Source organism: Artemia sp. Qi Xiang Cuo, chromosome 12 (genome assembly GCF_049724085.1).
Source record: "Artemia sp. Qi Xiang Cuo chromosome 12, ASM4972408v1, whole genome shotgun sequence".
Lineage (NCBI taxonomy): Eukaryota > Metazoa > Arthropoda > Branchiopoda > Anostraca > Artemiidae > Artemia > Artemia sp. Qi Xiang Cuo.
The window spans coordinates 72,935,354-73,007,442 of NC_142805.1; the positions used below are offsets into that span (position 1 = coordinate 72,935,354).

General features: G+C 35.3%; 1 protein-coding gene across 1 annotated transcript; it reads right to left on the bottom strand.

Moving 5' to 3' along the window:
• Positions 1 to 26,109: 26,109 nt before the first annotated feature.
• LOC148946490 (uncharacterized) lies at positions 26,110 to 26,910 on the bottom strand. Its single transcript, XM_089097713.1, has one exon. It carries the CDS (start codon positions 26,878 to 26,880, stop codon positions 26,110 to 26,112), a length of 771 nt encoding a protein of 256 aa, XP_088953839.1. The 5' UTR covers positions 26,881 to 26,910.
• Between the last annotated feature and the right edge of the window lie 45,179 nt (positions 26,911 to 72,089).

Below are 72,089 nucleotides of genomic sequence, written 5' to 3' on the forward strand. Positions count from 1 at the left end.
CATAAAACAGTAAATTAAGCAGCAAAAACAGGTTTTTTGGTTTTCCAGACTTTTGGTGGGATTGTGGGAATAAAACATTAATAAACTGTAATTTTAGGTATTTTGCTTTTCTTGCAAGACATTTAGGACGAACTTAAGATCCTAGTTTATCACAGTGCACACATATCTGACCCTGGCTGATATAAAAAATACTGTTGCATTTTTTTCAGGCACCAAACTATAACGAGAGGGGGGGGGTGAACTTCAGGGTGATATTACTTTGAGTTGAAAGGTAGCGGAATTAAGGGTTTGAATCCCTTTGTCCATTTAATTAAAAAATAGGTGGAATCTTGATAGTTTTGTCACCTCTCTTGTAAAAACTAGAGTATGGGCCTAGAGGAACCTTATTCCTCTGTGTATCGGGTTCCCAATTGAGTGTTTCCTAGAGATCACGAGAGATCTTCCTGACATCTTGCAATATGAACAAGAAAATCATAATAAACAATGGTTTTATTTGTACCTGCATAAAATGAAGAAATGACAATGTTTGAATAGCAAAAGCACTGCTAGTGAAACGATGGAAAGGTAAGCAAGAGAATGTCTAGTAGCTTATCAATAACTTCCCAGCATATATTTTAGGCTCTTAATTCCGTCCTGAAATTTCATTAACATTTATCAACTACTATCAAATATAAAAGGAAGCCCCTTAACAAAAACTTTATCAAAGTTGCTCAACTCAGCTCCCCAAATGGCATTCATGGGTATATCTTGCTTCATTGGGATAGGAGGAAGGAATCAATTGTTATGTCAAACCTCTTAGCCTAGATTACATTCCATTTTGAAAGATTGTGCAATAAAATTGCAGCTTAGCAGCTCTTCTGATTTTTTTTTGAATACTAAAGCAGTTACAAATTATATTGCTTAATTTATAAATAAGTAATATCATAGTAATTTTTCTGGTAACAATAAAAAAGTGAAATTCTTATCTTCTAACACGCAGCACATATCTGTTAGTGAGATTACAATGTTTCCTGCCATTTTTAAATCATTCCCAGTTATATTTTCCTAATATCCTAAATATAAATGTGCAAAAAGAAGCCTTCTTTTTATCTTTTATCAATGAATCAAAGTTTGGCTGTTTGACCAGGATTTGTCCACCATCCTGATGCACCACTGGGGTAAATTCCTGAAGCTGGCTTTCTTAAACTGTTTAAACACTATAAGTTGATTCAGATTGTTAGGAAGTAATTTAAACTTAGAAAATAGGAAGCTTCTATATAAGGAAATTTAGTGAAGACTTAAATAGAAACAATAATTTATGACTTCTTTTATTGACTAATGTTGTATGTTCCATTATACATGGTCTAATAAATATTAATATATAAAACTTTAAAATATAAATTATTAGACATCTAATTTGTCTTGCAGAAAACATTTTAAAAACAAATCCATGTTTTTATTAAAGTAAAAGGATTTCAATGTAAAGAAAATAGTAGCAGAGAAATACGCTGATCATAAATTATTAACATATTTATGTGAAACATTTATATAGTTCTTGACATAAAGATTTTCAGAAACTTGCTAAAAACTTTCAAAACTTGTTTACCTTGAAGAGAAGATGCCAGGTGAACTGCTAAAATCCAATAATAGTAAACCTAAATCCTCCATAAATTAATTAGAGCAACTGTTTATTATTGACGTATATTGATTATTACAAGAGATTTAAAAAGAACCACGGTTAACAATGCTGAATTGCCATGGGACAATACTAGCTTCACTTTGAAAATATAATTTCAGGAAGTTCGTGTACCTAAGAGACTGAGTAGCAGCATTAAAATTGCCCATTCGCCTGATGTCAATTAGGTTTGTATCATTAGAAGTAATTTCTCTCCAAAGTCCATTCATTGAGTCACTTGTGTCCACCATGTCAGGGGGAACGTACATCCTTTGAGGAGCACTTGTGTTGTCTGCACTTCTTAAATAATTGTGCAAACAACAGCAAGCTTTTACAATCATTCTGGTTGTAGCAATGCGTGCTATTATTGGTTTTTTGAATATTTGCCAACGGGAAGCAAATATTCCAAAAGTATTTTCAATTGTTCTTCTGGCACGAGATAAACGGTAATTAAAACACTTCTGAAAAGTCAAAGTGCCTACCAGAAGCTGCATATGGTTTCATCATGTAGGTTTTAAGGGGAAATGTATCATCCCCTACAAATACATATGGAAATTTAACGTTTTGAAGTCCAGGAAGCTTACTTGGGGGGTGGCAAGGAAACATGTCCTGCCCCTAATCTTTGTCCTAGCACACTTGAATTAAATATGACACAGTCATTGTTACTACCAGGAGTTCCAATATCCACACAAAGAAATTTATAATCTGCGTCAGAAACTGCAAGTAGCAACATTGAAAAATACTGTTTATAATTACAATACTCACTACCACTCCCACCAGGGGCCTCAATTCGTATACGTTTCCCATCAGCAGTTCCTAAATATTTTGGGAAGTTCCAATTATCCCAGAAACCCTTTGCAATAGCTTCAAAATCTTCACTTGTCACAGGAGGCCTTAAGAACAGGGGCTCAAGCACATTAGAAATTAATGGCAAGTCTCTCTTATTGTATGGCTGACAGTGGAAAAGCCGACCCTAAAAGCAAAGGAGACACTCCTCATAGAGCCACCTTCTGCTAAATAGCGTAAATTGAGAACTACCTTTTTCTCCACAGAAATAGCTTCCCTTACTTGACTACTTCTTTGACGCTTTGGTTTTAAAAGCTCAACAAGGAATCCAAATTGGTGGACATCCATTCTTAAGTATTGAATGTATTTTTCAGTGTCACATGAAATCAGAATATCTTTCATTAGATTATAGTAATCACTTTGCCTCTTCCTTACTTCAGCCTGGAAAAGGCCTAACCCAAACTCTTCTCTTTTTTTTCTTGAACACTTTTTTTTTCTTTTTCAGCAAATATGCAGCACCAGACAAAACAGTGAAGCATTCTAGAGCAATTGCTGTTTTGGTCTCATCCATTATTGTAGTAATTATTGGCCAGTTAGATATAAAAATTCTTAATAAGTGACAGTAAAAACCATGAATTGTAATTTTGAAAGTTTCGCCAGAAAAAAACTCTACTGATTGTTTATATATGACGTAGTCTTTAAACCCAATGTCTAGCCAAGCACCTTGTCTAGCTAAGAGCCGAATTTTACATGTGAACGGTCGTTGTCTAGACATTGAATTCTGGCTAGACGCGTGTCTAGACATAGGATTCTAGCTAGACACGCTTGTGAACGCCGCTTAACATTCTTAGCTAACAATTGGAACGCGGAAAAACCCCTTTAAGGCTCTTGAAACGAACCTGAAAGTTTCATTCACCTAACCTGGCCACTTTCCAAGATAGCAATGACCTGCTCATCTGGGATTATATCCTAATTCAAGACTAGTGCATAGGGCTAATTCGAAAATTCAAGACATTGATACCAATTTAAGAAAATGATGATAGCATAGAGTAAGACCACCAATACTCAGAGAGTTCCTAGCCTCAGACAAGTATTTTGATTCAAACATATTTCTCCTAAGCATCAATATTAGCAGGGGCATATTGAAGGAGGGACAGCTGCCCCCCTAGAACTTCAAATTTACACTAGATATGGCTGAAAAACAGTTGAATAAAGGTAGATGGCTGTAAACGCAGTTGATAAAAGGTAGATGGTTGAAAAAGCTGTTGAAAAAGCTAGAAATAAACAGCTGAAATGATAGAATAAAAGTCAAACAAGAAACAATTATCTATAATGTCTTGAAAGATTTAGCTCTAATGCAAGAAGTTTGATTAATGCTGAAGCTAATAGATGATTTACAATTTTTGGTAATTACTTATTAATAAAGAATTCTTAGGTATGATAGAACTTGCTGGCAATGTAAGTTTTTTGTGAACTGCCAATATAACTTCAGCCCACTGCCCTTCATCACAGAATTGGCTGCCCCCCACCCTCTGGAGAAGAACCTATCTATGCCCATGGATAATAAGCTCCTTATCTTTGACATCATGTATGCAGGAGTAGATAGGATTGTCTAACAACAATGTCCGAAAAATTTCAACATTTTAATTTAGACAAAATTTAATTCTTAAAGTCTAGCCTATTTAATAACTATTATTCTGCTTTGCAATGCTTAGGCCTATCTTAGATTAAATTTGCCCAAAAATTAAGCCTGTATGTGATTTAGATAATTTGTCCTAACTTGAAAATTCACTGTCCAAGATTTGTCAGCGTTTTCTAAGATTATGCTCAAGCTTTATTTATATGTATCCAAGATTAGGTTGCACTATCAGTGCATTCATAATATTCAGCATTGTATGTGGTTGAAATATTCAAGCAAACCAAAGGCTTATTAAGAATAAATTAAGGGAAATTCAATAGCAAAATAATCCTATTACTAGGTGGTATTATAAAAATTTTACAGTAATTAAAATTTTTAAGTGGCAATTAGTCAGAAAGGCTGTTATTTGTAAACTGGTTGGTATTTGCCATAAAACAACTTGTGCTTAATGAATGGTGATTCAGGTGAGGGACTGTAATCTATGTAAACTTATTTTCAATATCATGGTTGTAGCAATTAATACAACTTCCCCTGCATTCAACAAATTATTTGGTATAACTTATTGAATAAGTGTAATGATTGCGCTCCATTTAATGCAGTTTGAATTTTTAAATAAATTTCTTAGATCTTGCTTACCCATAGAACCTTTGAAACTGACAAACAATATTGTTACCTTATGCTAATTAATAAATATTCCAAAAATTTGGTGAATTGGTGAATTCCCTTATTACACAGTTAGATTGTAGCTATTTGGCCCCAAATTTGTCCAAAACATAATTAATGATATTTGGGCACTCAAAAGAGGCACTGGATATTGTTGATTTTTTTTTGTCAAAATAGGATAAACAGGATTAAGGCATTTTATGTTGGGATAATTAATATGATGTTGTTGTAAATTTGGTCCAAAACATAAATGCTGGCCAACATTGTGATACTTAAGTAGAAAACCAATACCAATTACAAATATTCCTTTTATCAGGCACAACATCCTGATTAATAAGTATTCCAAAGAATTTTCATCTGCAAAAGGACCTTATGCAGCTTATTGGGATCTGAAACAATGTCTATATCTTTCACATAGGACAATATTTTTAAATAATTGAATTTTTCCTGCAAATTGCCAAAGATAGTGTTTATAGTGTACCTTTTTTATATCCCAGAGTAACTGTTTATTCCTGTATATGACTGGTTGATCAAATTAGAAATTTAAGTTTTTCTTAACAGTTAAGCAAGGATGTAAATCTTGGAGTCTTGATGTTTCTGCAAATTTTCATATGTGTTCTATATAATTTTTCTAATTTACAATTTTGTGCCCCTCTTAAATATGTGTTCCTGCCAAGCCAAATCCAGTTTTTGGTCCTGGTTCTAGGAATAGAAATTTTCAGTTTTATCAAGACAATTACGCTCTTGTTTTTGCATAAGTTCTGTTTTGTTTGAAGTTTGACTAGATTATTGATCTTTATTTGGTAAATGCTTGTGTTTTGATTTAAGAAAAGAAATAATTGTAACATTCATAGCCTGTTACGACCATTGAGTAAAGAACATAAATTTTATGCTATAAAAAATCATTCATAATAAATCCATGTTTAGAAGGAACATTTCTGTATTTAATGTTTAGATTCTTACTCCAGTACATTTTTCTGTCTTTAGATTCTAAGTAGAAACATGTCCCTGCATTGTTATTGCAGTGTGAAATATGTTCAATGTCATATTTCCTGATTTTTAGGTGGTTATTTTTGGATGCCTGTCAAAGAAGCTGTTGCAGCTGAAGCAGTTCTTCAAGGAGCCCCAATTGTAAAGCTAGCTGAAACTACTAACGCAGGAAACAAAACAGAACTACCAAAACCAACACTATCTAATGCCAGTTGTCTAGATGCCCCAGCAATTAAAAAAAAATATGAAAGGATTTCCAATACTAGAGACAAAACTGAGCCACTAGAACAGATACCATCTAATTTCAGTTATCAAGATACCCCAGCAATGAACAAAGAGTGGGATAAATGTTCCACGTCGATTTTAACACAATTATGCAAAGACGAGGAATGTACTTAATCAAGAAAGTTTTGGGAAACTGCATCAAAAACATTAGAAAATTCAATGTATAAATTTTCTTGGGAACAATGCAAAATAAAATTTAATATTTTGAAGGCACAATATAAACAGAAAAAAAGAAAAAAAACAACGAAGTGGAGAGGGAAGAATAAAATGGCAATTTTATGATGAAATGGACAATTTGTTGGCAAAGAAGGTAGAAATTTCCCCTGTTGCTACTGCTTCAAATGAAGACGGCTTACAAATTGACTAAAATGATTCTGAAAATTTATCAGAAAATTTACACAAGACTCTCTGCACATTGCTCTTCAACCCCCCAAGAGGGGAGGGGGTTCTGTTGCTTTCCTAAACCAAAGTAAATTGGGGTATTGGAGCTTGCCATAGGACCCCTTTGATCAGTGTTCAACCATTATCCTACAAAGCTGACTTTAGATGGGAGGAATTGGGGATGTTGGCAGTGGTCATGAGACCACTTTGGTTGTCCAATCATACAAATGAAAAATCTAAGAAGGATTCTGGTTAAACAAGAAATAAATTGTCTACCTTTGCCCTAAAAATTGGTGGTAGGGGAAAGGGGTTTGCCTTGTGAAGGTGCATGAGACATGACCTTGTTTGGAGGCAATGGGCCTTTGCAATATGAGCTTTGACTCAATCGGGGTATAACAGGCACATGTGGTATTGAATAAATATAAGGTGGCCCTCCACTGTATTTTGTTTATTAACCAAGATACTCAAGCACTATTTTGAAATAGATTGAGCCTAAGTTTCAGCAACCTTCCCTCCTATATGATTGTGTTGAAGAAATAAAAGAACAGTAAATCGTTTCGAAAACCTTCCCGTCTATATATTAGGATGCATAAGCTTCCTGGAAAGTAAGAATAATATTAGGTACATAACCCCCTCTACCAGTGAACACCCATGACATTTTTTTGTTCAAACTTGTTTTCTTAGGCACTTAACTGTTATAGTGCCAACACTCAAGTTCTACACCCTTTGAGGCACTGTAGGAATGGTTTCTTTTGCAATTTTCTTTCGGCTTAGCATGAGACAAGACAAAGACAAGTGACAGAATAGATGGGAAATAAATTATTCGGGCCACATATTTACAGATTATGGGGAGTGGTAAAGTATTTGGACAGTGTTAAGTTAGAAAACAATTCTTACTTCATGCATAATATGCAGAATAATTGTGCCAAACATTGTGTGCAAAATAATGGGATAAAGATCAGCTATACTTTACCTCCATCTCCCCCCCCCCCTAATATGCAAATATATAGTCTAAATTTGTTTCTAAAGTATCATATTTTTATCATACTAGGGCATATTTCATTAGGATTAACCTAACTTCAATTCTTCAGTGTTGGCATTATAACAGATTAGTATGTTTTTTTTTTAATGTCAAGGTTGAGCAGAAGTCCTGTGTTGCAACAGTTTATTGATATTTACCTGGACATATTTGACCATGGGTACCAATTGGGAGGAATGGAGGTCAAAATATGTTATCTTGTATTTCTATTGAAAAAAATCCCCTCCTCCCCATAGATTATGCAAAACTTTTGCCACCCAACGTATTTCTAGATTGGCATTGTTTATAAACCCTGCATCAATTTATGCAGATTCAAAATATGTAAAATCGTCATATTTAAATGAACACATTAAAGTTTAGTAAATTTGCGTAATTTCAGAAAAAAATGGAGAAACTTCTAAAAGTACTTTGAATTTGATGAAAGTCATGCCATTAAATTATGGATGCTCAAAAACATTGCAATAAAATGTCATAGCCAATAACCAGGAAAATGCCAAATTTTTTACTCTTCACCATGGAAGCATGTTTATAGGCTTGTTATGATGGTTAAAATATTTAACCAGAGGCTGTAGGATTTATGGGAAAATCTCGGTCAAAATGATGTTCATTATATCATGAAAAAAATATAACAATGATCATGAATGATATAAAAAGCGAATGGAAGTCAAATATATTCAAGCTTAAAACAAAGAAAACATCTAATATTTGAGTGAAGTCCATGTGCCGAGCCTACTGTTCAGTCCTCAAGCTAAAGGTTACATTACACTTTATGAAGAACACATATAATACTCATAGTAGGCTATATTGAAGGTATAGGGTATGTACAATATGTTGAAATAAAAAAAAGAATTTATTTAGAAGGGGGTAAAAGTAGCCATCAATTATTAAATAATTTATGTTATTCTGTCATTTTAAGTCTTAACATTGCATTTTACTTTCATTTGAATCAATCAGGTGTTTCTACCTTAAACAAAAACATAGCCCAGCCATGTTCTTTCTAAGTGGTGTTGGGAGAAGAAAAAAAATATTTAGCTGATATTTTATTCTTTTTCTCTTTGCAATGGTTCTAAAGACCATTCTAAGGAGGGGGGGGTATTTTGTCAAATACCAGTTGATACAAGATTCCTATTGCCTCCTTCAACAGGGTACACCTTCTTTAGTATACTGGTACTTGCAATAAAGATCCCTAACAGGATAGATGAGGGATGCTGAAGTCAATTTATAGGCTTGTTATACATATCAATAAATATAGATATATATATATATATATATATATATATATATATATATATATATATATATATATATATATATATATATATATATATATATATATATATATATATATATATATATATATATATATATATATATATATATATATATATATATATATATATATATATATATATATATATATATATATATATATATATATATATATATGTATATATGTATATATATATAGTTATATATATTTATATATATGTATATATAAACCTCTATTATATAAAAAAAAACTCTATATTAACAACACTCCTGACACGGTTAAGAACAGCTTGGAAATATATGTAGACAATCCAAACTCATTGGATCAATAACTTTCACAAAAAACTGCCCTTCTCTACAAGCAGATCTCATAAACCCATGTGTATTTTCAAACAACACCTGCCATATGTATCATATGGCTAACTGTGCAGGTGCTGATAGTCCAATTCAGAGTTCTAAGGAAGTGTTGAGTCACCACCCTAGTCACCAAGAAGCTCAACACAGCTCTTGCACATTCTCATCTTGAGTTTGGTATGTCTATTGCAAGACTGTACTCCAAGTGTGATACAATCATTTGAGAAGGTCCAGCATAGAGCAACCAGGCTTTCTTTTTCCAAACACCACATCCCCTATGAGTAATCATGAGAAAATCTTGGTCTCTACCCTAAAATATTGTAGAAAAAGAGGAGACATTATCCTAGCAGTCAAGATGGTGAACAGCATCACAATCAAGCCCATTCATGCTCAAAGTGAATACATAAGAACACAAGGTAACCCAAAGAACCTCAACTTCTTATCCAACTGCATCAGTCCATTTTGGAACTCACTAAGCAAACCTACTGTGTCAGCCATATCACGTGACAGCTTTTCATCGGAGGAAGGATTTTGAATTGAAAGTTAAGTATTTTCCAGTAGAAAAATACTTCCGAGGAATATGCCAATTGCCCTCGAGCTGCTTTAAAAACAATCAAGAAACGAAAGAAGGGATGACCTGCAAAGAAATTGTGCAACAATTTTTTGTCAACATATACAGGTTTCTATTACCTTAGCTCCTAGAAAATGCAATTTAAGGTAAGAGCATATTGAAAATACTATACTATAATTAAAGCAGGCCCTAGACCATAAGTCATTTTGATCAAAAGTTTATTTCAAACCATTGATGTGTGCTTCAATTAGGCAAATCTTTGATCAACCCTTCAATCTCCAAAAAAAGCTAATCTAACACACCACTTTTAATCAAAATGATTTAGTTATTCAAACTTTCTATCAATCACCATCAAAGCTTGACTCAAGGGTCAAACAGGTTCCAATACAATCAATCATATTTTTCTTTTTTAGGGAGGTGAGGGGGGTAAAGTGAAATAAGGGGTCTTTTCAAAGACTCAAAATGTAATTTGTACTGGAAGTGATTATTATATTTAAAAAGAGGATAAAGATATATTGAGTGGTGTGTTCTACTGTAATAATTCAAAATATACCACATTATCAAATAGCTTAAGCCTATAGGCCTTTTTCGAACCAACCAAACAGACTGTTTGCGCTTAGCCCCTGGGTATGGTTGAGCTACAACCATGCAACCATGACAAACCAAGATTGTCATGAAAAGTGTTTTTGCACAAAATAATTGAATGGTTGAGACTCTGGTTTAACTATGAAACTGATTAAAAAAGGAAAGATCTATCATGTACTATTATACCCAAAACTAGGCCAATAATTTAGTCACTTTCTATCTGCTTCAATATTCCATAGTAGGTTAGATCATGTCTCAATTTATTCTAACCTCAAACTAGACTAATATGAATTATGTCAAATCTTGAGGAATCTAAGCTACTACTAAAAATCAATTAGGACTAGTTTACTAGTAATTTGATGAATTATAGGAGAATGAGACTTCCTAACACTTTTGCAAGTATATTACCTTTGAAATGTTTAACCTAGCCTAGGCTACTAGGCCTACATCAAGAAAAATAAAGTATCTTTATGAAACAGCTTTGTTTGAAATGAAACATTATCAATTTTTGCATTGAATTCCAAGAAGATTGAACTAATTCTGTCACTGGTTGAGCCAACTGGTTTATGCAAAAAGGGCCTTAACTTTAACTATGCTAACTTCTTCTTTCCAGGATAAGCCTAACAAAGAACTACTCATTTAAGATGTTATAGGTGAGCATCCCAAAGAATTTTATATTTACCCCCATGAATGAATTTTTTTTAGTTCTGTAAAACTTTACTCAGAGATTGGCTAATAGGCCAATCAGAGTTTAATGAGGTAGGCTAAGACACTAATTTCAGTGGTAGCCTATGGTTTGAACTACAAATATCCCTAAGAAATATCAGTTACTTTCAAAATAAGAAATGTCATACACAATTTCTAAGAATATATATTCTTACAAATTAATCTGAAATCTAAAGGGGCCGTTCCAGCTTCGACAAAAAGTTACTAAAAGTAGATCAGTCTATCAATTGCAATATTCTATGCACAGAAATTTATCGACTTTCTATTTAGCTAAGAGTAATTATGTCCCACCCATTTGTAATTCACCTCTCGACTAGAATTAAAAATAATTAATTATTTTACGAAACGAGGAAAAGAAATAAGCAGCAGGCGAGGCCTATTATTTTTAATATCAGTGATGTGGAACAGATTTCAGTGGAAAAAATTAATCATCATTAATTATAATCATGACGAGGAATACACCCACTGTCATATTGGGCAAAAGATTTCAAACCTAAAACATCTATAAATGTGTTGAAAGTGTCATTTTGCTCTGGTTGAAAGATCTATAAACAATCTATATTTATAAACAATGCTAAATGATAAGACTTTGCCTATGTTGAGCTATTCTAAGCAGAAGATAAGATTCTAGTTTAGCTACTTTTTGCTTGAAATTTGGAATTACCCAACAGGGCTATAGCCTAAATAAATTTTAAGGTCAAATTCTAGTTTAGCTTCTTTCTGCTATCTTTGAAAGGAGTTAGGTTATGAAAATAAAGCTTTCAGTATGGTAATGAATACAGGGCCAAAAACATACTCTGGGAAGGTATTGCCAAACTTCTGTGATAACACTCTTCTGATTTCTAAGTCTTAGAACTTTGCGTACTTCACAGGTCTATAACTATTGAAATTTTGACAAAACAACATTTTACTCTAAGCTTCGGCTATCAGTTTCTTTTTCTCTGGCTTTAGCTCTGAAAATGCAATTCTTTTTAGTTGAGAAGAATTTTAAGCCATATCAATATTTTCCCTCTAAATTTAAGAAATGTATTTGCAGATTTTTGAAACCTCATAAATTGGGATTGAGCAAAGTTATGTACGCGTTCATTTTTCACATCTAACCTTATTTTTCGGCTTTACATATACTCTATTACCACGCAATACTAATAAAAAGGCATTCAATAATTAATTAAAATTCCTGTCTGCCAATTTTGATTGTTCCAGTATACACCCGAGTAAGAAAAGTTGGAATATTGTCCACACTAAAAATAACTGAGATGAGTAGGGTATTAAGTCGGTCCATCTTTGAAAACAGTTTTATAATTCATGAATTCTTTGTTTAACTGTTTCAGGGCTGGCATAAGTAAAAAAAAGTGGTCAAGCTAATAATGTTTATTACTAATAATATAAATAGTGGTCAAACTTAATTAAGCCAAAGTAAATAATTAAAAGCTGTTATAATGTTATAATACATGTAAATAAAAAATCCTATTTCAAAATGATGGTCCAACATACCCAAAAATCCAAGAAGTGTGTTTTTTCCTTATTAAACGCAATCTCCTATGATACTTTAAAAACCTTAAAAATTATATCAATATATTTTTATCATACATTATTTTATTTATTTTATTTGTTAGAGGTAACTAGTATTCATTTAAATAGGTTGCCTTTTTTGAAGCACAAACTTCTTATTATCAACGTAACAATTTTGTTATCAACGAAGGAATAAAGGTAAGTTAAATGCCAGTTTAAGAATTAGAGATGAGAGACGATGCTCAAAATAAATTATTACCAAAACATCAAAAACAAAATTGCAGAAAAATATATATACCACAGCCAATAGTTGAAAAACATCCCAGAAAAATTCAGAATATTAACGGAGTAGAACTATAGGGTTCCTATTCTATCAAACATACGCCAGGAACTGTTTTTGCGACAGTATGAAGGAAGGTGAAAGGCCCCCTTATTAAGAAGAGAAGAAAGACGGTATCCAGAATGAATTAGTATAAGACCAACCCAAAATTTAGAACAAACTACATCAACTCATGATACGTACTTCTGCAATAAACAATCTTCGTCACTATTAAACCAGTAATCATTATCGAAAAGATGACGCAGGAAGAATACGAGATGATGAGCATTTTGGTATTTTTTGTTTCGTGGTCTTTCTTCCTGGGATATATCATTTTTCACTGTAAATGCAATTGCGGCATTATTATACGGAATTGCTGGTTTCAACCTCAGAAATCCAACTGCATAAAGGAATAAACAAAATTCCAGAATAGAATTCCGGTGACAGATGTCAAAGGACATAACGGCATATTGTATTACAACACAATGAATGAATTGGAGTTGCAATGAATAAGTGAATGAATGAATGAACACTTTGTTACCACATGCTGTTTGATATCATTACACTAGGGTTATAACGGCAGTGCCATTTTGTTAGTAACTTTTATGACTGTTACTTCTATGATATTTTTTCTGATTGTGACTTAACAATCTCAAATGTTTTGAAAATTTAGGAACCATGGATTCACCAAGAAATTTACTATGTTTATGAGTGCAGTCGGCAAAATTGTATTTTGACATTTTATTTTTCTGCAATAGAATGAACATAGGTTTAATACCTGTTTCAAAATAAGAGAAGAGGGAAAATCAAGAGAATTAAGTATTACTAAAAAATTGAAAACACAAATTTAAGTTAAAACATCTATCCCGGCCAATAGACTTAGTGATAAACCATTATTCCTCAGTATTTACCCAGTGGTAGCTCTAGAAAAGATCATTTAGGAAGAATACGAGAAGATTAGCATTTTTATTTTTTGGTCTTTGTTTCTGGGAAATACCCTTTTTCACTGTGAATGTAGCAAAATTAAAAATAAAAGATTATAAACCGTCCAACCGTCAAAAGATTATAAACCGTCCAATAAAGGAGTCCATTTAAAATGGACTCCTTTATTTCGAAGAGACAAGAAAAATATTTTTTTTAGCTTTGTGTCCTACTCTGCTATAAAAACTCAGCCTCAGGCCCACAAAAATCTAAAATAAATAAGGAAAAGTAGTGAGGGTCCACGAGGCCCATAGAAGGCTGTTTCTTTACTTATGCAAATATTTTCTTTAAGATTTCTTTATCCTCTCTCTCTCTTTCTTGTGCAGACGAAGAATGCATTCTGTCACCCGTCATTTGTCTTTGTGAATATGAAACTTGCTTTCTTAGATCTTAAATTTAGCAAACTTCTCGAGTGTGTACTGGATAATACGGAAGTACCGTCTACGGTAATGAAGGTTTTTTAAGTAACTGGATATACCTTATTTTATGGACAAATAATGTATTACCAGACATACAAAATGTTTTTTGAGCAATTCTGCAAAACAAATTGTTGAGAAATAACGGGAAAAAATGAAAAACAGGTTGTCCCCAGATGGAATAGGAAGATTCATAAGGAAATATTTAATAGAAAGAGAACTTTATGGGAGGGGGTAAAGGGTGAGGCTTTAAATATAATGGGATGGAGAAGAAGCTTACATGAATTAATCTTAAAACGAACAAAGCTTTAATTAAATATGCGAATCAAGATTGAAAAAAAATTCACTATTTAAATTTTATTTATTATAAAAAAGAATTTTAATTTGTCAATCTTATTTATTTAGATATCCAAATAGAAGGTTTTACAAAAAATAGGATTCAATTCCACTTTCTAGGACCATAATGAGAGAAAGGCTGAGATGGCTAGGGTAAGTTCTTCAGATGAAGAATGTCAGGTTACCAATGCATTCTGTCACCCGTCATTTGTCTTTGTGACTATGAAACTGGCTTTGTTAGATCTTAAATTTAGCAAACTTCTCGAGTGCGTAATGGATAATACGGAAGTACCGTCTACGGCACTGAAGGTTTTTTTGAAGTAACTGGATATACCCAATTTTATGCATAAATAATGTATTACCAGACATCCAAAATGTATTTTGAGCAATTCTGCAAAAAAAATTGTTGAGAAATACCAGGAAAAAACGAAAAACAGTTTGTCCCCAGATGGAATGGGAAGATTCATAAGAGAATATTTAAAAGAAAGGGGAACTTTATGGGAGGGGGTAAATGGTGAGGCTTTAAATAGATTGGGATGGAGGAGAAGCGTACATGAATGAATCTTAAAACGAACAAAGCTTTAATTAAATATGCGAATCAAGATTGAAAAAAAATTCACTATTTAAGTTTTATTTATCATAAAAAAGAATTTTACTTTGTCAAGCTTATTTATTTGGACATCCAAATAGAAGGTTTTTACAAAAAATAGGATTCAATTCCACTTTCTAGGACCATAATAAGAGAAAGGTTGAGATGGCTAGGATATGTTCTGCAGACGAAGAATGTCAGATTACCAAAGATTGTCCTGGTCATCCAACTGTCTAGAGTAAAACGAAAAACAGATCGTCCCCGATTGGGATGGGAGGATGTCATAAGGAAATATTGAAGAGAAACGGAAACTTTCTGACAGAGTGGTAAAGAGTGAGGCTTTGAATAGATATGAACGGAGAAAAAGCATACATAAATGAATAAACAAATCTTAAAACGAATAAAAGTATTTTTTTAATATCATTTAAATAACATGGAGCCATGCACCGGCAAAAATGTAAAATAAATAAGGAAAAGCATCGGAGGCCCACTAGATTCCAAAAGACCCGTTTACTGAAAATGAATTACATTACAAATATTTTTCTTATATACTTATTAGAACATCGAAAATAAAAATTGATATTACAGTAAAATAAAATTTTGAAATGATCCGCTTTTTCAGCAGCTAATATCATTATATGCCAAATATTTAGTTTAATCTTATTTTCTTCCCAAAACCATTCACGACGAATTTAGTTGTACTATAAACAATAATTTAGGTAATGTCTCCTTCCATAACTGTAAAAATGTAAAGCTTACCAAGTCATTGGCTCACTACATTACAAATATTCTCTTTTCCAGTTATTCTTTTCCATGTATTGAAATGAAAATAAAAATTACACTATTCAAATTTGATTTATTATGAAAAAAAAGGAATTTTAATTTTTCAATTTTATCCATTTAAATAGAACCAAACCTTTAGTATTCTTGAGCCTAGCTATGGGCTGGGACACTCCGACCATTTCTTAGATTTAAATATTAATATTTCAAATAATAATAAATTAGTTTTTAAATTATATAATAAAACGGATGATTTTAATTAGGAAGTAATTAATTTTCCATTTCTTGAAAGTAATATACATTCAAATATTACTTATTCGGCTTATTATTCCCAATTATTTAGGTATGCAAAAATATGCAGTAATTACACAGATTTTAAAAATAGATGTAAAAAGCTGAGCGAAAAACTGATCTTAAGACGTTTTTCTGCCAAAAAATTTAGTTTCATGTATCATGAACTTTTAAGTAAATATACAAAAAATTATAAAGAAATACTGAATGATATTTTAATATAATTTCTCTTGCGCTTTTCTTTTTTGGAAGTTTGAGTTTGTAATGGTTTTCAAACAAGCTTGAGGATCTTTAAATTGGTAATTGGTTCCAGATACCAATAAAAGATACATCTGGACATGTCTTTATTCGTTCCAGAATGGTATCTGTCAGTAACCTCTGGGATTTTATTAGGGAGAAATTGAAACACTTTTTGTAGTTAATTTTTAGTAGCTTGACTAGTATGCATGTGTTTCACAAGTTTTACCTAACATAGGGTTACCATATAGATCTTATGGTAGAGGCTCCACCGTGCCTTGTAAAGAATGTAAAGCCTCGAAACCCGTTAAGGCAAGTGGTATTTCTTCTGATGAGCCCTAAATGGAAGGTTCTACTTGGAAATATTTTGCTAGATTTAAGGTGCTTTTGCTGGTAAATTTACAACGACTTACATTTATTGATGACAACTTTGCATGGATTTGGACTTTTCTATTTGGTTGACGGTTCGGGTATACTGTTTGGTCCTAGGTAGTTGGATAGATCGAATGAACCTTATTGACGAGGGTGGAATACGAATCGCCACCTGGAATGTACTCACACTCAACTTTCCTGGAGCTAAATCAATGCTTGCCTATGAGCTAAAACGCTTCAATATAGCTGTAGCTGGCCTAACGGAAACCCTCCTTGTCGGAAGAGAGTCCGAGGATATTGGTGAAGGATATCACCTGATCTGGTGACCCAAAAAGCAAGACAAATGGTGTAGGCCTCGCGCTGAACGCCAGAGCCAAGAGATGCCTTCTCTCCTATAAACAAATTTCAGATAGAATACTGATGGCTCAGCTCCAGCACAAGCATGGAAAGTGGACAATTATTGTATGCTATACTCCCACCAATCCTAGTTCTGCGGAAGTGAAGGATCAGTTCTATGCAGAGCTCTCAGCAACCCTGTCAAGAGTACCACCCCACGACATCGTCACTCTTCTGGGAAACCTTAACGCGACGGTAAATGACAAGGAGGGCATGTGGAGAAGTGTTCTTGGTCCTCTGACTTCTGATTCACTGAAAGAAAACGGAAAAACGCTCATCCAGCTCTGCAAAATGCATAATCTGGTTATTTCAAACACGCTCTTTCAGAGACGAGATATACACCAATACACTTGGTATAGGAACGACGCCCAGACAAAGAAGATGATAGATTAGGTTGTGATCTCAGGTCACTAGGGCTCGTCAATAAAAAACTGCCGGACTTATAGGTCGGCCAAGCTAGGAAACACAGACCATAGGATGGTAGTCGCCACACTGAGGCTACGCCTGAGAGCACAAGGACAAGAAAAACGGCCTCCCAAGCTTGATCTGAGTAGTCTGGCTACATCTCAGATGCAACAGAAGTATGCTCTCGATATCTCTAACCGGTTTAGCTGCCTCCAAGTTCTGGACGACCCTGAAGTAGCCTGGAAGTCTTTCAAAGATAACATACTCGATTCTGCTGGCAGTACCATTGGCCGCAGCACACAAGAATAAACCCTGGATATCCCAGGAGACTTCGTCTTTAATCGAGCTGCGCCGGAAGGCCCGTTTAGCAAAGAATATGCCAGAGTACAGACGACTCAATGGCCTGCGCAATAGCCTACTGCACAGTGACAGGAAGACCTTTGTTGACAAGAAAGCCAGCAATGTTGAAGATGCCTCGAGAAAAGGAGACACATGCTCCCTCTATAAATCCCTCCGCAAGCTGACGGGAGGGAGGACTTCCACCGTGAGCTATTTTTTTTCTACTGACAGAAGCATGCCGGATGACGATAGAGGCCAACTAACTGCCAGGAACAGTCACTTCTCAACGCTTCTGAATGGCAAGGCAGTTGCTCATCCCGACCCTTATCTGATTCAAGCAGCAATAACCACACCCAAGGCTACTTCCTACCTCGTATTGCAGCCTTTTACCACCTTTGAGATCCGAAATGCTGTAAAACGGTTAAATAATAATCGAGCCCCCGGCGTCTGTGGTATTTCTGCAGAACTCCTCAAGTACAGGGGTGCAGCGATGATTCTGTGGCTCCAGATAATCTTCTCAGCTGTATGGACGACGGAAAGAATACCGAATGACTGGCGTGCTGGCATCATATTGCCGCTCTGGAAACGTAAGGGCAGCCGTCAAATCTGCTCCAACTATCGTGGGATCACGCTTCTCTCTGTTCCTGGTAAAATCTTCGCCATGTCACTCCTGGACAGGTGTTCCACCTTTTTGCGTAGAAAGAGAAGAGTCCAGCAAGCCGGATTCATGCCCGGAAGGTCGCAGAAGGAGCAAATGTTTACTATGCACCAGTTGATGGAGAAGACGCGGGAGTTCCACCAAAAAGCGTACATCGCGTTCGTGGACTTTAAGGCTGCCTTCGATTCTGTTGATCACCGTTCACTTTGGCTGATACTAAGAACTGCGGGTCTACCCAAGAAATATTGCTCACTCTTTGAAAAGCTGTATGAGGATACGGAAAGCTGCGTGCAAGTAAATGGAAGACGTAGTCCCACATTCCCGGTGAAGACTGGCGTCCGGCAAGGCTACGTCATCACTCCCAAGCTTTTCAACTGCGTCATAGACCATGTTACGGCCAGCACGATGAATTGCCTTCAATTCGATCTTCAGTTCGGAGACCAGGTACTCTCTGATGCTGACTTCGCCGACGACATAGCGCTAGTTGCGAGCACCGTCGATAAGATGACCAAAGCTCTCCAGGTGCTTTTAAAAGAAGCCTCGAAAGTTGGACTGAAGATAAACTGGCAGAAAACCAAAGTTATGCTCCTTGAGCCCCCCACGTCCCGTTCTACTGTAAAGGAAGTCAACATCGGAAGCAACCAAGTAGATGTGGTTGTAGACTTCACTTACCTGGGATCTTTTCTATTGAATGATTGCTTGATCACAAAAGAGTTTACATCTCGAATTTCCAAAGCTTCAGCACTTGTTGGGAGGCTTAGCAGCATCTGGCGAAAGCCAAACATAAGCCATTTTACCAAAATGCGCATCTACAATGCGTCAGTCAGCACTGTCTTGCTGTATGGAGCAGAGAAATGGCCAGCTGCCGAATCTATCCTCAGCGCCGTCGATGTCGCTCAGACAAAACATTTCCGAAGAATCGAAAGACTTCATTGGCCTGATTTTGTTAGCAACCAGACTCTCCTATCACGTACGGCTAAAACTCCTTTCTCGACGCAGCTTGCCCAGCGCACTGTTTGGTGGTATGGCCACCTCCTTCGAATGCCATGTGACTCCCCAAAACGGGTCGTATTTGACTTCCACCCCAACCTACACGGATGGAAACGACCCAGAGGACGCCCTCCCACTAGGTGGAAAGACAAAGCCAATGAATTCCTCACCCAAGCCCACATCCCGGTGGAAGAAGCTGCGATCCTGGCAAGCGATAGGTTAACCTGGAGGCGCCTAGTCTCATCGTTCTCTACGCCGAACCCTCGGCAGGAGCCTTAAGTCAAGTAAGTCATATATATATATATATATATATATATATATATATATATATATATATATATATATATATATATATATATATATATATATATATATATATATATATATATATATATATATATATTATATATATATATATATATATATATATATATATATATATATAGATAGATATATATATAGTATATATATATATATATATATATATATATATATATATATATATATATATATATATATATATATATATATATATATATATATATATATATATATATATATATATATATATATATATATATATATATATATATATATATATATATATATATATATATATATATATATATATATATATATATATATATATATATATATATATATATATATATATATATATATATATATATATATATATATATATATATATATATATATATATATATATATGAATTCAATGATAAAACCGACATTTTAAGCCGATACTTGAAGTAAAAAGAATATTGATTTAATTTTTTTTTTGTTCGCAGAAAAATATCAGTGAATGATGTTCGGAATTATTGACAGTGAATTTGTCAATATAGCCAAAGTTGATTGCGGATTAATATTTGATTGCGCTCTTTAGTGATGAATGAAAAATTTAAAGAAGTAGATATTCACCATTGGAATGTAAACTACAATTTACATAAGTACTCAACTAACCGATGGTATACAACAACGGAATTCATTAACAAGCAAGGTTGGTATGAACGACCAATAATGCCATATTCTAGCACTGGAGTTAGTTTAAATTTTGTCCAGAGCGAAATTGCTACAGTGTGTGATTTTGTGAATATTAAAGTTGGATTTGTGAAGGGAGATGTTACCACTGATAAGTTACTGTTGAAGAAGTGTAAGGAGGATATCCGTCTTATAAATTTGGAAGACTTCGAATGTCCTAAGTATCCTAATAAAATACATAATCCTGTGAACGAAGTCAGATTTTTTTCGCAATGGATGATGAATAACAAAATACATATTAATAGAAAGGTATCCATTAGAAACTCCAGAAAGAATGTAATTAGTTTAGATTCTAGTCGATGGATGGAATATTAGTGATGTGGAAGCCTTCGATTGATTTTTTTTCCATTTTCAATGATATTAACAACATATAATGTTCTATGTTACGTCGTTAAGTTAAAAATATTTCTATACATTATGATATTTTGATTCTTTAATTTTAAGAGCTTTTTTCATGTTAATGGAACATTATTTTTTCTTCGTTAGCAACATTAATATATGCTTTTTTCGCTCTTTAGCCTCATACCATATGTCATGTGTTAGGTTTCGGCATTCTTTGGACAGTGATATTTCCAGATCAATACTAGTTCATATTCCATGAATATCGAAGACACAGGACACTTAAAATACAAGAAATGATCTAAAACAAAGATTAAGAGAAAAAAAATTGTTGTAAATATAAAATGAAAATTTGTCCCTTCTTCCATAATTTTCTTACTTCTGTCCTGAATTTCCCCATTTTTTTTTGTTTCGTAGAAGTAAAACCAAATTTTTTATAAATTCTAAATTTTTCCATAGTAGAGAAAAAAAAGGTTTCTTAATTTTTCCACGGAAGTGGAAAAATCTCAACTTCTATACTGAATCTTGATCTAAAACAAAGATTAACAGGAAAAAAAAAGTTTTTTGTGAATATAAAATGAAAATTTGTCCCTTCTTCCATAATTTTCTTACTTCTGTTCTGAATTTTCCCATTTTTTTTTTTCATAGACGTAAAACAAAATTTTCTTAATTTCTAAATTTTCCCATAGTAGAGAAAAACAAGGTTCTTTCCAATTCTTAATTTTTCCACGTAAGCGGAAAAGCCTCAACTTCTATTCTGAATCTTACTGTAGATTATATTTTATCTGCATGTCGAAACTGTTACCTAGGTAAAAACAATTGTAAATATAAAATGAAAATTTGCCCATTCTTCCATAATTTTCTTACTTCTGTTCGGAATTTCACCCTTTTTTTTGGTTTCTTAGATATAAAACAAAATGTTCTTAAATTCTAAATTTTTCCATAGTAGATAAAAAAAGGGTTCTCTCTCCAATTCTTAATTTTTCCACAAAAGAGGGAAAATCTCAACTTCTATTCTGAATCGTTCCATAGGCTATATTTTATCTACACGTCGAAACTGTTACCTGTGTAAAAACAATATAGCAATAGACAATGAAATTGCAGAAAAAATAAAAATGTTATAATCTTTCAGTGTCATATTCTCTTTGATCTTAACAGCAAATACGTCTTTTATTTTTAAAGATGCAGACACATTTCCAGTCAAAACGATTGCAAAACTTGAAACCATTGGCAAAATGGTTAAAGCCGTTGGCAAAACGATCAAATGCGCAGCAAATTCTATCATCAAAGTAGTGATCACTGCGGTTGAAGCTGTAGTAGAACCAATTGTAAATCTGTTCACCGGTGCTGTCAATACTGTCAAGAACATTTTCACCGGTTTTATGAGTTTGTTCCGTTATAAAAAAATTTAATTTTGCTATAACAATTTTTAATGCATTGCATAAAGTAAAGCATTGCATATATTAAATACGTAACCTAACCTAACCTAGGTTAGGTTACGTATTTAATACATGCAATGCTTTACCCTGAAAACTTCCTCCTTGGAAATATCCTTCAAAGTAACCCCCGATATTGTACATTGTCTAGGTTGTACAGATACAGAATTGCACAAAAATGACCTATGCGGCACCTGTTACAAATTTGTTAACCAAATGAAACAGAAGAAAAAATTACGGGAGGCCATCCCAGAATATAAATTTGGAAAAAACTGCAAATATGATAAACTCAAGCCGAAGAATGAAAATTGTACGTTCTAACGCTATATAAATTTCAGAATACTGAGTCTTTCGCCAGATCTTCGAGTTGTCTCCCCTAGTTGCTACCAACACTGACTCGAACTAGAAAGTTTTCTTTCCATTCGAGACTGGCCATTCATAATGTGCCTATTATTTGTGTTTTTATGCAAATTTACTTACAGTTTAGCCATAGGAGTTTAGGAGTATAAGTTTAGAGTTTAGGTGAAGGAGTAAAAAATAATGAATAATTAAATAATATGTTAGGTGGAACAAAATACATCACAGGTATATGCGTATATATGCAGTATTTGCAAATTACATTGTACCTGGTGAGCAAACATACTTTTAGGTAAATATACAAGAAATACTGAATGATATTTTAATATAATTTCTCGTTCACTTTTCTTTTTTGGAATTTTGAATTTGAACATTGTTTTCAAACCAGCTTGAAGGACTTTAAATCTGTAATTGGCTCCAGATACCAAAAAAAAACACTAAACATAAAACACTTTGTTTTATAACTCACGTCCGGACCAGTCTTAATTTGTTCCAGAATTGTCTTTGCTTTCATTGACCTATGGGATTTCACTAAGGAAGGAATCAAACTCATTTTGTATGTATTTTTTGAATAGTTTTACTAGTATGCATGTATTTCATAAGTTTTACCTAACGTAGGGATATCGTAATTATGGTAGAGGCTCCACTGTGCCGGGTAAAGAATGTAAAGCCTCGAAACCCATTAAGGCAGGTGGTATTTCTTCTGATGAGCCCTAATGAAAGGTATTACTTGGAAATATTTTGCTAGATTTAAGGTGCTTTTGCTTGTAAATTTACAATGACTTACATTTGTTCATGACGACTTTGCATGGATTTGGATATTTCGATTTGGTTGATGGTTCGGTTATACTGTTTGGTCCTAGAAAATTGGATAGATGAGTAAGGTTGAAACCTCGTTCAAGTGCACATTTATCTCAATTACTGGATTAGGATGACAGTCCTTTTCTTCTTCTTCTCTTTTTTTTCTCGCCAAGTAATTATCTCTAAAACATTATAATAATTTACTCTTTTAGATAATGCCGTTTCCACATTGTTTCCAGAAGGAATCCATTGTCTAGGTTGTGCAGATACAGAATTGCACAGAAATGGCCAATGCGGTGCCTGTTACAAATTTGTGAGCCGAATGAAACTGAAGAAAAAAATACCAGGAGGCCATCCCAGAATGTAAAATCGGAAAATACTGCAAATATGATAAATCTAAGCCGAAGAATTGAAATTGTACGTTCTGCCGGTATATAAATTTCAGAATACTCAGGCTCGTGCGAGATCTTCCAGTTGTCTCCCCCCAGTTGCTGCCAACATTGACTCAAACTAGAAAGTTTTCTTTCCATTCGAGACTGGCCATTCATAATGTGCCCATTATTTCTGTTTTTATGCAAATTTTACTTAGAGTTTAACCATAGGAGTTTAGGTGTGTAAGTTTAAAGTATAGGTATAAGAGTAAGGAATAATGAATAATTAAATAATATGTTAGGTGGAACAATATAAATCATAGATGTATGCTTATATATACAGTATGTACAAAGCCCCTCTTTTTACATTCTGTTTCCTTAATTTTATAGCTTTGTCCTTCCCATGTGGTCACATGCTATAGTGTCATTCAATTAATTTGTATTTTCAATTATATTATATTTTTTTTATAATTATAATTTTCATTCAATTATACTTTTTTCTTGCCATTAGGCAAAGAAACAACACTCGTTTGATTAACGAAAAAGAGATAAGGCACATATGAATTAAAGTAGTTACGATCCCAAGGTGAAAAGATTAGTGAACGAATTTGAACGAATTGCAAATTTTGAAGCTACAAGATCCAACCTCCGACGATGGAAAAATTCAACTACCTTAGATTCTGACTCGGCCCCATTTGAAAAAGTAACTGTGCAAATTCGCAAGCAACCAAATTGTACCTCACAATTTGCAAAAGGTACGAAATACCGAAAAGAAGGGCCATACACTGGCGCGAGAATAGAAGAAATATTAAAAAAAGATGGCACCTCTTTTAAACCTCCGAGTACAAACCTCCATCGATGGGGCAATTCAACTAATCAATATTCAGACCTCTAAGTTTTGTTTTTCGGTATCAAAATAATTTATTTGTTAAGCCAGTGTTCAAAATTATTTATTCCGTAGGCTAGTTTTGAAATTTTATGTAGGTTAAACATATTTTTTGCTTTAAATTTGGATGTAAAGAGAAAAAATATCTTTTCCAATTCTATTTTGGCAAAGAGAATGATAATAAATTAAGTTTAAGTGTTTCAGAATTTTTGTTGGAGGTAATGGTGCTATTCCGAAGTCTGATCCCATTCATTCATGGCGCATGCAGAGCTGAAGTCAGGTACCTATTTATTTACCGATAGCAACAAGATAACTAATTGCCCCTAGGGAAGTATGGGCTAGCAACCCTCCTCCTGAAATAACTTGCTACGAAAGGAAATGAATATAAAGCCTTGGATGCCCCATCGCTTGGAGAGGGGGGTGCACCCCTCCACCATCAATTGATGGGGGAGGGGGTGGAAGGATTTCTCTCACAAAACAGAATCTAAACAAACTTTCGAGGCTTGTCCTTTTGTAACAAGAAATAAAGTTTGCCTGCCCATTCATCTACATTCAAAGCATTGGCATTTATTGTACGAAAGGGAGCTCATTTTCCTAATCTAAACTAGTAAGCTATAGGGTAGCCTAGGTTAGTAATCGAGGGTTGAAATATTTTAGGGGCTTGTCATTTCGTTTCAGAAGAAAAAAAGGTTAAAAACAATGAATAAACATGTTTTCATTCTTGCTAAATGTTATTTTACTGAAAACTTTGCTTCATGACTCTAAAATTGGGCATTTTATTTCTTGTCGGTTTTTGGACCTCAGCCAACAGCCATACCACGTTGAAAGTACCCAGTCTCGTCAGATCTTGGAAGTCACACAACGTCGGGCCCGGTCAGTACTTGGATGTGTGACCACCTTGTAACACCGGTGTTGGCATTTTTTAATTATTGTGATTTTTTTTTCTCTTTTTCCAAGTAAAATAATATTCCAAAATAAACTCGTTTCCTTATTCTAATAGCACCAAGCTGATTATATCTTTAATAAGAAAAAAAAGAACCTTAGACCCCACGATTTGAAGACGCTGCTGGACCCATTCGGCTATGACCAGGTATTTCTAAGCTTATTATTGTTACCACTTTATTAATAAGCTTGAACCTTACGAGCCAGCCGTAACAATTAGTCCTGAAGATGGTGTTTTTTAGACGGTAATAATGCTATAGTTCAAAAGTAAATATTGTCAAATTTGTTTTAGGCATAAACAGCAGCTGAATTATAGTTGAAAGAGAAAATTAGAAAGTCAAATTTAAAATCAATATCATTGTAACTTTCTGAACAGAAAGTATCGAGCGTCAAGCATTTGCTTTGATAGCCCTGAAAAGGGCTGTTTGGTAGTATAAGATAACCTATTATGGAAATTACATTTTGCTGCTTTCTTGGCTACTGGCTTTTTAGATGCCACTTGCTTGGCGGGAGCCTTTTTGATAGACGACACCTTCTTGGGTGTCGATTTCTTTGCTGGTACGGCTTTTTTGGCAACGGTGGGTTTCTTGGAAACCTTTACAGGTTTCTTGCTACCAGCCATAGGCTTGGTAAACTTTTTGGCTGAAGTTGACTTTTTAACTGTAGTAGGTTTGGCTGTTTTCTTGACTGCTTTCTTAGCGGTGGGCTTGGCTGGCTTTGCAGACATGGATTTTTCGGCCTTGGAAGGCTCTGCAAGCTTGAAAGAACCAGTTACGCCAGAACATTTTAAATTTATAACAATTCCATTTGCAAGGCAACGCTTCAAAGCTTGCTTAAGATACATATTCACAACTTTTGCATCATTGCCAACTTGGAAATTGGCCATTATGTATTTGAGAATGGCCAGACGGCTAGATCCACCGCGTTCTTTCTGGTCAGCAATGGATTTGGTGATCATTTCCGAGTATTTTGGGTGGTTTGCTGGTGCCTTGGCTTTTTTATCCCCTTTAGGTTTTGCAGCCTTAGCTGGTTTTGGAGCCTTTGCTTTCTTTTCCTTCTTGGCTGGTGAAGCCATGCTCTGGGATTCTACAGATATTGGTGCCACTTCAGCTTCAACTTCAGACATTTCAAATTCCTCTCAATATTCAATTCTCTCTATCACTAACGTGAGTAATTCTCGAATGCATGATTACTTTCAAAGTTTTACAATTGTACTTGAGAAACCGCCGAAACCGGGTTAACATTTCTCTCTGCGCGTGAGCTAACGAATTTGGGCAGCATTTGTGTTTAGTTTGGAAAAACTTTATTCTAATTTTTCATTAGGAGGTTGGATTTTGAGGAATAAAACCTATATTAGAGGATAGACAGGTCATTGTTCTATGCGTACATATTTTTTTCATTGCTTGATCCATGATAATTTACCAGCAAATGAGCAGAGAATAGTGGAAATCCGTCAAAACACGCGTTCAATCCTAAAAAACGTCTTTTTACTAGAAATTTACATCCTCAACGTACACTTTTTATTTTTTACTAGTGAAATTCAGTACAAGTGCTTTCACAAAATGTAAGATAGATGCATGTGCGTTTGCAAATTCGTATTAAAATTAATTCAAAAACTCAAACTAAAAACACAGAAGCTAAAGCAATAAGAAACGAGACCAAATTTGGAAGCTTGTGTGTTAAATTTGTATTTTAATGAAAATAAATGTATTTTCCTTCTAGTTTTACGTTTACAAAAACAAAAATAGTGTTTTAAGGTTTGCGAGATGCGTATGAGAGGGGAAACCGGTTGCAAAATGGAAGTAAACTTCTTTTATTTGTTTCGATCACATTATATAAAAACAAGGTTCAATATTCATACCACTTGAAATAGAATTATTTGAAACCTGAGAAATATTCTTTTTACAGCATATTTTTGAGGTTTACAATGGCTAAATTACCTTAATTTAACTGAAATCCGTGGAACCTAAAAATGAAAAATGAACTTTTTGTTACCCTCTTCCATTTTTGGAACGGGATGAACATAAGAGCGGATTTATTTTTTCGACTTTAGTAATTTTTCTCTTCCTTTAAGAATTAATTTAGGTTCAATCTTAAATTGTCATGTAGAGATGTAGATAAATATTTTTTAATGTTTCTAGATTCTTTCGTAATGTCAAAAAAGAAAGGGTCAACACTCAATCGCGTTTTTCTCGGAATGACTTTGAGAAGTAAAAATTTTGCTCTCAGGTCACGATATGTTGCTGAACTGTACTTTCGGCAGAATATTTCCCCCTTAACTTCACTATTATCATTTATAGATCGTCTTACAATTGGTTTGGTCTTTAGGAAAAACCAAAAATAAGGACTGATAGCCCCGGGCTTTGTTCTATTGACGTTACCGAACGAACTGAAGAGGAGAAGGGCAAAGGAGGTGAATGCGGATAGTAAGAATATTTACGAAGTTAGCAAACATTGATAAGAAAAGATAAAAAGAGGTATGTTATTACTTATTATTTTAAGACAGGTTGTTACCCTTGTGAGCATCCCAGCACTGGGCTATTGACACAAACGAAACAAATTTAGATCTCTCAGTACTATAATTGTTAATGTACTCTTTTTTGTCGAGTGTTATAATTATGTAAATCTTCTGATTGGGAGAACAACCTATACAACCAGCTGACGTTGGTATTTTTGGCCCCTTGAAAAGGGCATGGAAACACCATATTCGTAAATATAAGCTTGGTATTTGTGACGAGAATGGGATTGCACTATTAGAAAGAGTCGATGACCGTCCAAGAGAAAAAAAACTAATTTCGCGGCTCATCTACCAAGAAAAATAAAAAAATAATGAAAGAAAGTACTTGCAAAAGTGTGTTCCGTGCAATTGGGCTCTTTCTATTTTTTGCAGTTAATAGTAATCTTATAAAATCTGTTGAAAGGGATCTGTTTCTACAGATAATTCACCCTCAACTTCACCCCCATTAATTGCGACCCCCGATCTTATTCCTGTCCCATCAAATTTGGGGTCGAATCTTTCCGGATTATCTTTCTCGGGTTCATTTTTAAGTAATTTTGAACCCCTCGAATCATTTACTCCCATTCCAACTGCATCCAAAGCATCCTTTTCCACCTCCCATAACTTCTACAGCAACAAAGTTCTCTCCCTGTAGAAAACCCTCCTTCATCGATGGAAATTTTTTTTTTCTTTATGTTATGGATCATATTAACCCCGATGACCTCAATGAGTTTTGAGACAGAGGAATTCTATAAGACGGGAGGGGGATAGAAAGCAGACACTACTTTTTTAAGTGTGGCGAGATGCATATAATTCTTTTCGTGACACCAGTTCTATGGTCACTGCTTTGCCAATCATTGAAGCCCACACCGCAGAGAATACCTGGTCTAACGGAAAAGTTTTTATGAGGTATAAGTGTAGAGGCCAGTGACAACGGAAGGCCTTCCCAGGAAAAAAATTGTCCAGCGGACTCCTCTTTGACACAATCTCATTGTATGCGGTAGTTGCAAGAAAACTAGGAGAAAAAAGCGAGCAAAAGTTTAACACTGAAAATGACCAGAGGTATTGCATTTATTGTAAAGAAATATATGGTTAAGGTCAAAAACGTAGCATTTGGGTATCTAGTAGCAATCTTTAATTTGATAAATATAGACATTATTGTTGCATACCCAAGACACTCTCCGATAAATACCCAAAACCATTTATTAAATTTGTAAGGGCATTGCTGAGCCCCTTGTTTTAATAGTCACAATCCTCCAAATTCAACCCAAATCCCAACCAATAGCTAAAGCTTTATTACTCCATTATTTTTCCTTTATTTCTCAAAATTTTTTGCATTTTAAGATGATTGTTTACTGGCTTTGTCTGGTGGTTTTCTTTTTCTCTCTTTTTATACTGAATATTGCACACAAGCAAACCCAGAGGAAAGGGGGATCCCTCCTCTGTGTCTTTTTAATGTTTTTCACTTTTTTAAAATAAAATTGTCCATTTGGTCAATCATTTGCGCCCTTGTCACATTGTCCTAGCATGGAGCTGTTTAATTTTATTTCAAAGGACTTTTTGCCCAAGTGTTTTTTATCAAAAAAAGACTGGCAAAAGATTTCTTTGCTGGTTTTACCTACTAGACACCTTACTTTGGCTACGATCTTACAGCTTCCTGCACCTCATTTTTATTTTTTATATTTAGCAGAGTATCTATATATTACGATTAATAAAAAACTTTATAATATATTTGATTAAAAACTGGGCCAAAGAAAGAATCTGGACATTTCCAACAATCCTCAGATCATTTGTAATTTATTTTCTTTTTTGTCAGTAAATTTTCCATTCTATTTTCGTCATGAATTTTTCCGTTGTCCTATCAGGGAAATTTATCTTTATTTTTAAACAAATAAATTTACAATTAACATCTACTTAAAAATTTTACATCAACAGAATATATTATTGAAATACTACTTACGGAAACTGAAGAATTTTAATCCAAAGAATCGGAAACTACCACAAATATTGTCACCGACCTAAATGAACTCAATAAAGAAACGTCACAAACTGGTATCACAATAACCCACCGAGAACCAGTGAAATTTACGGACCAGTGAATTGATACGGACCACCTTTGCAACAATAACAAAAACGTCATCCTTTGGAAAAATCCTTACAAAACGAAAACAAAATTCCAATAATTGATACAGCTTTTGGCATTGATGCTAGTAAAAGAGGAAAAAGATCTTTCCTTGGCGAATACTTTTACAAAGAGTGTCGGACAATACATAATAGAAAATCATGCGCACGCTAGCCATGGCCAATGAGCCAGCAAAGAACGATTTCGAACCCTTACCAAAACTAAGTGAGAAAAACGCCCAAAATATGGAAGCCCAAAAGTAACAAATTTTCAAGGAATTAACTTGTCGTACACAATCCCAAACATCGATGATGAAGAATTAAGATCCTCTAAATTTGGAAAAAAAACAAGAAAGTAAGAGGTGCAATACCCCTTACAAAAATCAGAGGCCTTAGACTCCCAGGTCCCTTTATTTACAAGTGAAGACCAAAGATCAACGAATATGGAAAGTCAATAAGGAATATTTTCAGCAAACTTATGGTGGAATACTTTAATGACCAGATGTTTAGTCTTTTTGATTTCCTTAAACATAGTAGGAAAAGCATCCTATGTAAAGCAAAGGACGGAAAGAGACTTGGGAAGGTTTAAAGTTTATGGGTGCCTGGGGCAAAATGGTGGGGCAATTTTGTACCCCAAGAAAAGAGCACTTGTAAGTGAACCCTGATGGTTTTGTAAACCGCCAAAGACGGCAAGCCGAAATCCCACCATGTTTCACTATTAGAGGTTTTTCCAATAGAGAGATAATTTAGAGATTTCACTAAATTAGAGATTTCCCCAATAAGCCAAACTGAGTGAATGGTGTAACTAGTTAATATAGGTTCAAGGACAAAACACCCAATGATGAGCACATCATTGAACAACAGGAAGTGGGATACGTAGCTAATGAAATAAATAACACGTAGAAAAAATACAAAATCATTTCCCTTAAATTTGAAAAGCCTAATTTTGCTTGTTATCGGAATATCCACTTTCATAGCATAACTAAAACAAGATAACAACGTTACAAATAGTGTATCGACTTGCAGAGTTAAAGAATTTAACACACAAGTATTTGTCCAATAAGAGAGTCATACTTACTCCCACCATTTACCCGTACCATTTAAACATTTTTGCCTCTCAATTACTCGGACTATCTGCCTTGTCTTTTTTCTAGAATTAGGCATGCCTTGATGCCTTCTGGAAAGTATTTGATTTTCAATTCAAAATCAACAATCTCAGTCGAGGCCTTCGGCCTTAACCTCGTCTTTACTTTAGGGGACTGCAGTAAAGTAAATTTACCTCACAATTAAATAAAGATGTCTCGCTTACGTAGATCAAAAAAAGTACTTTCTAAGTAGGGGACTTTATTAAATACTTATAAGAAAAATATTTTGGTCCCTTTCGATGAAAATAAATTTGTCGAAATGGAATTTTAATATATATATATATATATATATATATATATATATATATATATATATATATATATATATATATATATATATATATATATATATATATATATATATATATATATATATATATATATATATATATATATATATATATATATATATATGATACCAGGCGCGCAACCGAAAATTAATTGAATTCTTAAACTCCCAAGAAGGAAATTTCAGGCACCTAAGCAGGAGTAGTCTAAATACCTGAACGAAAGGTCAGTAATGACCAGAGGAATTATTATGAGAATAATTTATCCAAATTAAAGGGCCAATTTGAGTTAGTCAGGAATCAGTCTTGAAGGAGTGAAGTTCAAACTGTAAGTCTCAGATCAGTTGAGACGAGAATTAGCTTACAAGTGTTTATTAGACTCAAGTGATATTAAGACTTCTGCGACGAGAGTTATCCTACAAGTATTGATTAGGCTAAAATGATATTAAGACTTTTGCTTATCGGACACGTTGAAGGCTAATTCTATCAGTGCAAATTTACAAACTCTTATGTATTTTAAGTATAGTATCTAAGCCTTACGTTGAAGTGCAAACTTGTTTATTCTGAGTAAGTACCTGAAAAAACCTTGTATTTTAATTTGTGTTCGTAAATGGTAGTAGGTCTCACGGGTTAGCCTCCATGACTCCCATCGCTGACAGGGAATCGTAAGACCTAAGGTATAATTCCTAAGGATGGCTTTAAAATCGCGTCAATTAGTTCCGTTGCTATGAAATATTGAAGTGTTTCTTAATCAGGCTAACGGGGTCAGCAGGAAGAAAAGGTTAATCTTGAGGGTTGAAAGGTTAACACCATAATGGCGTTCAGAAGACAGATGTCAGACATATCTGGCATTGTATTGCAACTCAATGAATTAACTGGTCGGATGTAATACGAATTCCTATTTATATTGTTAATCCAATTTTGGGTGCTGGAAAAATACCATTTTTCACTGTGAATATAATGGCTGTATTATTTACAGGGCCAAATGCATTAATGAACTGGCCTGATGCGATCCAAATTCCTATTTATATTGTTGCTCAAATTTGAGGTGGTACGGAAATACTTGCATTCACTTTTTCAATTCTAACCTTTTTTCACTTCTAACCTCAGTGACTTTACTGACCATAGTGTTGTTGTGCGATGTAATTCTTAGTGTGCGTTTTTACCGTTATGTTTTCATTTGTCTTTTTATGTCTTTTTCCTATTCCACAAGAAAACCTCAGTCCCTCCATATATTTGCATACACTCCTTTTTCACTTCTAACCTTAGATCAAAATAAAAAATATATATTTATATCTTTAGCCCAGTATTTTACATTTGCCTTAAAGTTGGGCCATATTCTAGAATATTCTATTGCTATTTTAGCTCGTATACTTCTAATGTTGGCTTGTATTAATTTAGTTCATATTTTAACCACCTCAAATTGGAGCAACAATATAAATAGGAATTTGGATCACATCAGGCCAGTTAATTAATGCATTCGGCCCTGTAAATAATACAGCCATTATATTCACAGTGAAAAATGGCGTTCAGATTGTACATTGCTGAGTACAACACAATAAGTGCCGCAGTATCTGCCAAAAAAAAACTACCACCGGAGATCCTTTGTGGTTTACTGGACCTTCCTGACCATAGTATTGTTGTGCGATATAATTCTTAGTGTGCGTTTTTACCGTTATATTTTCATATGTCTTTTTATGTCTTTTTCCTATTCCAAAAGAAAACATCAGTCCCTCCATATATTTGCATACACTCCTTTTTCACTTCTAACATCAGATCAAAATAAAAAAAATATATTTATATCTTTAGCCCAGTATTTTACATTTGCCTTAAAGTTGGGCCATATTCTAGAATATTCTATTGCTATTTTACCTCGTATACTTCTACTGTTAGCTTGTATTAATTTAATTCATATTTTAACCACCTCAAATCGGAGCAACAATATAAATAGGAATTTGGATCGAATCTGGCCAGTTCATTAATGCATTCAGTCCTGTAAATAATACAGCCATTTTATTCACAGTGAAAAACGGCGTTCAGATTGTACATTGCTGAGTACAATACAACAAGTGCCGCAGTATCTGCCAAAAAAAACTACGACCGGAGATCCTTTGTGGTTTACTTGACCTTCCTGACCATAGTGTTGTTTTGCGATATAATTCTTAGTGTACATTTTTACCGTTATATTTTCGACGTCTTTTAATGTCTTTTTCCTAATCCGCAAAAAAACTTCAGTCCCTCCATATATTTGCATACACTCCTTTTTCACTTCTAGCCTCAGATCAAAATAAAAAATATATATTTATATCTTTAGCCCAGTATTTTACGTTTGCCTTAAAGTTGGGCCATATTCTAGAATATTCTATTGCTATTTTACCTCGTATACTGCTACTGTTGGCTTATATTAATTTAATTCATATTTTAACCACCTCAAATTGGAGCAACAATATAAATAGGAATTTGGATCGCATCAGGCCAGTTCATTAATGCATTCGGCCCTGTAAATAATACAGCCATTATATTCACAGTGAAGAATGGCGTTAAGATTGTACATTGCTGAGTACAACATAAAATAAGGTATATCCAGTTACTTAAAAAAAAACCTTTAGTGCCGTAGACGGTACTTCCGTATTATCCAGTACACACAGGAGAAGTTTCCTAAATTTAAGATCTAAGAAAGCCAGTTTCGTAGTGACAAAGACAAATGACGGGTGACAGAATGCATTCTTCGTCTGCACAAGAAATAGAGAGAGAGGATAAAGAAATCTTGCCCCCTATGGGCCTCGTGGACCCTCACTACTTTTCCTTATTTATTTTAGATTTTTGTGGGCCTGAGGCTGAGTTATTATAGCAGAGTAGAACACAAAGCTAAAAAAAAATATTTTTCTTGTCTCTTCGAAATAAAGGAGTTCATTTTAAATCTACATGGTTATAATTTAGAGTTTGGCTCCATGTTATTTAAATGAAGCGTAAATAATGTATTACCAGACATCCAAAATGTATTTTGAGCAATTCTGCAAAACAAATTGTTGAGAAATAACGAGAAAAAACGAAAAACAGGTTGTCCCCAGCTGGAATGGTAAGATTCATAAGGAAACATTTCAGATAAAAGGGAACTATCTGGGAGGAGGTAAAGGATGAGGCTTTAAATAGATTAGGACGGAGGAGAAGCTAACATGAATGAATCTTAAAACGAACTAAGCTTTAATTAAATATGTGAATCAAGATTGAAAAAAAATTTCACTATTTAAATTTTATTTATTATAAAAAAGAATTTTACTTTGTCAATCTTATTTATTTAGATATCCAAATAGAAGGTTTTACAAAAAATAGGATTCAATTCCACTTTCTAAGATCATAATGAGAGAAAGGCTGAGATGGCTAGGGTGTGTTCTTCAGATGAAGAATGTCGGATTACCAATGCATTCTGTCACCCGTCATTTGTCTTTGTGACAATGAAACTGGCTTTCTTAGATCTTAAATTTAGCAAACTTCTCGAGTGCGTACTGGATAATACGGAAGTACCGTCTACGGCACTGAAGGTTTTTTTTAAGTTACTGGATATAACCTATTTTATGCATAAACAATGTATTACCAGACATTCAAAATGTATTTTGAGCAATTCTGCAAAACAAATTGTTGAGAAATACCGGGAAAAAACAAAAAACAGGTTGTCCCCAGATGGAATGGGAAGATTCATAAAGAAATATTTAAAAGAAAGGGGACCTTTATGGGAGGGGGTAAAGGGTGAGGCTTTAAATAGATTGGAATGGAGGAGAAGCGTACATGAATGAATCTTAAAACGAACAAAGCTTTGATTAAATATGCGAATCAAGATTGAAAAAAAATACACTATTTAAGTTTTATTTATTATAAAAAAGAATTTTACTTTGTCAATCTTATTTATTTAAATATCCAAATAGAAGGTTTTACATAAAATAGGATTCAATTCCACTTTCTAGGACCATAATGAGAGAAAGGTTGAGATGACTAGAATACGTTCTGCAGACGAAGAATGTCAGATTACCAAAGATTGTCCTTGTCATCCAACTGTCTAGAGTCAAACGAAAAACAGATCGTCCCCGATTGGGATGGGAGGATGTCATAAGGAAATATTGAAGAGAAACGGAAACTTTCTGACAGAGTGGTAAAGAGTGAGGCTTTGAATAGATATGAACGGAGAAAAAGCATACATAAATGAATAAACAAATCTTAAAACGAATAAAAGTTTTTTTTTAATATCATTTAAATAACATGAAGCCATGCACCGGCAAAAATGTAAAATAAATAAGGAAAAGCAGTGGAGGCCCACTAGATTCCAAAAGACCCGTTTACTGAAAATGAATTACATTACAAATAGTTTTCTTGCATGCTTATTAGAACATCGAAAATAAAAAATGATATTACAGTAAAATTAAATTTTGAAATGTTGTGCTTTTTCAGCAGCTCATATCATTATATGCCAAATATTTAGTTTAATTTTATTTTCTTCCCAAAACCATTCACAACAAATTTAGTTGTACTATAAACAATAATTTAGGTAATGTCTCCTTCCGTAATTGTAAAAATGTAAAGCCTACCACATCATTGGCGAACTACATTACAAATATTCTCTTTTCCAGTTATTCTTTTCCAGGTATTGAAATGAAAATAAAAATTAAACTATTCAAATTCGATTTATTATGAAAAAAAAGGAATTTTACTTTTTCAATTTTATCCATTTAAATAGAACCAAACCTTTAACATATTAAATGTGTTCAATAGCTTGTAGCAATTAGATATTTTTCCTTGTTCTGTAAAATATTATCTTCAGATCCCTACTGATATACTGATTTTAGCCTATTTTGGTACTACAGGCGTAAGCGATTTTAGCAGATAACAATCTGAAAAAGATCCATGAAATACGATTCCACCTATGTTTTTAGTCTGTTGGAAAAAAATAGCTTGTGTCTATAACCAATCTGAAGTTTTTTTTTAATATTTCTAACTCTCTTCTACTTTTTTGTGTGGGTATGTTCTGGGTATGACATGGGCGTGAAAAAGTTAGTCAGTTTTAAAATCCAAAACCAAAAAATTGTCTTCTTATGTTTTCAAAAATGTCCTTTTTTGGTGTATTCATTGAAATTATTGAAAAAATAAAAGTGCCACCCTCTTAGATTATGAAAAACATCCTTTTTGCATCTTTGCTTCGAGAAATAAAGTATATAAATTTTTCCTGTCGGTTTGTTATTAATTATTTCTTATTAACTTAGTAATTTATTCCGTTGAGTTATTAATTCGTAGCCTCGTATTTATTTTGAATTATATTTAAATTGAGATAAGAAAATCGTTGTTAATTGGTTGCCTAAGTCATGAAGTAGCAATTTAAATTGTATTTTGCATACTAGTGAGGTAATTTTCATTTTAGATTTGGATCCCCTATTTACTAATAAAAAACTTTTTTTTGAATCAACAAAAAATGAAGAGCATTATTTTTACTATTTGTTTTTTCAGGTTTATGATGACTATCCACATTGTCCTTGTTCTCACGTTCTTCATTTCTATTGGAAGTCTATGTATATTGAGTGGCAAAGGCTTAAATACAGAATCTGTCCAAAAATGGGGATTCTTTGTCGGGAGAGGGATAAACATGGTCCTGTCCATATACTGCTGCATCAATTTGAAGTATTTGCTGAAGTGGTCGGCGAGTTGCTGGGTAAGTACATTAATGAGTATGATATTTGCGGCAGTTAAAGTCATCACATGTGCTAATTGTACCAGGTTCTAATAATATCAAAGATCTAAAGTCGAACTGCGCAGCCATGACAAAGACCAAAAAAGAGAAAATATCAACTATGACAAATAAAAGTTACCAAAAAATTGATAAAAAATTTTACCTGAATAATACGTGTAATATGTGCAGCTAGATTGAAAGAAAATAAAATGGTTGTTAATAAGATAATATAAAGGCAGATGCGGTAGAAAATATAGAACTATTCACGCTGCAACTACTGGTCTATGAGACCAATTTGTACTCAAGCCACTTCAGAACAATCATGCACGTGCATGCTTGTGACACCTTTGTATTACATAAGAGTAAGACGAAACATATGAATAAATTCGACCGGTAGCTTGCACACGGTTCTTGTGACTTGTGTTTACGTTTACGAAAACTAATAAAATTAAACTCGATTTTCATTACGTATTTTTACAACAGTGCAATGTTTTAAGTACCTATCTTTCTTTTAACTTAAACAGAAATCATAAATGTTCTCAATTTATAGAAGAATTTGAATTTATGATGTAGTTTTTTTCTAACCAAGTTTATTTTTTATTGAAAATATTGTTGCGGCTTCCGTGGGTAATTATGTCAGAGCCACACTTAAGGCACCAAATAAATAAATATGGCTCTGGAGCCACAAATTGTTGACCACAGCTCTATGGTAGTTAGATTTCTTTGTGCAAGTCCCTTTACTTATTAAGTAACTAAATGTCAAGGGATTTTATTTTCAAGTATTTATTTTATATTCAAATTGCAAAAATGTCAATACCCAGTAAATAAAATAATTGTATTATTAAAGTATCTAGGTAAATCCCACTGGTTGAGCCCTTAATTTATAGAATGGTTAATATCCAAAAATAAGGTGTTAATGTTCCCATAATAACGCTTCCTTGAAAGCCGAACTGTTTTAGAACCTCAATGAAACTCCAATCCTCAATGAATTAGACAAATGAGAAACAAGATGTAAAAGTGAAATGCCATATTGAAATAAAAACAAAACAACAACATAACATTAAAGCCCGTTTCTATGTATAAGAGGGGATGCCAATCCCTTCCACCTGCACTTTTTACACAAAATTTTGACTAAAACTTTTTTTCAAGTGTTATAGAGTGCAAGAAGTATAGCAAGTCAATAACCAAAAAAAAATTCTTAATTTATCACTTATCTTTAAAGCATTAAAACTGAATATTTTGTAATTAAAAAAAACCGACGGAATGAGCCCTGGCAAATGTTGAACTTTTTAAACAGTTCGTGCTAGTGAACTGTAAGTATGAAGCGTCCCGGCTCAAGAGTAACCGAAACTCTAAAAAACGGAATTTTGATACCAACAGATACATAAAAAGAATCAAATTTTAATGTTGATTTCAAATATATGAGTTTCAATAAGTTTAGCCCTCCCATCAAAAATTGTGCGCCTGAGAAAATTGCCTGATTTTTGAAAAAAGGGGGAAACACCACACAGAACGTATAGAACCTTAATGAAAATCACAGCATGAGTAGGAACCTATCATGAGTTACTACGATCACACCTCTGCTGCCATCTACAATTGAGTCTAGCTCCGTACGAGCGCCATATATGGGCATAGACTCCCTAGGGGAAATGGATTTCCGAGATATTGATTGCGTAACCTAACCTAACCTCATGAGTTCGTGACCGCACACCATATATAGGCATAGACTCCCTAGGGGAAATAGATTTCCAAGAAATTGATTGTGTAACCTAACCTAAACTAACCTCCAGGGGAACTAAATTTCCGAGAAATTGATTGCGTAATCGAAGGGGAACTAAATTTCCGAGAAATTGATTACGTAACCTAACCTAACCTCATGAGCTCGTGACCCCCCACACCATATATGGGCATAGACTCCCTAGGGAAAATGGATTTCCGAGGAATTGATTGCGTAATCGAAAGGGAAGTGAATTTCTTAGAAAGTGATTACATAATTTCCCGGGCCTACATAATTTATGCATGTTTTTATGGTTTTTGTCACAGAGAATGAAAAACAGAATTTTTCTCACTTTGATGTATTTTCATAATTTATTAATGTCTAATGGATGATGTCAAGGTCGATAGATTTATTGTTGTTGTTGTTTGGCCAAGTGTAATGACACGAGGGGTGATTAACATAATTAGTGTAGAATCTATTGACCTAGGGGAGGTAATTTCCGGGAAATTGATTTACAAAATCAGTGGGGGAGAATGTTTTGATCCAGAAATAGGAAACAGGAAGTACATGCCTCCTTCTAGGCCATTCAGAGAGTCGGTTACATCTCATTCTAAGCCAATCATAGAGTCGATTACATATGGTTTCCCATTACATCACAATGCGCCCTTGAGATTTCGTATATAACGGACATGCGTTGTGATTAAACATTCAGAAAGTCCCAAGACATAATGGATAAAACAACGAATATTATTGATGAGTTGGAAGCCTTGGCTACAGCGATTTACAATGTGAATTCTGTTTAGTCAATTTTCATTCTTTATTTTCAAATAAAATTATTTTACATAGTAGTCCCTCCAGTAAATTCAGGGTATACCCCCCCCCCACACAATACAAACTCCACTATATATTGTTTATACTCGCTAGAAAGCTTAAAATATGTTCTTTTTTACCACGTAAACCCCAATCCTCCCATCCCCATCATCCCTCCCCCTACCCCTCCCCTGTTTATGACTAGTTCTTCCATTGGAAATAGCTCTGTTTTGAACTCTCCTTTTGACAGGCAACTTCCGTTAACTCTTAGCTATTAAGCTGCCAGCTAACTTGGCATAAACATTCCCGCAATGATTTAATTAGCTGTCACCCTTTTAAAACACATCCGCTTTTCTCAATCCATTATGTTAACGGTTTAACCAAAGGGTTTCACAGATCAAAAAGGATTGTTTTCCCCGTCAAATTAAAACACTTTCAAACAAAAAGAGATTGCAATAATTAAGCTAGGCCTACGCAACCTGTATGAAAGAGTGAAACGAGTTATTCCCCAAATTAATGCTAACAAATATTTTTAGGACATTATGTGAAAGGGGGAGGGGGGATGCTAACAGCCCTTTAGAGTGCATATTTTATAGATACATCTTGAAATGTCTCGCCGGAAAACGAGTCTTTATTCCTTTCGATAAAGTTTCTTTTATATTCCCAGGAGAAAGCGTGTAAACTACGGTTTTTTAACTTTGATATACAATACTAGAAAGAAAAGTCTTTAGCAGTTGCATGAAGACTATATTAAGTGTAAATTGAATAACATTTACATCTAAGATCATAAATTTAGGCCTATAAGTTGCTGCTGGTTTAACAATCTTTTTCCATTTTACAGCCTATAGACTGGAACATTTACAAAAAAATTCTAAATGGTAAAAAAAAACAGTGATTTATATCCTAAGGCTACAAAAACTAGTGATTGTCAAGTTTTATTTTTTCACAAGTAGTGTATTTAATTTTTTCTCAACATGGTAAAACAAGGAGCATTTCTGACTGTCGCAAATTTTACCTTTTACTTTGCTTTTTTGGCTTAGGGGAGGAGACTTCATTGTGATAAATGCCTTTTAGACAAAGTTATGGCTAGGTTAGGGGGTACTAATTTTTATTCTGTGAAAAGGGGAAAATTATTTCAATACTAACTTTTTTCTCTTCTTTTTAAGGACATTTATGATGAATGTGCGCCTCCACCTGAAAAGAGAGCAAGAGAGGGTGAGGCAGCCCCATCAGTGCCAGCCCCTATGCAGTCTGGGCAAAAGCCAAAAAGAGAATGGGGCATAAGGATGGAGAACCCTGCTGCCTCATCGGTGCAAGCCCGTAACATCGCCGACCCGTCCGCCCTTCATTATGCGTTGCCTGGGCCTTCAAAAGCTGCCCCACCTACACAAGGTCAGGAGGTGGCCCTCCAGCATTTTTCGCCAGGGCCTTCAGGCACTCAACTGCAGCCGGGATACAAAAAAATGTGAGCATTTTTTACCGAACTTATAGAAATATCTAAACAAACCCATTTTTCATCGCTGTAAAAGTGTGTGTGTGTGTCAGAGATATTAAAAATGTTATTTTCTCTATAATCCTACACCCCATTGTTTTAAATTTCTCTGCTCCCCCCTCCCTCAGAGATATCTAAATATAATGTAATTTTTTTTTGCTTGTCAAAGAAACCACTCTTTTTTTCTAATCTTTCCTATTTTCTACTGTAGGCATCTTCGCTATCTCTTCAACCACATAATAATATTTTTAGCTAATTTCTAGTTTACTGATCGAACTAGATTCTTTTTATCTCAAAATGCTATTTTTCGCTAGAATATTATAGTTTTAAGGATTGTCTTCCAACAATCGATTCATTTCATCAGTCACTCAAAACATGTCAGAGATATTAAAAGAAATTGCTCCCCCTTTTTAAATCAGGTAAATTATCGTATACAGAGGGGGGGCGAGCGCTGCGGCGGCCGGGAAGTGGGGCCCGCTGCAGCGGGCCGGGAAGCGCCATAGGGCCCGCTGCGGCAGGCCGGGGGCGGGCAATAAATAGTGGAAATTGCTCTGCCTAGCACACACACATTTAAAATTGTTTGTGTTATAAACTGCTTTTATTTAAACACAATTCTCTATCGGAAAGAGTTGGGCTATCAAGTAAAGACCGTGGTTGTTTTTTTTTTCAATCCAGATAAAGAGTATTAATAAGAATTATTTTTGAGGAGTTGTTTGAACTAAATCAAAACCATCTGTCATCTTTTAGATTGTATTAACCTGGAACTTTCAGGATATATATTTAGAGTAGAGAACTAAATGCTACTGCTAAGCACGTTTTTATATAATAATCCAATTTTTTAAAAATAGGGTGATTTAGACACTTTGAAAATAAGCAATTTTTCATTTATAGGTTGTATTGTTTCCATATTCGCCATCTCCCCCTGCTCGTCAGTTGGAGAAGGAGAAGACGCGCCTGTGGAGCTCTACAACAATGAAATGTCACAGCATGGTATCGTTAATTCACGTGAAATTCCTGATAACATTGATGAGTTTTTAACTGATTTTTTTAATGTTGATAATAGCATAGTTGAGCAGGGGGACTTGAGTCCAAACACCTTACAAATTTTAGAGGATTTTACCCGGGAATTAACAGGGAACCATCCCCCTACTGATAACAAACTTCCACATCAATCGAATGAAGTGCCTTCCCATAGCCCTATTATTGAAGAATGCGGGGGAGGGGGTGGTGATAATAATATACAAGTGGAGGAGGGGGAGGAGGAGAGGGGGAATATCCAATTTACGACATCTCCCGAGTTTCAACTCACAAATACAATTTTAAATACAATAGTTGTCTACACTGCAACCTTTGGAGACCCATTTAATTCACTTTTGTGTGGTAATTTTGTGTTTGACCCTGTAGAAATTGTTCATGAATATGTAGATAGAGTTCGTGCACTGCTAGAAAATCAAATTCAATTGTGGGGAGGAGAAGGAAGGGATTCAATTAAGGTTTCTATTGTTTTAAAAATGTTTATTTAAATGAGGGAAAAAGTGAGGTTTACCATCATTATGTACATACCGAAATGCGACTGATCTATCCAAATTTAAAGAATTTGAGGGTGTTTTTTCCGAGAGGATAGGTCATATTATTACACATCTCGAGAATTATAGCGAAAATGGGAGCGGGTCTGTAGTTCTTTATGTTGAAAATTTAAGCGTTAATATTTGTAAATTTAAAAAAGATTTTATTTTAAGAGGGGGTGGGGTAGGTTGGGAAAGGGCAATAGTTTTAAAATATAATCCAGATTTAGTAGGATGGAAAGGTGTCCAGCGAATCCGTTTTGAAACGGATCAAAAATGTTTCAAGTTAGCTTTCCTCATATCAGCATTTCAGCTTCTAGCAGATGACGCTACCAAGACGAATTTAGATCACTGGGCTGTACATGGGAAGGAGGGGTCCAATTTTCCCCTTGTAGATTTCACTTGTTTAGAGGGAAAATACCCAGTAATACTCAGGTCTATTGATATTTTTGAAAGGGCCAATGCCCATTTCAATATCGGCGTTACTGTCGTTCAGTATGAAACTGAATTTGAAGATGGGGTTCGTTCTAAAAAGAAGAGGGTGGTGTTCCCAGTAAGAGGTCCGTCGATTGAATTGGTTAAACACTGGGTTTGGTTGGTGTAAACACCACCATCTAGTGACCTGGCACATTCAATTGGACATTTTAACCCAATCACAGACATCAGTAGAGTTCGAGAGGCGGGGCTGACAAAGTGGGAATGTTTATACTGGCCAACATGCATGTCTAGATTTTGGAAAGAATTAAACCTATAAAGTCATTTGAGACTTTTTGACGGCGCGGTTACCGGAAAATAGAACCGATTTAAGGGGATAGGATTATTTTGCACTTTAAAAATTTTCGAAACACTCCTCCAGTATAGCAAAATCTCGTTGGACTATGAGGCGAAGCTGGTGGAAGTGAACGATCCTCGATTTCCAAACCGAATCAAAGAACATCAAGCTATTGCAGTCATCTACGCCCACGCACAAAGAGACAGTTCTAACACTATGCAGTTGTTCAAAATAATTGAAACACTGGATGAGGGGGAGTGCATGATCAAGACACTGACCAAAATAATTGACACAGCTAATGGTGCTATTTCTCGCTTGAAAAATACCCATTACCCTATGGTGTTGTCTGCAGAGGATCGTCTCGCGATTAAAAATCAAAAAAATATACTGGGTTTGTAAGGGGTAGTTTGACGAGGGGGATAAGGGGAAAGGGACTAAAGGGAAAAGAGGGGTGAAGGGGAAAGTCAGAGACCACAATCACTTGTGGCAGGAAATATCCTCTGGGGGTAGTAATTTTAGAAGGGTAGCGCATCAATCGTGTAACATGAACGTTAGCCAGCAGTTTTTTATTCCAGTTTTTATTCATAATTCAAATTATAATTTAAAATTTACTTTACCGGCACTGGCACGTATCGACAGGAAGGGAGGGGGAGTAGATAGTCCATGGGTAAATAATTCATTTACCTATAACATCATTCCCAAATCGGCCGAGATGTTGGTGCTTCTCGAGTTGAAATGGCAGGTAGTAAATAATGGGCGTATGTGCTGGAATAAAATCAGGTTTTTAGATTCCTTTAGTTTTTTCCCAAGGCATTGAGTCAATTGATTCAAGTGCAGAAAAGCGACAATTTTTATAGTTTTCCTTTGCTTAAACAGCACTTTCCAGACAGTGAAATGTATGACCTATTGACCTGTAAAGGTGTATACGCATACGACTATTACGTTTCTGGCGCTCGCTTAAGCGAGGTGAAACTATCTCCAATTGAAGCTTTCTATAATTCAATCACCAACAGTGAATGCACAGCCGAGGAATATGAGTTTGCCAAGGTGTGGTCTAAGGGGAATTGCAAAAATTGGTGGGATTATTGGAGACTTTACTTGGCCAGTAACGTTTTAACTCTGTTAGACATAGTCTGCAAGAACACAGACCAAATCTATTCAGAATTCCGACTAGATATAGGCTATTATTTTTCCACACCACATTTGGTGATGGACTTGATTTTAAAAATTAGCAGGGAGGAAATAGGTCTAATCACCGACGTGGATCAACACCTTTATGTAGAAAGATCAATGAGGGGTGGGTATGTTTTTCATGGGGATCGCGTTTTGACAACCGATCCATGCGGACAAAACAGCGCCGGTGTAGTCAAATGCAGTGTTCTTGGACATGAATTCATTGTACCCCTCGGCAATGTCTCACTAGTCTTTGCCGTGTGAGAACTATCAATGGCTTGAGAATCCTTGTGAATTCCCCGACATTACCACTGTCGAGGACAATGGGCCACAAGGATGGTTCTTTGAAATTGACGGGCACATTCCATTGGCACTTCATGATTCAGTCAGAGATTTTGTTTTTCCCTGTATCAATCGACCAGTGAGCAAGGACTCACTGAGCCCCTACAATCGATCATTGGTTGAGGATATGGGGAAGCAATGGACCCCCTCTAGGGAAAAACTGATTGCAGATCTGGACCCTAAGGAAAATATCGTTGTTCACCATGTGCTTTTGCACTGGATGGTGAACAATGGTTTCAAGATCACCAAAATACATAGGGTCCTGGAGTTCAGTCAGGAACCCTATTTGCAGATGTTTATTGACACTTTTGTTGATAAACACTCTCGGGAAAACAGTAAAGTAGAGAAGGAAATGTACACTCATTCTAAATTCAGCGTTTGCAAAATGTGTGAACGCGTACGGAACAGATCTCGCTGCGACGTCGTGACTGGCCCTCAAGAATGTGCACGAATTATTGCCGAGCCCAATTTTACAACGTTCACGAGCATAGAGGCTGGCATGGTTCTTCTACACAGGAAAAAGAGAAATGTGGTACTGAACAAGAATATAGCAGGAGGTAGTTCAGTACTTGAAATTTCCAAAAAGCACATGTTGTCGTTTTCTACGATAAAAGGTGCAATGGCCACGGGAGGGGGAGGTTCAAGTTTACTATGGGGATACAGATTCTCTGCTGTTAAAGTTAAAAACCGAGGATTTATTGAGGGATTTAGAAAATGGGGAACAAATCAGCTCGCGGATGGATTTCACCAACTGGAATCCGTCCCTCTACCCATAGTTGGTTAAACTTCAGACCCCCAACCAACTACTAATGTTAAAATCAGAGACGCTGAGTGATTTCATATCCAGGGGGGTGTTCCCGGGTCCTAAAGTTTATTGCGTTGAAAGACATAACAGGGATGTAAAGCAAGCGTGTAAAGGGGTGCCTACACATTTTGTAAATAGCAATTTCAACATGAGCGTGTACAGAAAGTAGAGAGTAGCCTAGTGCCGAAAGCACAAGTGCTTGCAATTCGCTCTATACAGTATAAAAATTATACTGTAAGAGTGGAAAAGAATGCAATGTCGTGTATATCCGACAAAGTCTTTGTGCTCGAGAATGGTGTAAGTGTACTGCCACATGGCCACTACCGTATTTCAGACCGAGTTGAATGCATTGACTATCGCAATCAACTTGGTCTGGATAAATTAACCTGAGTTTGACTCTAACCCAACGTAACCCAACCCTTTCATAAATTAAATGCTCTAACCACTAACCCTAACGTTTCATAAATTAAATGCTCTAACCCAAACCTAAACCTTTCGTGAATTAACTAACCCAACCTAACCTGCAGTGACGACGACTATTGTATACAGCGCCCCCGGGAGGGGGAGGGGGGTCCCACCCACAGCCGGCTTTTGGCCCCGCATCCCCGGGGGAGGGGGGTCCCGCCCGTGGCCAGCTTTCGGCCCCGCGGCTCCCCGGAGGGTGGAGGGGTCCTTTTAAATTCATAGTGTTCAACTGTGCTATTTTTTAAAGTTCATGTTCCAAGTGTTTTTTTTTCAAGTGATTTACTGTACAAAAAGTGTATGTTTGTACAAAAAGTGTGTGTTTGTACAAATAATGATACTGAACAAAGTGTTTTTTAAGACAATAAGTGTTGTTCATAAAGTGTTATTGTTGTTGTTCATGTTTGAACAGAAGTGTTTTTATAATAAATGTTGTGCATAAAGTGTTATCGTTGTTCATGTTTAACAAATGGAGTTTTCATGTTGAATAAATGAATAAAATATTGTTTTTGTTGTTCTTGTTGAACAAGCGTTTCTTATGTTGTTCATGTTGAACAAATAGAGTTTTCATGTTGAATAAATGACCATGAAATATTGTTTTTGTTGTTCTTGTTAACGTACTAGATAGATCTATGAGACAATTATTCCTACTATTTATTCATTGGACAAGTATGATTTACAGTTAGTTGTAGTCCGACTGTTGTCAACAGCAGCAGCAGCAGCATGTATCAATTTAAAACACCCTTCAGATCATTTCTGTGTGGTCAATGAATGTCGGGGAAAACGACAAATTAAGCTAAAATAATTCAAAATTATAATAAAATGTTTTTGGAAAAACCAAAGAAAATTTATTATTGCTACAGCATTTGGCAGGAGTCCTATGATTAAATAAAAGCTATTGCCACACCCATATCAATACAATTCATATGAAGACTTGAGGTTTTCAATAGTATTGAACCAAACTCGTGGCTGATTATTGATTATTTTGCTGAATCTAATTAACAGTTCTCCCAGGAAATGCAACTGCTGTTCACTGTTTGCTCTCACTATGACCAGATTTTCATGACCCTAGTTCTACACAATTTTTTTCATCAGAGCAAATGTATGCGAACCTTTGCTTTGAATTGCACCATCTATATTATCTACAGAGTTGTTCGTGATTCTAACTCACTAATAACTCTTAATAAGCAAATTTATCCCGGCGCCCCTAAATTTCTGCTCTCAGCGTACACTCAGGCGACAAATAAGCCCTACGGCTACATTTTGCTAGATCTTAATCAAAATACACCCGAGGATCTACGTGTAGTCACAGATATTTTCGACAATGAAATTACCTTATATCTTCCAGTGAGCAGTAGAAAAGGCTTTTAGTTGTCATTATGACACTGAAGAAACTACACGAACAACGGCATTTATTTTCCGTTTTAGGCACTTCAAAACCTCCACTCAGGAAGGCTATACTCAAACATGGTGTTGACAATTATTTAATTAATCTAATATCTGAACTTTTTTGAAATTTAACTGAGGGCAATGTACACTTGCCAGAAGGTGTTAGACAACAGACAAAGCAACATCGTTCCACTGTACGTGCCTTGGCTTGCAAAAACAAAGGAAACGTTTTTAAAAGAAAACGTCTCCTTCAAGCGGGCGGTAGCTTTTTTACACTTTTACTGCGAATAATTACAGGATTTGTAAACAGGTTTCTCTAGAGAAAGGCTAAACCCTATAAATTGACACCATTTGAACTTGTCGTCACGCCCTTCGAACATTTTGAAGACAATCTAAGCAAATTCATTAATGATGAGAATATTGCCGATGTCAAAAAACTGCTTTTACTTCAAGATGCATTGCGACGTATGGACAAACATAGACCTTATCGTGAGAGACCCGCTGTTACCGTCGCCGTCACAGATCCCTCCAAACAGGAAAAATCTCAATATTTTGCAGCAGCAGCAGTGCAATCAAAGAAGAAGGAATTGAATTCTATAGTGACAACAATTGGAAACCTATTGCCAGTGACCTATGGAGAACAGAGTAAAAGAGTTTTATCATATCTTAAATTGAAAACTGGCGATGATCATCATCAAGTTAAATTAAATGGCGCTGAGAAAGAAAACGCGTTTCAGAGAAAAACTTATTATCTGGTTGATTTGATTTATTATATGGTGACGAATCGTAAAGGACTTTTATCATTTGACAATAATCTATATACCTTTTTAAGTGCATCAAACTTTCCCAAGTCTTATAGGCAATAAGCAAATTTTAAAGAAACTAAGAGAATATAGTCCTCCAACAACGCCAACACCATTTAAAAAAGAAGAAGATTCAATATTGGAAAATACTAGCAGCAGCAGCAGCAATGATTTTATAACACCTGTGGCTGCTAGTCAAAAGCGACGACGGATTGATTCAGCTTCCAGTTTGCAAAAGGGGAGTGGACCTTACACTACGTGTTTGCGTTCAAAATGGCTGAAGTTCTGAAACATGTCTATGAAAATATTGGTGAAGCGGGAAGTTTAAGTTCCCCCAAAACCCTTTCTAAAGTTGCATCTGGCAGCACATTAAAAAAAGCAAATGAGTATCTACAGAATGAACCGAGTTACACACTGCATCGGAATCGCAGGCTTCGTGGCAAACAATATCGAAAACTAAAGCCTTTTTCCATCTGCATATAATGCAAACGGATCTTTTAACTTTATATGCAATTCGACGGCGTCACAATGCACCCTACAAATATATTCTGGTGGCAATCAGTGTCTTTAGTCGCTATGCCTATGTCATTCCATTACGGTCAAAGAGAGGTGTTGAAGTTGCTCAGGCCATTGAAAGTATTCTTGAAAAATTCAATCGGATAGTGGTGGTGAATTTGTTAATCCCCATATGCAAAAGGTTCTATTGAAATATAATACAACACTTTATCATAGTCACAGCCCAATAAAGGCTGCATTGGCTGAATGATTGCTAAGAACGATTCGTCTATTAATTTCAAGATATTGTACACTGAAAAACACACCTGCTTTTATTCATGATTTAGAAAAAATCATGCGGATATACAACCATCGACCCCATCGATCTCTGTCCAAATCAAGCCTTCGGGAAGTTCACTGCAGGGAAAATACATTTAATGATTTTCTAAAGCAATACTCCAGCGAAAAAGAAAAAAATGTAAAAAAAAAGAAATTCAATGTTGGTGATATTGTTTGAATTAATAGAACCACCAATATTTTTGAAAAAGGAAATTATTTATGGCGCACTGAACTTTTTAAAGTGTCCAAAATCCTGGACACCGAAGCCACAACATATCGACTGCAAGACACTAAAGATGATGAGATTCTCGGCGGTTTTTATGAATATGAACTGCAAAAAGTTAGAAACACTAGCAAAATTTATCAAATTGAAAAGATATTAAAGAGTCGTACTCATAGGGGCCAGAGACAGTTGCTTGTTTGCTTGCTAGGATACAACTCTGATTTTGATTCTTGGGTCAGTGCTCAAGATATTAACAATGCCCAATGATTTCTATGTGACTTTCATGTCCAATGTTTCTGATCCTCTCTAAAATGACTTAAATAGAACAAGTGATTTTTGGACAAAACTCTCCCCCACCATCAAATTCGATGGAAAGTATGAAGTGGCTCTTGTCGACTGTATTCTCAAAAATACTTACGACATCCTGAGAAAATATCGTAAATATGAAATAAAAATTAGACCCTATGATTGGCACCAACACCCTCAGGTGATCAAGAACAAATTCGAAAGATCAATTGGATGGATGATCCATATATTGAATTACCCTACGAGGAACTCACCTGTATGAATGATTTGTGTCGTTCTATTAATAAAAGAATTTCCGCTCGTAAAAAAGGAGCTTTTCATTTCAACTATTCAAAGGAGGAGGGCAAGATCTACGTTAGTTCACCTATTGCCAATGAAAAGGTTATTCTCAATAATAATCTAACGGACGTTCTTGGCTTTAAGCTCAATATAATCAACGGTAAAAGTGCCGGATACACTAATTTCATTTTAGCTGACTACCCGCCCGCCTTCTCCACGGACACATGTATGTTTCTCAACGCTTCATTGTGGAAACATCCCGGGTTGGAAATTCAAATGTTCCCCTCCTACGAGTTCTTGAACGAAAAACCAATCAAGAACATATTTACCACCACAATATAAAGCATCTTCAGTATATTCCCGTAAACACTTCCTATTTGGAACTCTGTCAGTTAATACTATGAACTGAATGAGGTGATTCCATAGCAATTTGAAAAGGTTTGGCTGGTATTATCTGCCGTTATCGACCTATCGTTCAACAAGATGTCTAATAGAAAAGCGATATTCATTTGTCCTGATATTGACAGCTATGTTAATACTCTTGACCCAAGACAACAGGGCAATAGAATGAACTATTACAATGGTCGTACTAAAATGTCTGCCTATGGTCTTGGCAGTTGGTTTGCTAAGCTGTTTCGCTCTTCACTACCTCTGGCTAGAGTATTTCTTGTACCGGCTGCGACAGATTTTGCATCCTCTACACTATACGATTCGGGCTCTGGCAAGGATTTTAAAAAAAAGTGCAACGGAAAATCTTAGGTCCGATGCGCGAACCCTTGGCGAGAGATTAAAACAAAATGGCAAAGGTTTAAAAAGGTCGAGAAACAATGCATCACTCATCAGTCTCTACTCAGGTCAGAAACGAAAGAAATCATCCCTGTCAAAGAAAAGAAGGAAAAAACCGACACGTACTGTAAAAAGAAGAAGAAGCCCCAGGAAGAGAATTGTTAATTTTATCCTCAACAACCCCACTCCGATAATATCCACTGTCAAGTTTATTCCAATGAAGATTACTTTATGGACATATATTCAATATTTATTGATTTACGAATAAAAGCCCGGAAATCCAACAATACATTGTCAGTATTTGTCGAAAGAATATCCCATGAATATTTTATATTACATAATTTATTTCGTCAAATCAGTGTCTAGATAAATGGCGGCACGCTGGTGAGCAGAAGCAACAATCTCTCAAATTATAAAAGCTATATACAATTCATGTTGATGACACCCAAGTCATACAAGGAATTGAGATGCACCTCCAATGGATATGAATATATTACTAATACTGATAGTACAGATGCACTTAAAAATGATACAACTAGCGAATTACATCTTGTTGGAAAAATATATCATGAAATATTTGATATACCCCAATGTCTACCACCTAATATTAAAGTGGATATAAATTTGACCCTTGCACCATCCAATTTCATATTGAGAAAAGAACTTGCTCCCAATCCTGATGTAACTCTCTCCCTCACCTCGGCAATACTTCATGTACGCAAACAACATGTCATGAGTTCTGTTGCTTTCGCAGTGGAAAAACTGAGTCAGTGGAAATAATATTAAACTACTTGTTCCTCATACAATCACCAATCAACGTCATATTGCCGTGGGGTCATGCACCTTCACCGACTCATCCTTTATCAATGGCGAAATTCCGTCAAAACTCGCTTTGGCATTTGTAAAAAGCGCCAGTGCAATAGGATCGTGGACTGGATGTCCACATAAATTCGAAATGTTTGGACTTTCATCTCTTGTGTGCAAAGCAAACGGCATCCCACTCTACAATCTATCTTTTGATAAATCCTATAGAACATTGTATGAGTTGACCATGCAAACCCTAGATCATGATTCGCAACTATTAGAAAATGGTATAACCGAAGAAATGTTTGCTAAAACACATGGTATCATTGTACTAGATTTGTCTGGCCCGCAGGATATGAGTATAGTACGTACGGGGAGTGTGCGTTTACAGTGTACATTTGCCGACCCATTGGCTGAGAGTATTGCACTAATCTCACTAAATCAATATGAAACCTATTGGGAAATCACTCCCGAAGGCAGTGTTCTACTAGACTTGGCACCATGAACACCAGTCAAATAATCAATGTATTTAATATGGATCCCTATATGTCCCAGTACAAATCCTATTGTCTGCCCTCGGGCTTTCTTGGGAAAATTCAAAGTGGAAACAATACCTTAATTATTGTTAATAGCAGTCCGTCGACTGTGCTGACGGGTCATTGGCTTTGCATCTTTCAAACAATGAAGACGATTGAATTTTTTGATCCTCTTGGTCTATCCTATACATTCTACACACCCCGCATCAGCAACTATATTGGGAGCAGTGAGAAAACTATTATTCAAAATCGGAAGAGTGCAGGATCTGACGACTAAAAGCTGTGGCTTCCAGGCACTACTATATTTTGTGTTCCGATGTCGCGGCTATACTTACGAGCAGTTTCTCAACATTTATGTTGACAGTCCACGTCTGAACGACTTCCCAGTGGAAAATATCCTCTCAGACCTGTATAATATTGATTTCAGTGTCCTAAGAGTAAAGTGCTTAAAAAATGTTTGTGAATTTGTTTATTAATAAAATGTATATTTACAACAATGTCTTTAAATCTTCACTTTAAATTTCTTCATCGATGTATAGGCCACTGTCGTGAACCACAAATGCTGGTAAATCATTTGGATTCACTGTATATTGATCTTGATTGGCTGCAAAGTCAGGGTCACATTTTATGCAGTATAATGTAACTTCACTCTTGCCATATCTCTTTGTATAGTGAATGATACTATTTGCATTCATATTATGAAATTCACGAGTTTAAATTTGTCTATTTGAAGCAATATCAAATACAGTGTTTTCAAATGCTGAATCACATTCGGTAACTGCCAAATAAAAATCACTTGGTTTATAGTCATAATAGGCAGTGTCGTCACAACGATGACGTAGAAACCAAATTGTCTTGTTAGCCCAACAGTTGAATCGTAGACCATATTCTTCCTCCCAGAATAATTTAAATCCACGACGATACCAATCTCGTAGAAATAAACTAAAATCACGTTTGGGATTCTTTCCAATCATAGCGGTGTAAGTATTCTCCCACTGATCACATTTGTCATAGTGACAATTGGAGCACAGATGTCCTCTAGGGTGAGAGTCACAAATCTCTTCAAGACATGAATTACATCCTTTAATTTGTACTGCATGGCCTCTATGTAATTTACGAGGATTACATAATTTGCACTTTTCATTATAGTCATCAATAATTGTACAATTCTCACACTGAGTCCAATTGCCAAGAGTGTACATGCATAGTGGACATGTATAGAACATTTTTTGGTTTCCGATGTCAACTCTCTCACAGCTAAAACGAAACTGATCGTCCCTGCTGTCGGATAAATTCAGGGTGGAGGAATGGGAGAGGAGTAACTCTGTGACGTCACCTCTTTCGAATGGTGGGGAAGCCATCTATCTTGAATTTATGGCAATGTTTTCAAAAGTGTATCCACGATATTACTCTGTTTTGTTCCAATTAATATATCAATAAATTGAGTATAAGCATTTGAGTCACATCGACAAAGCTTCATACAATAGTCCAATAGGGGAGAATCAGTCCCCATTATATTGTCAAGTGTTCCCTGTGAGAATATCCTGCGTTGAAGTGATAACTCGAGAAAATCGTAATCCAAAATAAAATGTTTTTCCATAAACACAAGATTCGACCTAATTCTCTCTTTCTCGAATTTATTCATTTTTTAATCCTAACAATTTCACTGCTGACTATAGACTAACCACGATTCGTTCTACTTCAAGAATATTCAATAGCCCCCCCCCCCCAAAAAAAAAAAATCTAACAAAAAGAAAGGGAACATTTTCGATTTCGAAACAATTTTATTGGATAATTACAACAATAATATATTACATATATACAATTAGCGATACAGTTTATTGTCTTCGATATGTTTCACTAATTCATTTAAAGCACATTGAAGTCTATTCACATGCGCTATATCAACTTTTGCAGCGAAACATAATTGATCCTCCATTTTAAATTTGCTCAAGGATATCACATATCTTGCACATACTTCATCCCATTCCAGACAAAGCCGTGATCCTCTCGTGATTTTCACCGCAATGTTTGGTGCTCTTGTATTATTACTACCAACTGCACTATCAACTTCTAATAGGGTAAACATTCCAGATTTCGTATATAACGGACATGCGTTGTGATTAAACATTCAGAAAGTTCCAAATCATAATGGATAGAGCAATGGAAAATATTGATGAGATGGAGGCCTTGGCTACAGCGATTTACAATGTGAGTTCTGTTTAGTAAATTTTCATAGTAAATTTTCAAATGAAATTATTTTACATAGTAGTCCCTCCAGTAAATTCAGGTAACCCCCCCCCCCCCCCCACACACAATACAAACTCGACTATATATTGTTTATAGTCACTAGAAATCTTAAAACGTGTTTTTTTACCACGTAAACCTAACCTCCCCCCTCCACAACCCCTTCCTCTGTTTATGACTTTAATTCTTCCATTGGAAATAACTTTTGTTTTTGAACTTTCCTTTTGACAATCAACTTTCTGTCAATCCCCTAGCTATTAAGCCGCCGCTAACTTGGCATAAACATTCCCGCAATGATTTAATTAGCTGTCACCCTTTTAAAGCACATCCGCTTTCTCAATCCTTTACGTTAGCGACTTAACCAAAGGGATTCACAGATCAAAAAGGATTGTTTTTCCCGTCAAATTAAAAACAGTTTCAAACAACAGAGATTGCGATAATTAAGCTATGCCTACGCAACCTGTATGGAAGAGTTAAACGAGTTATTTCCCAAAATAATTGCTAACAATATTTTTTAGGACATTATGTAAAATGGGGGAAGGGGCAATGCCTCAATTCTAACACCATCATTGTAAAATGAAAACAAAGTGTTTCTTCGCGTGAAAAATAAGGGGCCGGGATTTCTAAGAAAAAGAATACATAACTTTATTATTCGTAAATTGAATACCATTTACGTCTAAGATCGTAAATTTTAAGCCTATAAGCTGCTGGGTTAACAATCATTTATCTATTTTAAAGCCTATAGACGGGAACATTTAAAAAAAATTCTAAATGGTAAAAATAGAAACATTGATTTCTATCCTAAGGCTACAAACTAGTGATTGTTAACTTTTATTTTTCTCACAAGTTGTGCAATAAAAACGTATGATTTCCATGCATAGTATATTTCTCGTAAAATTTTACTTTGCTTTTTTGGCTTAGGGGAGGGGACTTCTTTGCGATAAATGCTTTGTAGACAAAATTATGGTTATGGGCATGGGGGGGTGGGGTACTAATTTTTCTTCTGTGAAAAAAGGAACAATTATTTCAATACTAAATTTTTTTCTCTTCTTTAAGGCAAATTATGAAGAATGTATGGCACCCCCTCCATCTAAGAGAGCAAGAGAGGATGAGGCAGCCCCTGCGAAGGTGACAGTGTGCAGTATGGTCGCTGGCCGAGGCCCTCCAGACAAGTGTTGCCTGCCCAAGTCCCATCCACGCAGGCTCCAATGCAGCCTTATAGAAGATTAAAGAGCGAGAGGATGGCTGCTCATAACGTCACTGCTGCACAAGATTGTGAGGTCGCCCCCTAACAAGCGTTTCCGGGCCCTTCAAGAGCTGCCTCACCTACACAAGGTCAGGAGGTTGCCCTCTAGCATACTTCGCCAGAGCGTTCAGGCACTCAACTACAGCCAAAATATAAAAATGTAAGCATTTTTTACCTGGTTATAGAAATATCTATCTATTTCTTCCAAAGTTGTTTTAGTCTTTTCTTTTCAGTGTTTTACATCGCTGTAAAAGTGTGTGTCAGAGATATTAAAATGTTATTTTCGCTATAATTCCCCTCGAGACCCCTTGTTTTAAATTTCTCTGCTCCCCCCTCCCTCAGAGATATCTAAATATAATGTTTTTTTTTTTGCTTGTTAAAGAAACCGCTCTATTTTTCTAATCTTTCCTCTTTTCTCTGCCCACTCTAGGAATCTTCGCTATTTTTCAACCTCATAATCATATTTTTAACTAATTTCTAGTTTACTGATAGAACTAGATTCTTTTTATCTCAAAATATTATTTTTCGCTAGAATATTATAGTTTTAAGGGGCCTTCCAACAATCGATTCATTTCATCAGTCAGTCAAAGCGTGTCAGAGATATTAAAAGAAATTTCCCCCTTTTTAAATCAGGTGAATTATCGTAATCTTTACGTTATAAACTGCTTTTATTTAAACACGATTCTCTATCGGAAAGAGTTGGGCTATATAGTAAAGACCGTGGTTTTTTCAAAGCAGATAAAGAGAATTAATATGAATTATTTTTTTGTTTGAACAAAATCAAACCTTCAATTTCATCTTTTAGATTGTATTAAGTTGAAAATTTCAGAATATATATATAGAGTAGAGAACTAAATGTTACTGCTAAGCACGTTTTTAAATAATAATCCAATTTTTTAATATAGGGGTGATTTAGACACTTTGAAAATAAGCTATTTTTCTTTTATAGGTTGTTCTGGTTCCTTATGCTCTGACCCCCTCACCAACTGAAGAAAGAAGTACTGAACTCATTGAAGAGGCAATGGAATTTCATACAATTCACGACAATGAATCGCCAACTATCAACAAATTATATGGTATCGTTAATTCTCTAGAAATACCTTGCGTCAATGACAATTTTTTAACTGATTATTTTAATGTTGATTAGAGCAGAGGTGAGCAGGGAGATTTACCTTCGCTAAGCCCAAATACACTATAGCTTTTAGAGGATTTTACCTGGGAATTAACAGGGAACCCTCCCCCCACTGATATCATACTTCCACTTCAAGCAACTGAAGTGGCTTCCCATAGCCCTATTATTGAACAATGGGGGGGAGGGGATGGTGATAATAATATACAAGAGGAGGGGGAGGAGTAGGGGGTGAGGAGGAGAAGGGGGAGGAGTAGGAGGGGGAGGAGGAGGAGGGGGTAATATCCAATTGACACCATTCCCCGAGTTTCAACTCTCAAACACAATTTTAAATACGATAGTTGTCTACGCTGCAACCTTTGGAGACCCTTTTAATTCGGTTTTGTGTGGTAAATTTGAGTTTTACCCTGTAAAAATTGTTCATGAATATGTAGATAGAATTCGTACACTGCTAGAAAACCAAATTCAGTTGTGGGGAGAAGGGAGGGATTCAATTAAGATTTCTATAGTTTTAAAGGTGTTTTATTTAAATGAGGGAAAAAGTGAGGTTTACCATCATTATGTACACACCGAGATGCGACTGGTATATCCAAATTTAGAGAATTTTGATGGTGTTTTTTCAGAGTGGATAGGCCATATTATTACAAATCTCGAGAATCCTAAAGAAAATGGGAGCGGGTCTGTAGTTCTTTATGTGAGGGTATAGTTTTAAAATATAATCACGATTTAAAAGGTTGTAAAGGTGTCCAGCGAATCTGTTTTGAAACAGGTCAAGAATGTTTCAAGTACGCTTTCCTCATATCAGCATTCGAGCCTCTAGCACGCGGCGCTTCCAAGACGAATTTAGATCACTGGGCTGTAAAAGGGAAAGAGGGGTCCGATTTTCCAATTGTAGATTTTTCTTGTTTAGAGGGGTTTTTAGATTTTTAGGTTTTTAGATTCTTTTAGTTTTTTTGCCAGGGCATTGAGTCAATTGATTCAAGTGCAGAAAAGCGACAATTTTGATAGTTTTCCTTTGCTTAAACAGCACTTTCCAGACAGTGAAATGTATGACCTATTGACATGTAAAGGTGTTTAAGAATACGACTATTACTGTTCTGGTGCTCGCTTAAGCGAGGTGAAACTACCTCCAATTGAAGCTGTCTATAATTCACTCACCAACAGTGAATGCACAGCCAAGAAATATGAATTTGCCAAGAAGGTGTGGTCTAAGGGGAATTGTAAAAATGGGTGGGAATATTGTAGACTGTACTTGGCCAGTGACGTTTTAACTCTGTCAGATATTGTCTGCAAGAACAAAGACCAAATCTATTAAGAGTTTGAACTAGATATAGGCTATTATTTTTCCACACAACATTTGGTGATGGACTTGATTTTAAAAATTAGTAGGGAGGAAATAGACTTAATAACCAACGTGGATAAACACCTTTTTGTAGAAAGATCAATCAGGGGTGGATATGTTTTTCATGGGGATCGCGTCTTGACCCGATCCAAGCGGACAAAACAGCACCGGTGCAAAGTCAAATGCAGTGTTCTTGGACATGAACTCATTGTACCCCTCGGCAATGTCTCACTACTCTGCCATGTGGGAACTATAAATGGCTTGAGAATCCTTGTGAGTTCCCCGACATTAACACCGTCGAGTTCAATGGGCCATAAGGATGGTTCTTTGAAATTGACGGGCACATTCCATTGGAGCTTCATGATTCAGTCAGAGATTTTGTTTTTCCCTGTATCAATCGACTAGTGACCAGGGACTCGCTGAGCCCCTACAATCAATCATTGGTTGAGAATATGGGGATGCACTGGACCCCCTCTAAGCAAAAACTGATTGCAGATTTGGACCCTAAAGAGAATATCGTTGTTCATCATGTGCTTTTGCACAGGATGGTGAACAATGGTTTCAAGATCACCAAAATACATAGGGTCCTGCAATTTCAGTCAGAAATACTGCTTAAAGATGTTTATCGACACTTTTGTTGATAAACACTCTCGAGCAAACACTAAATTAGAGAAAAAAATGTACAAGCTCATTCTAAATTCTGCGTTTGGTAAAATGTGCGAAAGCGTACGGAATAGATCTCGTTGTGACGTAGTGACTGACCTTAAAGAGTGTGCACGAATTATTGCCGACCCCAATTTTACAACGTTCACGAGCATAGAGGCTGGCATGGTTCTTCTACACAGGAAAAAGACAAATGTGATACTGAACAAATATACGTTTTTGCTTCAAAATGATTGAAGTTCTGAAACATGTCTATAAAAATATTGGTGAAGCGGGGAGTTTAAGTTCCCCCAAAACGCTTTCTAAAGTTGCTTCTAACATAGACGGCGGCAGCATATTAAAAAAAGCAAAAGAGTATCTACAGAATGAACCGAGTTACACACTGCATCGGAATCACAGGCTTCTTGGCAAACAATATCGACAAACTAAAGCCTTTTACCCTCTGCATATAATGCAAACTGATCTTTTAACTTTAGACGCAATTCAACGACGTCACAATGCACCCTACAAATATATTCTGGTGGCAATCAGTGTCTTTAGTCGCTATGCCTATGCCATCCCATTCCGGTCAAAGAGAGGTGTGGAAGTTGCTCAGGCTTTAGAAAGTATTCTTGAGCAGGATTGCTACAGAAAAACTCAATCGGATCGCGGTAGCGTATTTCTTAATCCCCATGTACAAAAGATTCTATTGAAATATAATACAACACTTTATCATAGTCACAGCCCAAAAAAGGCTGCATTGGCTGAACGATTAATAAGAACGATTCGTCTATTAATTTCAAGATATTGTACACTGAAAAATACCTCTGCTTTTATTCATGATTTAGATAACGAAAAACAGAGTTGTAAGAAAGTCAAACTTTAGCGTAAAGAGCAAGGTTTTTAGGAGGGGACAGCCTCTTTCATATAAGGAATAATTTCTGTTCGTTTTAAGTTTTAATGTCGCCCTTTACTTTTAGTTTAACCGTAAAATCTAATTTTTTGTAAGCAAATTATGGAAAATACATATCTTTGACTCAAATGTGAAACTTTGGTTAGAAAAAAAGTCCAGTTTTGGTTCAAAAATAAAGTATTTCTGTAAAATATGAGCTAATAAATGTTTTTGACAGTAAAATCTAGTTTTTGTAAGATAATTATGGAAAATACATTTCTCTGGCCCAAATGTGAAACTTTGGTTAGAAAAAAAAATCCAGTTTTGGTTCGAAAATAAACCATTCCCGTAAAATCTGAACTAATAAAGCTTTTGACCGTAAACTCTACTTTTTTGTAAGAAAATTATGGAAAATACATTTCTTTGACTCAAATGTGAAACTTTGGTTAGAAAAAAAGGTCCAGTTTTGGTTTGAAAATTAACTATTTCTGTAAAATCTGAACTAATAATGGCTTTTGACAGTAAAATCTAGTTTTTTGTACGAAAATTATTGAAAATACATTTCTCTGGCCTAAATGTGAAACATTGGTTAGAAAAAAGTCCAGTTTTGGTTCGAAAATGAACTAGTTTCGTAAAATCTGAACTAATAAAGGTTTTTGACCGTAAAATCTAGTTTTTTTGTAAGAAAATTATTGAAAATACACTTCCCTGGCTGAAATGTGAAACTTTCCATAAAATCTGAACTAATAATGGTTTTTGACCTTAAACTCTAGTTTTTGATCATAGTGTTCTCAATCTTCTTAGGATGTATGGAGCAAGTGGGTCCTCACGCTTGAGGAGGAACTTCTTTTGTGTAATACAAGCATAGATGATAGTGATGAAGTAAAGAAAATCCACTATATGCCTGATGACAGTGATGAAGTAATGGATCAATACATCTCTCCCCACCGTCAATGCGCATGTGCAAACTTCACCCCAGGAGTCATTACACCTAGCCAAACAACAACAAATCAATCGACCTTGACCCCATTAGACATTAATACACCAAGAAAATACATCAATGTGAGAAAAATCCTGTTTTTTTATTCTCTGTGACAAAAACCATAAAAACATACGATTGATTTGTTGTTGTTGTTTGGCCAAGTGTAATGACACGAGGGGTGATTTACATAATCGCTAGGGGAATGTATTGATCTAGGGGAGAGAATTTCCGAGAACTTGATTTACATAATCGGTGGGAGAGAATGTTTTGATTTGATGACGGGAAACAGGATCACGTGTCTCCTTCTAAGCCAATCAGAGAGTCGGTTACATCTCATACTAAGCCAATCAGAGAGTCGCTTACATATGGTTTCTAATTACATCGCAATTCGCCCGTGAGATTTCATTTATAACGGATATGCGTTGTGATTAAACATTCAGAAAGTTCCAAGACACAATGGATAGAGCATTTGAAATTATTGATGAGCTAGAAGCCTTGGCTACAGCGATTTACAATGTGAGTTCTGTTTAGTGAATTTTCATACTTTATTTTCAAATAAAATCATTTTACATAGTCACCCTCCAGTAAATTCAGCACCAAACGTGGCTGTGGAAATTACGAGAGGATCACGGTTTTGTCTGGAATGGGATGAAGTATATGCAAGATATGTGATATCTTTGAGCAAATTTAAACTGGAAGATCAATTATGTTTCCCTGCAAAAATTGATATAGCGCATGTGAATAGACTTCAATGTGCTTTAAGTGCATTAGTGAAACATATCGAAGACAATAAACTGTATCGCTAATTGTACATGTCTACTATTATTGTTGTAATTATCCAATCAAATTGTTTCGAAATCAAAAATGTTCCCATTCTTTTTGTTAGAATATTAGGCTAACGATTCATGGTTAGTCTAGAGTCAGCAGTCAGAGTGATAGGATTGAAAAATGAATAAATTTGAGAAAGAGAGAATTAGATCGAATCTGGTGTTTATGGAAAAACATTTGATTTTGGATGATGATTTTCTTGAGTTATCTCTTCAACGCAGGATATTCTCTCGGGGAACACTTGACAATATAATGGGGACTGATTCTCCCCCATTTGACTATTGTATAAAGCTTTGTCGATGTGACTCAAATGCTTATACTCAATTTATTGATATATTAATTAGAACAAAGCAGAATAATATCGTGGATATACTTTTGAAAACGTTGCCATAAATTCAATGTAGATGGCTCCCCATTCGAAAGAGGTGACGTCACAGTTACTCCTCTCCCATTCCTGCACCCTGATTTTATCGAGCGAGGGCGATCAGTTTCGTTTTAACTGTGGAAGAGTTGACATCGGAAACCAAAAAAAATGTTCTATGCATGTCCATTATGCATGTACACTCTTGGCAGTTGGACATCATGTGAGAATTGTACAATTATAGATGACTATAATGAAAAGTGAACGTTATGTAATCCTCGTAAATTACATAGAGACTATGCAGTACAAATTAAACGATGTAATTCATGTCTTGAAGATTTGTGACTCTCACCCTAGAGGACATCTGTGCTCCAATTGTCACTATGACAAATGTGATCAGTGGGAGAATACGTTTCCTGCTATGATTGGAAAGAATCCCAAACGTGATTTTCGTTCATTTCTACGAGATTGGTATCGTCGTGGATTTAAATTATTCTGGGAGGAAGAATCTGGTCTACGATTCAACGGTTGGGGTAATAAGACAATTTGGTTTCTACGTGATCGTTGTGACGACACTGTCTATTATGACTATAAACCAAGTGATTTTTATTTGGCAGTTACCGAATGTGATTCCCCATTTGAAAACACTGTTTGTGATATTGCTTCAAATAGACAGTTTGAAACTCGTGATTTTCATAATATGATAGCAAATAGTATCATTGACTATACTAAGAGATTTGACAAGAGTGAAGTTGCATTATACTGTAGAAAATGTGACCCTGCCTTTGAAGTCAATCAAGATCAATATACAGTGAATCCAAATGATTTACCAGCATTAGTGGTTCACGACAGTTGCCTATACACCGAAGGAGAAATCTAAAGTGAAGATTTAAAGACATTGTTGTATTTAAAGACATTGTTGTGCATTAATAAACAAATTCACAAACCTTTTTTTAAGAACTTTACTCTTAGGGCACCGAAGTCAATACTGTACAGGTCTGAGAGGATATTTTCCACTAGAAAGTCGTTCAGACGTGGATTGTCTACAGCAATGTTGAGAAACTGCTTGTAAGTATAAGGTATGCTGGGTTGTCCAGGGGCGCACTACACCAAGCCTCCACGCCATCTATACAATCCGCAATAGCTGAACCATCCAGGGTCAAGCTTTAACAGCCCCCTGTGTCCTCCATGCAGGCAGCAATACAGACTGGTCAAAAACCAAAAATACAATGGGCCACAAGGATGGATAACCCCGCTGTACAAGCCGTAATAGCTGAACCATCCAGGGGCAGGCTTTACCAGCCCTCTGTATCCTCCATGCAAGCTGCTTCGCCAAGGCCTTCAAAAACTGCCAGGTCTATTCAAGGTCAGGAGGTTACCCTCCAGCATGCTTTGCCAGGGCCTTCAGGCACACAAGTGCAGCCGGAATATAAAAATGTAAACATTTTTACCCGGTTATAGAAATATCTATCTATTTCATCCTACTTTTTTTAGCCTTTTCTTTTCACCATTTTTCAACTCAGTAAGTGTGTCAGAGACATTAAAATGTTATTTTCGCTATAATCCCCCTCTAAACCCATTGTTTCAAATTTCACTGCTCCCTCCCCTTAGAGATATCGAAATAAAATATATTTTTTTGCTTGTCAAAGAAACAGCTCTTTTTTAATCTTTCTTATTTTCTCCGCCTACTGCAGGCATCTTCGCTATCTTTTCAGCCATATAATAATATTTTTCGTTAATTTATAGTTTACTGTTAGAGTTTTTTATCTCACCATTTGAAACTAATAATGCTATTTTTCGCTAGAATATTATAGTTTTAAGGGACATAGAAATAAGCCTTTAATTTCATCACAGTGAAAGCGAGTCAGAGATATTTTTTCTCCTAAAGTAAATATAGTGTTCCCCCTTTTGAATCAGGTCAATTATTGTATACATCCAGTCTGCTGAATTCTCATAGCGAAGCCAAAAAAGGCACTATATCCCGGACATAATTTCACCATAACAAAATCTTTGCGTTATAAACTGTTTTTATTTAAAAACAATTTTCTATCGGAAAGATTTGTATATAGCCAGAAAGGGATAGGCTACCTAGTAAAGACTGCAGTTTTTTTTCAAAGCAGTTATAGAGCATTAATATGAAATTTTTTTGAGGGGATGTTTGAACAAATCATAACCTTAGATGTCATACCTTAGATTGTATCAAGCTGGAAATTTCCGAATATATAGAGTAGGGAGACAAATGCTACTGCTAAGCGCGTTTTTAAATAATAACTAAATTTTAAAAATAGGGACGATTTAGACACTTTTTTATTTTTCAATAGTGTCTTTTTCTTTTATATGTTGTTCTGGTTCCGTATTCGCCATCGATTGAAGAAGAAGATATGTCTATGGAGTTCAACAATAAAGCATCGCCTATCAATGAGGCATCGCTTATCAATGAAGCATTGACTATCAATGAATGGTATGATAACACCATTGAAATTCCAGATAATATTGACAATTTTTTAGCCGATTTTTTTAATGTTGATTATAACGCAGTTGAGCAGGGGAACTTGAGTCCAAACACATTACAAATTTTAGATGATTTCACCAATGAATTAACAGAGAACCCTACCCCCAATGATTACATACTTCCTCTTCAAACAACTGAATTGGCTTCCCATAGCCCTATTATTGAACAATGTGGGGGAGGGGTGGTGATAATATACATGAGAGGGAGGATGGAATGTCTTCAAACAATTTTATTGATGAACAATGTGGGGGAGGGGTGGTGATAATATACAAGACGAGGAGGAAGGGGGTAATATCCAATTTACATCATCTCCTGACTTTTAGCTCTCAAACTCAATTTTAAATACAATAGTTGTTTACACTGCAACTTTTGGTGACCCTTTTAATTCGCTTTTTGGGGGTAATTTTGTGTTTGATCCTGTAGAAATTGTTCATGAATATGTAGATAGAATTCGTGCACTGCTAGAAAACCAGATTCAGTTGTGGGGAGGTAGGGATTCAATTAAGGTTTGAATTGTTTTAAAGGTGTTTTATTTAAATGAGGGAAAAAGCGAGGTTTATCATCATTATGTACACACCGAGATGCGAGTGGTCTATATACATTTAGAGAATTTTAGGCTACTTTTATTGATTGGATAGATTACATTGTTACGCATCTCGAGAATTATAACGAAAACGGTAGTGGGTCTGTAGTTTTTTTTGTTGAAAATTTAAGCGTTAATATTTGTAAATTTAAGAAAGATTTTTTTAAGAGGGGGCATAGGGACACGGGTACAGTTTTAAAATATAATCCTGATTTAGAGGGTTGTAAACATGTTCAGCGAATCTGTTTCGAAACAGGTCAAAAATGTTTCAAGTACGCTTCCTTCCTATCAGCATTCGAGCCTCTAGCACATGACGCTACCAAGACGAATTTTGACGATTTGGCTGTGCATGGGAAGGAGGGGTCCGATTTTCCCATTGTAGATTTTTCTTGTTTAGAGGGGAAATACCTAGTAACGCTCAGGTCTATTGATATTTTTGAAAGGGCCAATGCCCATTTAAATATCGGCGTTACTATGGTTCAATATGAAACTGAATTTGAGGATGGGGTTCGTTCTAAAAAGAAGGGGGTGGTGTTCCCAGGAAGAGACCCGTTGATTGAATTGGTGAAGCACTGGGTTTGGTTATTGTACACACCACCTTGTGAACCCAATGCAATTGGCCATTTTAATCCTATTACAGACATCTGTAGAGTTCTGGGAGGGGGTAGGGATCTAGGGGTACGTTTCTACTGTCCAACATGTCTGTCACAACTCCGTAGGGATATAAAACTACGGGATCATATGAAGCATTGTAGACGGCATGGCTACCAGTCAGTGGAAACGGTTTCAGGGGATAGGGCTATTTTACGATTTAAAAATTTTCAAAACACCCTCCTCCAGAGCAATAAAATCTCGTTGGATTGTGAAGAAAAGCTAGTCGAAGTGAACGATCCTCGATTTCCAAATAAAATCAAAGAACATCGAGCTATTGCAGTCTCTTACGCCCACGCGCAAAGAGACAGTTCTAACACTAGGCAGTTGTTAGAAATAGTCGAAACGTTGGATGAGAACGAGTGTATGGTCAAGGTATTGACTAAATTAAGTGGCACCACTAATGGCACTATTTTTTCGATTTAGATATACTGATTATACAATGCTGCAGTCTGCGGAGGATCGTCTCGCGATTAAAATTAAAGACATACGCGGGGTGTGTAAAGAAGAGTTTGAAGAAGTGGATAAGGGGAAAGGGACTAGAGGGAAAAGAGGGAGGGGAAAGTCAGAGACCACAATCACTTGTGGCAGGAAATATCCTCTGGGGGTAGTAATTTTAGAGGGGTAGCGCATCAATCATGTAACATAAACGTTAGCCAGCAGTTTTTTATTCCAGTTTTTATTCATAATTCAAATTATGACTTAAAATTTATTTTACCGGCACTGGCATGTATGCACAGGGAGGGAGGGGGAGTAGATAGTCCATGGGTAAATAATTCATTTACCTATAACATCATTCCCAAATCGGCCGAAAAGTTGGTGCTTCTCGAGTTGAAATGGCAGGTAGTAAATAATGGGCATACGTGATGGAAAAAAATCAGGTTTTTAGACTCTTTTAGTTTTTTTCCCAAGGCATTGAGTCAATTGATTCAAGTGCAGAAGTGACAATTTTGATAGTTTTCCTTTGCTTAAACAGCACTTTACAGACAGTGAAATGTATGACCTATTGACCAGTAAAGGAGTATATGCATACGACTATTACTGTTCTGGCGCTCGCTTAAACGAGGTGAAACTACCTCCAATTTAAGCTTTCTATAATTCACTCACCAACAGTGAATGCATTGCTGAGGAATATGAATTTGCCAAAAAGGTGTGGGCTAAGGGGAAGTGTAAAAATGGGTGGGATTATTGTAGACTGTAGATCTTCCGGGAAAATATTCACAACTATGGTATTACTTTTTCTATCCACCATCAAAAAATTTAGAATAGAAGTTTAAATTTCTTTATGTCTTGGTGAGCTTAAAACTGAAGTCGAAGATTTTTATTTTCTTTGGAGAAATTAGAATTGAATTCTGTTCTTTGGTAAAATTCAGAAGAGAACTTGAACTTTTCTATCTTCTATGAAAAATTTAGAAAATTATTTAAAATTTTTTCATCTCTTTGAGAAAAATCTGAAGTGAAGTGGAAAATTTTTATATTATTTGGAAAAATAGAATTGAACAATAACTTATTTCTTTTTCATTGAGAAAATTTAGAATTAAAGTGGAACTTTTCATCTCCATGGTAAGTATTCGCATCTATGGTATAACTTTTTCTATCTTCTACGGTAAAATTTAGAATGGAACTTTAATTTTTGTGTCTTGGCGAACTTAAAACTATCTGGAGAAATTAGAATTGAATTGTGTTCTTTGGTAAAATTCAGAAGAGAACTTTTCTATCTTCTATGAAAAACTTGGAACATTATCTTAAATTTTTTCATCTCTTTGGGAAAAATCTGAAGTGAAGTGGAAAAATTTTATATTATTTTGGGAAAATAGAAATGAACTTTTTATCTTCCGGGAAAATATTCACAACTATGGTATAGCTTTTTCTATCTACTACAGAAAAATTTGGAACAGAACGTTAAATTTCTTTATGTCTTGGTGAACTTAAAACAGAAGTGGAAGATTTGTATTTTCTCTGAAGAAATTAGAATTGAATTGTGTTCTTTGGTAAAATTCAGAAGTGAACTTGAACTTTTCTATCTTCTATGAAAAACTTGGAACATTATTTTAAATTTTTTCATCTCTTTGAGAGATCTGAATTGAAGTGGAAAATTTTTATATTATTGGGAAAAATAGAATTGAACAATAACTTATTTCTTTTTCATTGAGAACATTTAGAATTATAGAGGAACTTTTTATCTTCCGGGAAAATATTCACAACTATGGTATAGCTTTTTCTATCTACTACAGAAAAATTTGGAACAGAACTTTAAATTTCTTTATATCTTGGTGAACTTAAAACTGGAGTGGAAGATTTGCAATTTTTCTGGAGAAATTAGAATTGAATTTTGTTCTTTGGTAAAATTCAGAAGTGAACTTGAACTTTTCTACCTTCTATGAAAAATTTGGAACATTATTTTAAATTTTTTCATCTCTTTGAGAAAAATTTGAAATGAAGTGGAAAATTTAGTATTTTCAACCAAACCAAACTTGCTAGTTCGAACAGAAAGTGTTATCACTGATGAAAAATATTATTTCTAAGAGAGATTTTTGAGCATAGTGTTCTCAATCTCTTTAGGATGTATGGCTCGGGTGGGAACTCACAGTTGAGGATGAGGTTCTTCTTTGTACTACAATCACTAATGCTACTGACGATGTAATGGAAGTTCATTACACGTCATTAGGTCTGTCGTATACATCGGAGGATTTAGTGAGGCGGGGACCTTCAAGCCGACTTTGAATTGAAGATGATGAGCGGTTGGCTCCAAGTTTACCATCTATAAGAGTACGTGATGATTTGTTGCAGGAGATGCCCCCCCCCCCATTGATTTATATAACAATAAACGACGAAGGTGGGATTGAATGTATCCCACCCCCTCTTTGTGATATAGCAATATTAGAAGAAGATAGTGATGTAGAGATATTAGAACCGGACATTGTATGTTTAAAAACCATTATAGATATTGATTTTTCAAATGAGTAAAGATTAGAAGAATGATTTATTTTTTTATCTTTGACAGAAAACTTGGCTGTGGACTGATAGTACTATATTGGTGATCTAAAAAAACTAAACCATTCATGTACAGAAGTCTCTGCTGGTATCCTTACTGTATGCATATCTAGTAAGACATAATTAAAATACCAAAAACAAATTTATTGCATGATTACAATATAAAAATTATTATACATATCAATAATTAGATTTATCGTTAAATGATAATAGAGAACTCTTCCACCATGGTTTTCATTGTTCAAAATCCGTTCCATAGAATGACCTCTTATGCTATCTCTTAAATGTCCACTTTTTCTCTTCTCTTAGAACATATTCATTATAATATTCAGTGTTATATCTTGCTTTATACACATTTTTCTTTGGGTTTTCACTGCTGTCTTTTACACTATTTTTGAGATATCTCTATGGAGAAAGCCCTCTTTACCTGGTCTCTTCTTTTGATCTTCCTTTTCTGTCATATCGAACCTTGTTTTATGTGAGTTTACTTGCAATCGATATAAATTTCTCTCCGTATCACGTATGATTTTTCTTCTCATCTATCTCTACATCTATACTGTCTAAACATGCAGTAGGTTCATGAGAATGTTCAAAATCATGAAAATGTCCTTTACAAATAGAACAGTTGCAATAAAAGGATATTTCTAACTCAACTTGTTCACTCATGTTATCACACTGCTAACTATTAACTTAGTGAATTCTATTCAAAAACTAATAAAAACTTGTCCTAGTCGATTACACAACCAATTTCTCGGAAATCCTCTCCCCCACCGAAATCAAGTTATTGGAAATCCACTTCTCCCCTCTTGTCCTTGATCAATACATCTCCCCCACCGTCAATGCGCATGTACAAACTTTTTCCCGGAGACAATACGCCTAGACAAACAACAACAAATCAATTGACCTTGACCCCAATAGACTCGATCGATAATCCTTGAATAAATTAAGCCCCGTCACGAGTCGATAGGGCCCTTCTACTGATCCATTGATCCACTTCGCACTACGAACAATTTTTACGAACCTACCTGTAACTTCAACGGTAAGTACCATTTATCAGATAGCTTTCAACTTTATAATGTACTCGCAATTTAACATAGGAAAAAAGGGGTGGGGATCTTGAAGAAACGGATGGAGGGATAGGGAAAAAACCTTAACTTTGCTACATGACTTTTGGTACTTATTTAGTACCCGGTAAACATGTGACTAGAAGCGCATTGAAATGCTTTACGAAAAAAATAGGCTATCGCTTCTTACTATGCTAATGCTAACCCCTCGACTGATATTTTTTATTGAATTTATTGCTATTAGCCAAACGTTGTGTTGTGTGTGTGTGTCATACCAACTAGTGAATATGTATCGGACTTTTTTCTACTCAAATATTTTCAGTTTAAAAAATATCAAAAAAAATGGTGAAATATAAAATTGATCATGCTATATTTGACTTCTTTATATTGGGTGAGGGGGGGGGGCAAGTATTTAGCAAATATAATGCTAGGAAGGGGAGTTGTTTTGAGGGGGGGGGGTGAAAAATTGGTAGTCTTTTAACTTTATAAAGGGATGTTGTAGAAAAGGGGTGAGGGGGAAAACCATAACTTTACTACATGACTTTTGGTACTTATTTAGTAGCCAGTAAACATGTGACTAGAAGCGCATTGAAATGCTTTACGAAAAAAATAGGTTATCGCTTCTTACTATGCTAATGCTAGCCCCTCGACCGATTTTTTTTATTTTACTTTATTGCTATTAGCCAAACACTCTCGATACTAATGAATTATCTATGAAGGGGGAGGGGACAGATTTGTAGGAAAAGGAATCTGACTGCTATTTTTATGGATGGCTAGATTTGTAGGAAAAAGAGTTTGAGTTTTGACAGGGTGATATATTGGCATAGTTTTTGACGTTATAAAATAGTGGACAATGCACATGGAAAATAAACCCTGTTTTTTATAGAACAATATCAGCGTATTATCATCACCACCATACCATTTCAAGCCTCAGAAGGAAATACGAATAGTGGAATTAAAAACACCTACCGATGTGTGAGCCACATCACCACTAACCATGGATGAGGAGATCATGTCATAGATCTTACTGCTTCAGTTGAAAGATGGCATAGTTTCGTGAAGAGTTGGGACCACCAGGCACAGTGCTACGAGTTAGATCCCTGTTACGCATTTTCATTTTAAATGTCATTACTGATCTGAGTAAAACCAATACCATTATACCTCATTCTTTTTATTCTAACTTGACTTGTAGGAATAGGACTTCCAGAATAAGGCTTCATTTTCCCAACTAAATCAGTTTATTCATGTATACATCTATATAATGAAAATATACTATTGAATGGCGAAAATAAGGCTATTAATTTTCCTTTTCATCATTCACCATATTCTTCTTCTTCATATCAAGCGCCCACGCCTCCTTCTCACTCGGGCTCAGTTGACGTCTTAATATCCGATAGAAATTGCATATACCACTCGTCCTCCATACCTCATAAAACCCATCATTGGTGATATAGTGGGAATCATCAATCTTAGGTTCGCGATCTAAAGCAGAAAAAATTAAAGGGTTGAAATATGTGAAATTTGTATAACATGTAATGAGCAAAAATTATTGCTTCACGATCGATCCGATATACATTAAAAAAAAACTGGCACCTCACTGAAAACATAAAGACAATGTATTAAAAAAAGACCATTATAACTTTTGATTTTTGTCTAAAAAGGTTGCTACTGAGAGGAGTTGCTTCTACCGTACAATTCCCAACCATGAACCTATTATACTATTTCAAAATCAGATATCTTTGAAACGAGTAGACTATGAACAAACTTTTTTTCTATTCTGTTCTACTAGAACTATTGTTTCTTTTGATTATGTTCTTTTCATTATAGGATTTTATTGATGATGATGTGGATAATGCTTGGTTCGCATTTCCATTGACTGGAGAAGAAGAAAAGGCACTCTGTGATCTTATTGAGGGACATTCCATCATAAAACCAGTGATACAACAACAAACTATTTCAATGAAAACCCCCTCAACACAACGTACATCCGCATCTTGTCAT

Bases quoted from the DNA above. Each gene is read 5' to 3' on its own strand.
- LOC148946490 (XM_089097713.1), bottom strand. From the start codon at position 26,880: ATGTCTGAAGTTGAAGCTGAAGTGGCACCAATATCTGTAGAATCCCAG.